Below are 72,089 nucleotides of genomic sequence, written 5' to 3' on the forward strand. Positions count from 1 at the left end.
TTACTAGCTATTAAAATGGGGGACCCAAAAAAGAAATGACGTGGGGGTCCCCCCTATTTTTATAGCTAGCAAAGGCTAGGCAGACAGCTGGGGGCTGATTTTAATAGCCTAGGAAGGGTACCATGAATATTGGCCCCCTCCCAGGCTAGAAACACCAGCGATCAGCCGCCCCAGAAATGGCGCATCCATAGGCTAGGTATTCAGCTGGGGGCAGCCCGTCCAACATCAACTCGCCCTTGTCGGTGGTGCTTTGAAACACACATCTTTCTTTGCGCATTTAATTTCTTGAATACAGAGTTGGACAATGGCCTGATCTGTAAAGCGGTTAGAGAAATAACATGCATAAGCATGGCAAATCCACACTAAAAAAGCAGCCATAGAGTGTCCGGGAACCTTCCCACACACTTTTCTTAGCCAGGGCTGCTTTTCGGCAGGGTTGGACGGGCCCACCAGAGAACCGGAGACTCCTCTGGCGGGCCCTGGCTTCTCCTTCAGGAGAGTTCATAGTGCCGAGGTGAGGCCTTGATGATGATAGAGGCCACCATCTGCTTAGTTTTCTGTTACTTGGAATTCAAGTGCAAGTATGCAGCCAGCCACCCACGCACCCACCCACAGGCTGCAACACTAAACTGTCAGATTTCTGGGCAGCTTTTTGCACTTGAAATATAGCCTTTTAAGCTCGTGGAGGTGGAAGCTTTTCACAACCTCATGCCGGCGGCGGCCGGGTGTCCATATTCGGTCCCCAGCCGCCACTGTTTCTCCCGGTATCGTCTCCGCCTTCCACAAGCACGGGTCCCACAACATTACCCGTGCCCTCCCCAGTGCACTTACTGGGAAGGACTGCCTAACCACAAACACGTGGACAGGTGAATGTAGCCAGGGACGGTACGGAGCCAGTCCACAACTTAATTTGCTGACAGTTGTATTTAGCTCGGTGAAAGGACTGGCATAGAGGGAAACCCTATCTAGCCTGCATGTCATTTCTCCCAGGAAGTCCTGTAAAGCTGCTTGCACTTGAAATTTGGCCTTTTAGGCTTGTGGAGGTGGAAGCTTTTCACAACCACATGCCTCATGCCTCGTGTCCATAGTCGGTCCCTAGCCATCATTATTTCTCCCAGTGTTGTCTCCGTCTTCTACAAGCGCGGGTCCCTAAACATTACTGCTTGTACTTTTCTGTGGGAATTAGCTTGCCTCCTACCAGCCTGGAATATTTCCAGCAAACTATGGTACGACATCTTGGTATTAGCACTGCCCCCCAGTACCAGTAGCGAAGCCATCCCCAATTTCCTTCTCAGTTATTTTATTTGGTAGTCTGAGTGGCTGCCCAAATACATTTTCTCACGAAGGAGCTGAAGATAGAGTGGCAGCAGGTGCTTGTTTCTCCAGCCTGTTAGATATTAGAGGGTGAACGGCAGCACATTGGATCAGTGGTTAGCACAGAAGACATGCAGTGCTGGGATCCTGTGTTCAAATCCCAGCAAGGACAACATCTGCAACGACTTTGTATGTTCTCCCCGTGTTTACGTGGGTTTCCACGTCAGTAGAAAAGCAGCCATAGAGTGTCCAGGAACCTTCCCACACACGTTTCATAGCCAGGACTGCTTCTCGGCAGGGTTGGACGGTCCCACCAGAGAATCCTCTGGTGTGCCTTGGCTTCTACCTCAGGAGAGTTCATGATAGCGCTAACTTTGCAGCTGTTATGGGGCTCTTGAGCGGGGTAGAAAGGTTAGCCCTCAGAATTGAATCCTCTGATGGGCACAATGTTTTTCAATCTGAAACAGCTTCTCAGTGGGAGTTGTATTTCACCACAGCCATATTCTTTAACTCGATAAAAGGACTGGTATAGAGGGAAACCGTATCTACTCCGGCTGTCATTTCTCCGTCACCAGGTTCCGCCCATTGTCACACAGGACCATGTCTGGCTGTATGTTCAGTGGTGAGAGGCAGAGATCAGGCTGCTGTGTTAGAGCTTTCAACAATTCTGCAGCGCTGGGCGGTTTGTCTATTAAGCATTAAGCATGTTATCTTCAGCACAGCCTGTTGCCGCTTGGCCAAGGCAGTGATGCAGTGCTGTCAGCTTGTGACTGATGTGGTCATTCCGGAGATGGAGGAGGAGGTGCATAAGCTGAACAATGTCATTACATTGAGGTTAAATTGGTGACGCTGTTTATTATACTAAAGAAAGATCTTATTGTTTTGTTTTTTTTCTGTATTTTTTAAGACAAATGCATTCACCGGGAAATGTCATTTTAACATTTTACAATCTTATCTGGCAATGTGGTGTGTGACACATCAGACACATCCTGTTTTATTTATGATGGAGGGACTCTGAAAGTCATAATGCCTATTTTTATAGGGACATCAGATGACTCTTACTATTCTTAAAAGGCCAGCAGTCGGCCCTGGCTATTGTTAGAGAGCCATCAGCCGGCTATACTTTGCTGTTCCCATTATTAACAAGTGGGTCTCCTAAACTGTTATTTCATATCCATTGACTGCAAGGGCTGCCAAAAATTTGGACGCAACCCAATACCCTTTACAAGAGACATAGAGGAGGGTCTCAGTAAAAAAAAATGTTCCCATTATAAAGGAGCGGGTCTCCTATAGTGGTAATGTCCATGCTGTGACTGCAAGGGCTGCCAAAATTTGAGAAAAACTCCTCTAAGAATTTAAAGACACACAGAGCAGGGCCAGAGTAACAAGGTACGACATGTTCCCATTAGAAAGGAGAGAGTCTGCTATACAGTTATAGGATATGCAGTGAATCCAATGGCTGACCAATTTTAGGAAAAACCCCACTAAGAATTTAAAGACACATGGAGCAGGGCCACATTAACAAGCTACGACATGTTCCCATTAGAAAGGAGAGAGTATGCTATACAGTTATAGGATATGAAGTGAATCCAATGGCTGACCAATTTTAGGAAAAACCCCACTAAGAATTTAAAGACACACAGAGCAGGGCCATATTAAGAAGCTATGAAATGTTCCCATTAGAAAGGAGAGAGTCTGCTATACAGTTATAGGGTATGCAGTGAATCCAACGGCTGACCAATTTTAGGAAAAACCCCACTAAGAATTTAAATACACACGGAGCAGGGCCACAGTAACAAGGTGCGACATGTTCCCATTAGAAAGGATAGAGTCTGCTATACAATTATAGGGTATGCAGTGAGTCCAACGGCTGACAAATTTTAGGAAAAACCTCTCTAAGAATTTAAAGACACAGAGAGCAGGGCCACAGTAACAACTAGGACATGTGCCCATTAGAAAGGAGAGAGTCTGCTATACAGTTATAGGGTATGCAGTGAGTCCAACGGTTGAACAATTTAAGGAAAAACCCCACTAAGAATTTAAAGACACACAGAGCAGGGTTACAGTAACAAGGTACAACATGTTCCTATTAGAAAGGAGAGAGTCTGGTTTACAGTTATAGGGTATGCAGTGAGTTCAACGGCTGACCAATTTTAGGAAAAACCCCACTAAGAATTTAAAGACACATAGAGCAGGGCCACAGTAACAAGGTACGACATGTTCCCATTTGAAAGGAGAGAGTCTGCTATACAATTATAGGGTATGCATTCAGTTCAACGGCAGACCAGTTTTAAGAAAAACCCCACTAAGAATTTAAAGACAGACGGAGCATGGCCACAGTAACAAGGTACGACATGTTCCCATTTGAAAGGAGAGAGTCTGCTTTACAGTTATAGGGTATGCAGTGAGTCCAATGGCTGACCAATTTTAGGAAAAACCCCACTAAGAATTTAAAGACACATAGAGCAGGGCCACAGTAACAAGGTACGACATGTTCCCATTTGAAAGGAGAGAGTCTGCTATACAATTATAGGGTATGCATTGAGTTCAACGGCTGACCAATTTTAAGAAAAACCCCACTAAGAATTTAAAGACACACGGAGCATGGCCACAGTAACAAGGTACGACATGTTCCCATTAGAAATGAGAGGGTCTACTATACAGTTATAGGGTATGCAGTGAGTCCAACAGCTGATCAATTTTAGGAAAAACCCCACTAAGAATTTACAGACACACGGAGCAGGGCCACAGTAACAAGGTACGATATGTTCCCATTAGAAAGGAGTGAGTCTGCTATACAGTTATAGGGTATGCAGTGAGTCCAACAGCTGACCAATTTTAGGAAAAACCCCACTAAGAATTTAAAGACACACAGAACATGGCCACAGTAACAAGGTACGACATGTTCCCATTAGAAAGGAGAGAGTCTGCTTTACAGTTATAGGGTATGCAGTGAGTCCAACGGCTGACCAATTTTAGGAAAAACCCCACTAAGAATTTAAAGACACATAGAGCAGTGCCACAGTAATGACATGTTCCCATTAGAAAGGAAAGAGTCTCCCATAGTGTTGGCCGATGCAGTGAATGGAAGGGCTGCCAAAAATTTGGAGGCACTTCAATTCAAACCCTTGGAAGAGACGTGGGGTATACGGCCTCATAAAAAAATGTTCCCATTAGGAAGGAGTGGGCCTCCTATACTTGTAATGTCAATGGACTAAGTGTATGGGCTGACAAACATTTACCCCTGGGGGGTATACATGAACATACTGTATAAAAAAATTTTTTTTACGGGCATCATTAACACCCTTTAAAAAAATTATGTGGGTGTTGCATCAAGGACCATGGTCACTCTGGTTATATGGTGGTGGAGGATGAGGAGAAGGAGGAGGACAAGAGCAAATAGCCAAAATCAGGAAGCGTATTCCCATGTGTGCGTGTGAAAAGGTGCATGGGAATATACCTCCCAAGAAAAGACACTGGATTTGAGTTTAAGTTACGCTGCTATTATTCGGTGGTGTTAAGAACTCTGGCCCAATCTAGCCCTTGTTCATTTTCATAAGAGTCAGCCTGTCAGCATTTTCAGTTGACAGGCGGACGCGCTTATCAGTTATAATTCCACCAGCGGCACTAAAAACCCACTCTGATAATACGCTGGTGGCAGGGCAGGCCAGGACCTCCAAGGCATAGAGAGCCAGTTCATTCCACGTATCCAGCTTGGATACCCAATAATTATTAGGCACAGAGGAATCACGGAGGGCGTTGGTACGGTCGGCAAGGTACTCCATCAGCATCTTCCTAAACTTTGCACTCCTAGTAAGAGTACCTTGCGCCTCAGGGCCTGTGCGATTGGAGGGTCTGAGAAAACCCTCCCAGATCTTTGACAGTGTTCCCCTGCCTCTGCTGGATTGAAGTTGTGTCTCTCTCACCTGTACTCCTTGGTTGTCCAACGAAGTGTGCCCTCTGCCACCAGCATTTTCAGTTGGGAATTTTTTTAATAGCTCCGCAACAAGGGCTTTCTGGTACTGCCCCATTTTTGTAGACCTGTCCGCCTCAGGAATAAGAGATAGAAAGTTCTCTTTGTAGCGTGGATCTAGAAGTGTCACCAACCAGTAATGACTGTCACCAAAAAATTTTGCGAACGTGAGGGTCATGGGAAAGGCATAACATAAACTCAGCCATGTGTGCCAGAATACTAACAGGAAAGACTTCCGTGTCCTCACCAAGAGAATGACTGACCATGCTCTCCTCCTTCTCCTCCTCTCTGTCCTCTATGCACGCTGAAAAGACAGTATGACAGCTGTGCAGGTTGTACCATCTATAGTGCATGAAACTAGCTCCTGTCCTTCTTCCTCCTCCTCTTCCTCATTGTCACCCAATCCACGTTGGGATGAAATGAGGCTTGGCTGTGTGCAATCACCCTGTATGGTTCCTTGCTCCATCTTATCGTGCTCCGCCTGCAATGCATCCTCTTTGATTGTGAGCAGAGAGGGTTTCAGAAGACAGAGAAACGGGATGGTGATGCTAATTATGTCGTCATCGCCGCTCACCATCTTGGTGGAGTCCTCAAAGTTTTGGAGGATGGTACATAAGTCTGACATCCATGTCCACTCCTGAGGTCTTATGTGTGGAGTCTGAACTGAATACCGATGGCCTTGATGATGCTGGCTCTCAACAACTGCACTCTATTGCTCACAAATCCTTCCCAACATCTGCAGGCCATTGTCACACATGACCATGCCTGGCTGTAGGTTCAGCGGTGTGAGCCACAGATCTGCCTATTCTTTCATTGCTGTCCACAACTCTTCAGCATTGTGTGGTTTTTCAGCTAAGCACATTTGCTTCAGCACAGAATGTTGCCGCTTGGCCGAGGCAGTGCTGCAGTACTTCCAGCTTGTGACTGATGTGGTCATTTCGGAGATGGAGGCTGAAGGGGAGGAGGAGGTTGAGGAGGATGATGTGCAGGAGCTGTAGACCGTGGGGGCAACCCTGATTGACCTAGGGCCCGCAATCCTTGGCGTCAGGAGGATGTGTTCCGTCCCAAGGTCCGACTGGGTCCCAGCTTCCACTATGTTAACCCAGTGTGCCGTCAGCGAGATGTACCGTCCCTGCCCACAAGCACTTGTCCACGTTTCCGTGGTTAGGTGGACTTTACCGGTAACTGTGTTGTTGAGAGCACGGCTAATGTTTTGGGTCACGTGCTTGTGTAATGCGGGGACGGCACACTGGGAGAAATAGTGGCGGCTGGGGACCGAGTACCGAGGGATGGCCGCCGCCATCAGGTTGCGTTCCAAGGACTGGGGTATGGACAACTGAATGCTGCCCTGGGACAAGGACATGGACGTGCTTCCTGATGCTGCTACTTGAGAGTGCGCAACGACAGGTGCAGTGCAGGAGGCGTCTTCGCGTGCACCATGGACAGGGGATTGGCTTGCATGCACAACAGCGGATGAAGCAATGGTGCCACCTGCAGACACTGGTCCTGGACCCTGGGTTTCAGCCCACAAAGTTGGGTGCTTTGCTGCCATGGGCCTGATCATGCTGGTGGTGGTCAGGCTAGTCATTTTGCCACCCCTGCTCATGCTGGCCTGGCAGGTGGTACAAATGGCCTTTTTGGGGATATCAGCAGAGTCTTTAAAAAACAACCAGACTCGGGAAGACCTAACAGTTGTACTGGCAACTTCCTTCGTGTTGGTCTTACGGGGAACGGTTGCCTGCCTTCTGTCTGCGGCCACCACACTGCTTCTTCCTGCCTGTTAGGGTGCTCTGCCTCCCTCCCCCTGTGTGCTGCTGTCCTCGCTCTGCATGTCCTCCTGCCAGGTTGGGTCAGTTACTATATCATCCACCACCTCGTCTTCCACTTCCGCACCCTGGTCTCCTCCTGACTTTCTGGAAATTGTGTCTCATCATCGTCCACCTCTTGTGACACTTTCCCACCATCGCCTTCGTATGACCGTGGCTGCTCAAATATTTGGGCATCGCTACACGCGATCTCCTCTTGCCCCGCTTCAAGTGGACTGGGCGAGAGGTCCGAATCTATAAATGGAAAAGTGAACAGCTCTTCAGAGTGTCGAAGTGTGGGATCAGTTGTCTCTGGGTACTCGGCCTGGTGGGAGGAAGGAGGATCAGGGTGAGGAATATGCAGTCCAGACTCACGGCTACTGAGACTTGTCCGTGTGGAAGACAGGGTGGTGGTGGTGGTGGCGGCTAAGTGACTGGAAGCATTATCCGCTAGCCAACCAACAACCTTTTGACACTGCTCTGGGTTCAATAGTGGTGGGCTAAGGTCCCCTAGAAATTGGGACAGGAAGGTCAGGCGAGAAGATGTGGGTGTTTGTTGTGGCACAATTTTGGCTTGCCACGGCCTTGTCCTCGGTCTCTGCATGCACCATTATCTTCACATCCAGTTCCACGTCCCTTGCCACATGCCTTGCCCATTTTAAATGGAGGACAGTATCTTCCACGCTCACTACAAATGACTGAGTTTGGAGCGAACTTATATGTGATCCGTGTGATAGAGAAAACAGAGTTTTCTCTACCTGGCCTGTAGGTAAGTAGTTTGAACAGCAAACTGCGGTGAATTTCTTCAATGACACACTAAAGGAAATTTTTAATGGAGGCCAGAAATGGCAGTATTTTCTGACAACGCATATGTGATCCGTTTGACGGAGAAAATATGGTTTTAGATAGCTGGATTTCTAATGCTCTAATATGGAAAGGACCTGGCTGTATTCTGCAGTGACAACAAGCAAATTGCGCCGAAAAACGGTCTTCTCTGGATTGCTTTTTAAGCAAATAATGATGATTAAGATACAAATAAAAGTATTCCTGGCCCCTGAGACCTGGGCCTATTTCTAGAAATATCTAACAACAGCAGAAAGCAGAATTGGAATGGAGCCTCTTGTGCTATATGTACTGCAGTCTGCTATATACACAGCCTGCCTTTACATCCTACCTGCCTGATATCTCGGCAGATGGATTAGTCCTCAGAAGGACTGGTTGTTAAGATGGATATGTGTAATGTACATTTTTTCTCCCTTCACTACCTAATACACAAGCAAATGTGTCCCTGACACAGCAGTACCTCTACGAAAACAAGCAAATGGCGCAGAAAAACGGTGTTCTCTGGATTGCTTTTTAAGCAAATAATGAGGATTAAGATCCAAAGAAAAGTATTCCGGGCCCCTGAGTCCTGGGCCTATTTCTAGAAATATCTAACAGCAGCAGAAGGCAGAATTGGAATGGGGCCTCTTGTGCTATATGTACTGCAGTCTGATATATACACTCCTTGCCTATACACCCTGCCTGCCTGATATCTCTGCAGATGGATTAGTCCTCAAAAGGACTGTTTGTTAAGATGGATATGTGTAATGTATGGTTTTTCTACCTACACAACCTAATACACGATCAAATCTCTCCCTGAAACAGCAGCAGCTCTCCCTACACTGTCTGATCCGGAGTGACTGCCACGAGCATGGCGCCGCCAGGTCTGATATAGACCTGATGACGCTGTGCGGCCATCCAATCACAATAATGCCCACAACCAACATGGCTACGGCATTACAGTGCATGGCAGGCAATCCCTGCATATTCATTGGCTCTCTAAAGAGCGCCAAACATGCAGGGAGGGGACCCGAGTTCCCGCCTGAGCAACCCGGAAATACTCGGCGAGCGCCGAGCATCTCGAGCACTGAGATGCTCGGGCGAACACCGAGCAGTAGCAAGCATGCTTGCTCATCACTAGTAATTACACACAGCCTCATCTCATCCCAATGTGGATTGGGTGACAAAGAGGAAGAGGAGGAGGAAGAACAGAAGGTAGTTTCATGTGCTATAGACGGTACTACCTGCACAACTGTCATACAGTCTGTTCAGCGTGGATGGTCTGAGGAAAGAGAGGAGCAGGAGGAGCAGAGCATGGTCAGTCAACCTCTTGGTAAGGACACGGAAGTCTTACCTGTTAGCCGTCTGGCACACACAGCTGAGTTTATGTTACGCTGCCTTTCCTATGACCCTTGCGTTCTCAAAATTTTGGGTGACAATCATTACTGGTTGGTGACACTTCTAGACCCACGCTATAAAGAGAACTTTATATCTCTTTTTCCTGAGGCGAATAGGTCTTCAAAAATGGGGCAGTACCAGAAGGCCCTTGTTGCGGAACTATGAAAAAATTCCCATCTGAAAATGCTGGCGGGAGAGGTCACAGTTCGTTAGAAAACCAAGGAGTACAGGTGAGAGAGACACAACTCCAATCCATCAGAGGCAGGGGAACACTGTCAAAGTTTTGGGAGAATTTTCTCAGCCTCTCTCATCGCACCGGCCCTGAGGTGGGGGGTACTCTCACAAGGAGTGCAACGTTTGGGAAGATGCTGAGGAAGTACCTTGCCAACCGTACCAACGTCCTCTGTGATTCCTCTGTGCCTTATAATTATTGGGTATCCAAGCTTGATACGGGGAAAGAACTGTCTCTCTACGCCTTGGAGGTCTTGGCCTGCCCTGCCGCTAGTGTTTTATCAGAGCGGATTTTTAGTGCCGCTGGTGGAATTGTAACTGATAAGCTGACAGGCTGACTCTTATAAGAATTAACAAGGGCTGGAATGGGCCAGACTTCTCAATACCACCGAATGATAGCGGCGTAACATAAACTCAAATCCAGTGTCTTTTTTGGGGAGGTGTATTCCCATGCTCCCTTTCACACCCACATATGGGTATACGCTTCTTGAATTTGGCTATTTGCTCTTGTTCTCCTCCTTCTCCTCATCCTCCACCACCATATCACCAGGGTGACCGTGGTCCGTGATGCAACACCCACATAATTTTTAAAAAAAAAATTATACAGCATGTTCATGTATACCCCCCAGGGGTAAATGTTTGTAAGTCCATACACTTAGTACATGGGCATTACAAGTATAGGAGACCCGCTCCTTTCTAATTGGAACATTTTTTTTTATGATGACCTCCTCCACGTCTCTTCCAAAGGGCATTGGAGCACATCCCAATTTTTGGCAGCCCTTGCATTCACTGCATAGGCAAACACTATAGGAGACCCACTTCCTAAAAATGAGAACATTGTTTTTAGGAGGCTCTCCGACCTGTACGTCTCTTCCAAGGGAAATTGGAGTGGCTCCCAATTTTTGGCAACTTACAGTACAGACCAAAAGTTGGGACACACCTTCTCATTTAAAGATTTTTCTGCATTTTCATGACTTTGAAAATTGTACATTCACACTGAAGGCATCAAAACTATGAATTAACACATGTGGAATTATATACTTAACAAAAAAGTGTGAAACAACTGAAAATATGTCTTATATTCTAAGTTCTTCAAAGTAGCCACCTTTTGCTTTGATGACTGCATTGCACACTCTTGGCATTCTCTTGATGAGCTTCAAGAGGTAGTAACCGGAAATGGTTTTCACTTCACAGGTGTGCCCTGTCAGGTTTAAGAAGTGGGATTTCTTGCATTATAAATGGGGTTGGGACCATCAGTGGTGTTGTGCAGAAGTTACACAGCTGATAGTCCTACTGAATAGACTGATAGAATGTGCATTATGGCAAGAAAAAAGCAGCTAAGTAAAAAAAAACGAATGGCCATCATTACTTTAAGAAATGAAGGTCAGTCAGTCCAAAAAATTGGGCAAACTTTGAATGTGTCCCCAAGTGCAGTTGCAGAAACCATCAAGCACTACAAAGGAACTGGCTCACATGAGGATTGGCCCCAGGAAAGGAAGACCAAGAGTCACCTCTGCTTCTGAGGATAAATTTATCCGAGTCACCAGTCTCAGAAATCGCAGGTTAACAGCAGCTCAGATTAGAGATCAGGTCAATGCCACACAGAGTTCTAGCAGCAGACACATCTCTTCAACATCTGTTAAGAGGAGACTTTGTGCAGCAGGCCTTCATGGTAAAATAGCTGCTAAGAAACCACTGCTAAGGACAGGCAACAAGCAGAATAGACTTGTTTGGGCTAAAGAACACAATGAATGGACAATTACCGGTGGAAATCTGTGTTTTGGTCTGATGAGTCCAAATTTGAGATGTTTGGTTCCAACCACCGTGTCTTTATGCGACACAGAAAAGGTGAACGGATGGACTCTACATGCCTGGTTCCCACTGTGAAGCATGGAGGAGGTGGTGTGGGGGTGCTTTGCTGGTGACACTGTTGAGGATTTATTCAAAATTGAAGGCATACTGAACCAGCATGGCTACCACAGCATCTTGCAGCGGCATGCTATTCCACCCGGTTTGGGTATAGTTGGACCATCATTTATTTTTCAACAGGACAATGACCCCAAACACACCTCCAGGCTATTTGACCAAGAAAGAGTGATGGGGTGCTACACCAGATGACCTGGCCTCCACAGTCACCAGACCTGAAGCCAATCAAGATGGTTTTGGGTAAGCTGGACCACAGAGTGAAGGCAAAAGTGCCAATAAGTGCTAAGCATCTCTGGGAACTCCGTCAAGATTGTTGGAAGACCATTTCCGGTGACTACCTCTTGAAGCTCATCAAGAGAATGCCAAGAGTGTGCAAAGCAGTCATTGAAGCAAAAGGTGGTTACTTTGAAGAAACTAGAATATAAGACATATTTTCAGTTGTTTCACACTTTTTTTTGTTAAGTATATAATTCCACATGTGTTAATTCATAGTTTTGATGCCTTCAGTGTGAAAGTACAATTTTCAAAGTCATGAAAATACAGAAAAATCTTTAAATGAGAAGGTGTGTCCAAACTTTTGGCCTGTACTGTATGTATTCACTGCATAGGCAAACATTACCCACTTCCTAATAATGCGAACATTGTTTTTAGGAGGCTCTCTGACCTCTACGTCTCTTGCAAGGGGCATTGGAGTGCCTTCAAATTTTTGGCAGCTTATGCATTCACTGCATAGGCAAACACTATGGGAGACCCACTTCCTCATAATGGGAAAATTGTTTTTAGGATGCTCTCCGACCACTATGTCTCTTGCAAGGGGCATTGGAGTTCCTCTAAATTTTTTTGCAGCCGTTGTTTCATTGCAAAGGCAAACACTATGGGAGACCCTCTCCTTTCTAATGTTAATTTGTCATTACTGTGGCCCTGCTCTATGTGTCTTTAAATTGTTATTGGGGTTTTACCGAAATTTGGCAGCCCTTGCAGTCACAGAATGGGCATTACCACTAAAGGAGATCCGCTCCTTTATAATGGGAACATTTTTTTTACTGAGACCCTCCTCTATGTGTCTTCAAAGTCACTGCATACGCAATAAAACTATAGGAGACCCACTCGTTAATAATGGGAACAACAAAACATAGACAGCTGATGGCTCTCTAACAATAGTGAGGGCCGACTGCTGGCCCTTTAAGAATAGTAAGGGCTGCCTGATGGCCCTATAAAAATAGGCTTTGTGAGTCCCTCCATCATAAATGAAACAGGATGTGCCTGATGATGTGTCACACACCACATGGCCAGATAAGGTTGTAAAATGTTAAAATGACATTTCCCGGTGAATGCATTTGTGTTAAAAAATAACGTAAAAAAAAAAGTAGGATCTTTCTTTAGTATAAAATACACAGTCGCCAATGTAACCTCAATGTAATCACATTTTTCAACTCCTGCACCTCCTCCTCCATATCCGAAATGACCACATCAGTCACAAGCTAAAAGCACTGCAGCACTGCCTTGGACAAGCGGCAACAGGCTGTGCTGAAGATAATATGCTTAATGCTTAGGTGACAAACCATCCAGCGCTGCAGAGTTGTTGAATGCTGTAACACAGCAGCCTTATCTGTGGCGCTCTCCGCTGAACATACAGCCAGGCATGGTCGTGTGTGACAATGGGTGGAACCTGTGACAGAGAAATGACAGCTGGAATAGATATGGTTTCCCTCTATGCCAGTCCTTTCACCGAGCTAAAGAATATGGCTGTGGTGAAAAACAACTCCCACTGAGAAGCAGTTTCAAACTGAAAAACATTGGGCCCACCAGAGGATTTGATTCTGAGGGCTCACCTTTCTCCCCCACTCAAGAGGCCCATAGCTGCTGCAAAGTTTGTGCTATCATGAACTCTCCAGATGGAGAAGCCAGGGCCCACCCGAGGATCCTCTGGTGGGACTCTCCAACCCTGCCGAGAAGCAGTCCTGGCTAAGAAAAGTGTGTGGGAAGGTTCCCGGACACTCTATGGCTACTTTTTTACCACGCAAACAAGGGGAGAACATACAAAATCCTTGCAGATGTCTTTTCTGGGATTTGAACCCAGGATCCCAGCACTGCAAGGCTTCAGTTCATATCGCTGAGCCAATGTGCTGCCGTTCACCCTGTGATATCTAACAGGCTGGAAAACTTGCACCTACTGCCACTCTATCTTCAGCTCATTTGTGAGCAACTAATGTGTTTGGGCAGCCAATCAGTCTACCAAACAGAATTCCTGAAAAAGAAATTGGGGATGGCTTTGCTACTGGTATTCGGGGCAGTGCTAATACCATAGCATCATACCATAGTTCACTGGAAATATTACAGGCTGGTAGGAGGCAAGTAGATTCCCACAGAAAAGTGACAGCAGTAATATTCAGGGATCTTTGCTTGTGGAAGGCACAGACGATACCGGGAGAAATAGTGGTAGCTGGAGTCCGAGTATGGACACCCACCCGCCGCCCGCATGAGATTGTGGACAGCTTTTGCCTCCACGAGCCTAAAAAGCCACACTTCAAGTGCAAGCAGCTTTAGAGGACTTCCTGGGAGAAATGATAGCTGGAGTACATACGGTTTCCCAAGTCCTTTCACCAAGCTAAAGAATATGGCTGTGGTGAAATACAACTCACCGACAAGCTGTGGACTGCCTCCGTACCGTCCCTGGCCACATTCACTTGTCCACATGTTTGTGGTTAGGCGGTCCTTCCCAGTAAGTAAACTGGGGAGGGCACGGGTAATGTTGTAAGACCCATGCTTGTGGAAGGCGGAGACGACACCGGGACAAATAGTGGCGGCTGGGGACCGAGTGTGGATACCCGGTCGACACCACCATAAGGTTGCGGATAGCTTCTGCCTCCATGAGCCTAAAAGGCCACATTTCAAGTGTAAGCAGCAGTCAAAAATTTGACACTATAGTATTGCAGCCTGTGGGTGGGTGGTTGGATGGCTGCATACTTGCACTTGCATTCCAAGGAATGGGGTATGGACAATTGAACGCTGCACTGGGACAAGGACGTGGATGGTGATTGTTGCAAGTCTGCAATGACAGGTGCATGGCTGGAGGCATCTTAGCATGGGCAAAGGATCACTTATGATGGGCACACTTTTAGGCAGTGACCTGGAAGTCAGAGATGCTTCCAGAGGTCTTCCCCATGCTGTTCCCGTGTCTTTTCAGCACTGTATGCATGTGTATCATGATGTGTCACACACCACATGGCCAGATAAGGTTGTAAAATGTTAAAATGACATTTCCCAGTGAATGCATTTGTCTTGGTTGAAAGCAATGCAAAAGTGTAAAAACGCATCAAAAACGCTACGTGTGAACATAGCCCAAGGTGTGGAGCAGCATTTTTGTTCATGTATATTTATTTTGGCTTATATACAAGTCATTACGCTGGAAAGGATGTTCCTTAACATATTTCCCAGAAAAATCCATTTTGATTTTGTATGTTTTATTGTGAGTCTGTAAAAGTGTCGTAATACTTCTGACAACGTTGTTGATAGCAGTGACCTGGGAGTCAGAAATGCTTCCACGGTCTTCCCAATCCTGTTCCCATGTCATTTGAGCACTGTTCTCATCCATTTGGGCAATTTTTAGGCCCTTTTCAGACCGCTGGTGGGAGCCGCCTGAAAAATGCTCGAGTTTAACACTTATATTGTAGTGATGAGGGAGCATGTTCGCTACTGCTCGAGATGCTCTGCGCTCACCGAGTATTTCCGAGGTTGCTCGGCGGGAGCTCGGGTCCGCTCCCTGCATGTTTGGCGCTCTTTAGAGCACCAATGAACATGCAGGGATTGCCTGCCACTCACTGTAATGCCGTAGCCATGTTGGTTATGGCATTGCAGTGGTTGGATGGCCGCACAGCGTCATCAGGACTATATCAGATGACATGCTCATCACAGTCACTCTGGAATCAAACAGTGTAGGGAGAGGTGCTGCTGAGCTAGGGAGAGATTTGCTTGTTTCTAGTTAGTGTAGGTGTACCAAACTATATTAGAGACACATATCCACCTCAACAAACAGTCCTTCTGAGGACTAATCCATCTGCAGAGATATCAGACAGGCAGTGTATATAGCAGACAGCAGTGTATATAGCACAAGAAGCTCCATTCCAGTTTTGTCTGCTGCAGCTGCTGCTAGATCTTTCAAGAAATAGGCCCAGGTCTCAGGGACCAGGAATACTTTTTTTTGGACCTTCATCCTCATTATTTGCTTAAAAAGAAATCCAGAGAACACAGTTTTTCTACGCCATTTGCTTGTTGGCACTGCAGAATACAGACAGGTCCTTTCCATATTACAGCACTAAAAATCCAGCTATTTAAAACTGTGGTTTATCCATCACACGTATCACATAAAATTGCGTTGAAAATACTGCCATTTCTGGCCTCCATTAAAAATTTTATCAGTGTGTCAGTGAAGCAAATGACACGAGTTTTCTGTTCAAAATAGTTACCTACATGCCAGCTATATAAAACTGTGTTTTCTCCGTCACATGGATCACATGTACATTTTCAGAAAATACTGCCATATATGACCTCCATTAAAAATTTGTTTCAGTTTGTCAGTGATGCAATTGACACAAGGTTGCTGTTCAAAATAGTTAACCATAGGTCAACTACTTAAAACTGTGTTTTCTCTGTCACACGCATCACATATACGTTTTCAGAAAAATACTGCCATTTCTGACCTATGTTAAAAAATTGTTTCAGTGTGTCAGTGATGCAATTAAAACCAGTTTGCTTTTCAAAATAGTTACCTACAGGCCAGGTATTTAAAACTGTGTTTTCTCCATCACATGGATCACATATATGTTTTCAGAAAATACTGCCATTTCTAACTTATAAAAATTTGTTTCAGTGTGTCAGTGAAGCAATTGGCACCAGTTTGCTGTTCAAAATAGTTAACTACAGGCCAAGTAAATTAAACTGTGTTTTCTCCGTCACACGGATCACATACATTTTCAGAAAATACTGCCATTTCTGGCCTCCATTAAAAATGTGTTTCAGTGTGTCAGTGATGCAATTGGCACCAGTTTCGTGCTCAAAATACTTACTTACTGGCCAGCTACTTAAAACTGTGTTTTCTCTGTCACACGGATCACAAACGTTTTCAGAAAGTACTGCCATTTCTGAGCTCCATTAAAAATTTGTTTCAGTGCGTCAGTGAAGCAACTGACACCAGCTGGCTGTTCAAAATAGTTACCTACAGGCCAGGTTTTTAAAACTGTGTTTTCTCCATCACACGGATCACATACAGTACAGACCAAAAGTTTGGACACACCTTCTCATTTATAGATTTTTCTGTATTTTCATGACTATGAAAATTGTACATTCACACTGAAGGCATCAAAACTATGAATTAACACATGTGGAATTATATACTTAACAAAAAAGTGTGAAACAACTGAAAATATGTCTTATATTGTAGGTTCTTCAAAGTTGCCACCTTTTGCTTTGATGACTGCTTTGCTCACTCTTGGCATTCTCCTGATGAGCTTCAAGAGGCACTCACCGGAAATGGTTTTCACTTCACACGTGTGCCCTGTCAGGTTTAATAAGTGGGATTTCTTGCCTTATAAATGGGGTTGGGACCATCAGTTGTGTTGTGCAGAAGTCTGGTGGATACACAGCTGATAGTCCTACTGAATAGACTGTTAGCTGCTTTTTTCTTGCCATAATACAAATTCTAAATAAAGAAAAATGAGTGGCCATCATTACTTTAAGAAATGAAGGTCAGTCAGTCCGAAAAATTGGGAAAACTTTGAAAGTGTCCCCAAGTGCAGTTGCAAAAACCATCAAGCGCTACAAAGAAACTGGCTCACATGAGGACCGCCCCAGTAAAGGAAGACCAAGAGTCACCTCTGCTTCTGAGGATAAGTTTATCCGAGTCACCAGTCTCAGAAATCGCAGGTTAACAGCAGCTCAGATTAGAGACCAGGTCAATGCCACACAGAGTTCTAGCAGCAGACACATCTCTTCAACAACTGTTAAGAGGAGACTTTGTGCAGCAGGCCTTCATGGTAAAATAGGTGCTAGGAAACCACGGCTAAGGACAGGCAACAAGCAGAAGAGACTTGTTTGGGCTAAAGAACACAAGGAATGGACATTAGACCAGTGGAAATCTGTGCTTTGGTCTGATGAGTCCAAATTTGTGATCTTTGGTTCCAACCACCGTGTCTTTGTGCGACGCAGAAAAGGTGAACGGATGGACTCTACATGCCTGGTTCCCACCGTGAAGCATGGAAGAGGAGGTGTGATGGTGTGGGGGTGCTTTGCTGGTGACACTGTTTTGGATTTATTCAAAATTGAAGTCATACTGAACCAGCATGGCTACCACATCATCTTGCAGCGGCATGATATTCCATCCGGTTTGCGTTTAGTTGGACCATCATTTATTTTTTAACAGTACAATGACCCCAAACACACCTCCAGGCTGTGTAAGGGCTATTTGAACAAGAAGGAGAGTGATGGGGTGCTACGCCAGATGACCTGGCCTCCACAGTCACCAAGCCTGAACCCAATCGAGAGGGTTTGGGGTGAGCTGGACCGCAGAGTGAAGGCAAAAGGGCCAACCAAGTGTTAAGCATCTCTGGGAACTCCTTCAAGATTGTTGGAAGACCATTTCCGGTGACTACCTCTTGAAGCTCATCAAGAGAATGCCAAGAGTGTGCAAAGCAGTCAACAAAGCAAAATGTGGCTACTTTGAAGAACCTAGAATATAAGACACATTATCAGTTGTTTCACACTTTTTTGTTAAGTATATAATTCCACATGTGTTAAATCATAGTTTTGATGCCTTCAGTGTGAATGTACAATTTTCATAGTCATGAAAATACAGAAAAATCTTTAAATGAGAAGGTGTGTCCAAACTTTTGGTCTGTACTGTATACGTTTTCAGAAAATACTGCCATTTCTGACCTCCATTAAAATTTGCTTCAGTGTGTCAGTGAAGCAACTGACACCAGTTTGGTGCTCAAAATACTTACTCACTGGCCAGCTATTTAAAACTGTGTTTTCTTCGTCACACGGATCACATATACGTTTTCAGAAAATAAAGCCATTGATGATCTTCCTTAAAAATTTGTTTCAGTGTGTCAGTGATGCAATTGACACCAGTGTGCAATTCAAAATAGTTACTTACAGGCCAGGTATTTAATACTGTGTTTTCTCCATCACACGGATCACATATACGTTTTCAGAAAATACTGCCATTTCTGACCTCCATTAAAAAAAATTTCAGTGTGTCAGTGATGCAATTGACACCAGTTTGCTGTTCAAAATGGTTGCCTACAGGCCAGGTACTAAAAAAACTGTGTTTTCTCCATCACACGGATCACATATACGTTTTCTAGAAAATATTGCCATTTCTGACGTCCATTGAAAATTTGTTTCAGTGTGTCAGTGAAGCAATTGACACCAATTTGCTGTTCAAAATAGTTACCTACAGGCCAAGTATTTAAAACTGTGTTTTCTCCATCACATGGATCACATATACTTTTCAGAAAATACTGCCATTTCTGGCCTCCATTGAAAATTTGTTTCAGTGTGTCAGTGATGCAATTGGCTCCAGTTTCGTGCTCAAAATACTTACTTATTGGCCAGCTACTTAAAACTGTGTTTTCTCTGTCACACGGATCACAAACGTTTTCAGAAAATACTGCCATTTCTGAGCTCCATTAAAAATTTGTTTCAGTGTGTCAGTGAAGCAACTCACACCAGCTTGCTGTTCAAAATAATTACCTACAGGCCAGGTTTTTAAAACTGTGTTTTCTCCATCACACGGATCACATATACGTTTTCAAAAAATACTGCCATTTCTGACCTCCATTAAAAATTTGTTTCAGTGTGTCAGTGAAGCAATTGGCACCAGTTTGGTGCTCAAAATACTTACTCACTGGCCAGCTATTTAAAACTGTGTTTTCTTCGTCACACGGATCACATATACGATTTCAGAAAATAATGCCACTTCTGACCTCCATTAAAAATTTGATTCAGTGTGTCAGTCATGCAATTGACACTAGTTTGCAGCTCAAAATAGTTACCTACAGGCCAGTTATTTAAAACTGTATTTTCTCCGTCACACGGATCACATATTCGTTTTCAGAAAATACTGCCATTTCTGGCCTCCATTAAAAATTTGTTTCAGTGTGTCAGTGAAGCAATTGACACCAGTTTGGAGCTCAAAATACTTACTCACTGGCCAGCTTTTTAAAACTGTTTTCTTCGTCACACGGATCACATATACGTTTTCAGAAAATAATGCCATTGATGACCTCCCTTAAAAATTTGTTTCAGTGTGTCAGTGAAACAACTGACACCAGCTTGCTGTTCAAAATAGTTACCTACAGGCCAGGTATTTAAAACTGTGTTTTCTTCGTCACACGGATCACATATACGATTTCAGAAAATAATGCCACTTCTGACCTCCATTAAAAATTTGTTTCAGTGTGTCAGTGATGCAATTGACACTAGTTTGCTGCTCAAAATAGTTACCTACAGGCCAGGTATTTAAAACTGTATTTTCTCCATCACACGGATCACATATTCATTTTCAGAAAATACTGCCATTTCTGGCCTCCATTAAAAATTTGTTTCAGTGTGTCATTGATGCAATTGACACCAGTGTGCAATTCAAAATAGTTACCTACAGGCCAGCTATTTAATACTGTGTTTTCTCCATCACACGGATCACATATACGTTTTCAGAAAATACTGCCATTTCTGACCTCCACTAAAAAAATTTCAGTGTGTCAGTGATGCAATTGACACCAGTTTGCTGTTCAAAATGGTTGCCTACAGGCCAGGTATTTAAAACTGTGTTTTCTCTGTCACACGGATCACATATACGTTTTCAGAAAATATTGCCATTTCTGACTTCCATTAAAAATTTGTTTCAGTGTGTCAGTGAAGCAATTGACACCAGTTTGCTGTTCAAAATGGTTGCCTACAGGCCAGGTATTAAAAACTGTCCTTTCTCTGTCACACGGATCACATATACATTTTCAGAAAATACTGCCATTTCTGACCTCCATTAAAAAAAATTTCAGTGTGTCAGTGAAGCAATTGACACAAGTTTGCTGTTCCAAATAGTTACCTACAGGCCAGGTATTTAAAACGGTGTTTTCTCCATCACATGGATCACATATAAGTTTGCTCCAAATTCACTCATTTGTAGTGAGCGTGGAAGATATTGTCCTCCATTTAAAATGGGCAAGGCACGTGGCAATGAATGGGAACTGTACTTGATGGTGATGATGGTGCATGCAGAGGCTGAGGACGTGGGCTAGCTGAAATTGTGCCACAACAAACACCCACATCTTCTCGCTCGACCTTCCTGTCCCAATTAATAGGGGACAGCAGAACACTACTATTGAACACAGAGCAGTGTTAAAAGGTTATTGGTTGAATAGCAGATAATGCTTCCAGTCACTTAGCCACCACCATTACCTTGTCTTCCGCACGGTCAAGTCTCAGTAGCTGTGAGTCTGGACCACATATTCCTCAACCTGAACCTCCTTCCTCCTACTATGCCGAGTGCCCAAAGACAACTGATCCCACACTTGGACACTCCGAAGAGCTGTTCACTTTTCCATTTATAGATTCGAGTCTCTCGCGAGGTCCACTTGAAGCAGGGCAAGAGGAGATCACATGTAGCGATGCCCAAATATTTGAGCAGCCACGTTCACACAAAGGTGATGGTGGGAAAGTGTCACAAGAGGTGGACGATGATGAGACACAATTGCCAGAAAGTCAGGAGGAGGACCAGAGTGGGGAAGTTGTAGACGAGGTGTTGGATGATATAGTAACTGACTAAACCTAGCAGGAGGACATGCAGAGAGAAGAAAGCAGAACACAGGTGGAGAGAGGCAGAGCACCCCAACAGGCAGGAAGAAGCAGTGTGGTGGCCACAGACAGAAGGCAGGCAACCATTCCCCGTAAGACCAACACGAATGAAGTTGTCAGTACAACTGTTAGGTCTTCCAGAGTCTGGTTGTTTTTTAAAGACTCTGCCGATAACACCAAAAAAGGCCATTTGCACCACCTGCCAGGCCATCATCAGCAGGGGTGGCAAAACAACCAGCCTGACCACCACCAGCATGATCAGGCACATGGCAGCAAAGCACCCGACTTTGTGGGCCGAACTCCAGGGTCCAGGACCAGTGTCTGCAGGTGGCATCACTGCTTCTACTGCTGTTGTGCATGGAAACCAATCCCCTGTCCATGGTGCATGCGAAGTTGCCTCCTGCCTTGCACCTGTCATTGCACACTCTCAAGTAACAGCATCAGGAAACACGTCCACGTCCTTGTCCCAGGGCAGCATTCATTTGTCCATACCCCAGTCCTTGGAACGCAAGCGCAAATACACAGCCAACGCTCCACAGGCCACAATACTAAATTCCCACATTTCGCGACTGCTTGCACTAGAAATGTTGCCTTTTAGGCTCGTGGAGAAGGAAGCATTCCACAACCTGAGAGCGGCGGCCATTCCTCGGTACTCGGTCCCCAGCCGCCACTATTTCTCCCAGTGTGCTGTCCCCGCATTACACAAGCACATGTCCCAAAACATTAGCCGTGCCCTCAACAACACAGTTACTGGGAAAGAGCACCTAACCACGGACACATGGACAAGTGCTTGTGGGCAGGGATGGTACAACTCGCTGACAGCACACTGGGTTAACATAGTGAAAGCCAGGACCCAGTCGGACCTTGGGACGGAACACGTGTACCTGACGCCAAGTATTGTGGGCCCAAGGTCAATCAGGGTTGCCCCCACAGTCTACTGCTCCTGCACCTCATCCTCCTCAGCCTCTCCCTCCTCTTCAGCCTCCATCTCATAAGTGACCACATCATTCACAAGCTGGAAGCACTGCAGCACTATCTCGGCCAAGTGGCAACAGGCTGTGCTGAAGCTAATATGCTTAGGTGACAAACCCACAATGCTGAAGAGTTGTGGACAACTCTGAAAGAGCAGGCAGATCTGTGCCTCACACCTCAGAACTTACAACCAGTCATGGTCATGTGTGACAATGGCCGGAACCTGGTGACGGCTCTGAGGCGAGGCGAGCTCACACACTTACCATGCCTGGCCATGTGCTTAACCTCGTGGTTCAGCGGTTTCTCAAATCCTACCCGGAGCTACCAAATCAGCCACCTATGTGCCCATTTTAGAAAGTCTCCTACAGCTTCCGCCGCCCTTGCTGTGTTTCAGCAGCGTTTGCAGCTTCCGGCTCACAGACTGGTATGTAATGTCCCCACATGTTGGAACTCTACACTGCAGATGTTGGGAAGGATTTGTGAGCAGAAGAGGGCAGTTGTTGATTACCAGCATCACCAAGGCCGTCGGTATTCAGTTAAGACTCCACAAATAAGACCTCAGGAATGGACATGGATGTCAGACATATGTACCATCCCTCAAAACTTTGAGGACTCCAACAAGATGGTGAGCGGTGATGACGTCATAATTAGCATCACCATCCCGCTTCTCTGTCTTCTGAAATGCTCTCTGCTCACAATCAAAGAAAATTCATTGCAGGCAGAGCACAATGAGATAGAGAAAAGAACCATACAGGGTGATTAAACACAGCCCAGCCTCATCTCATCCCAACGTGGAATGGGTAACAATGAGGAAGAGGAGGAGGAGTAAGAACAGGAGCTAGTTTCATGCGCTATAGATGGTACTACCTGCACAACTGTCATAACGTCTGTTCAGCGTGGATGGCCAGAGGACAGAGAGGAGGAGGAGGAGGAGGAGAGCATGGTCAGTCACCCTCTTGGTGAGGACACGGAAGTCTTACATGTTAGCAGTCTGGCACACATGGCTGAATTTATGTTACGCTGCCGTTCCCATGACCCTCGCGTTCTCAAAATTTTGGATGACAGTCATTACTGGTTGGTGACACTTCTAGACCCAAGCTACAAGGAGAACTTTATATCTCTTTTTCCTGAGGCGGACAGGTCTACAAAAATGGGGCAGTACAGGAAGGCCCTTGTTGCGGAACTATTAAAAAATTCCCATCTGAAAACGCTGGTGGCAGAGGTCACAGTTCGTTGGACAACCAAGGAGTACAGGCGAGAGAGACACAAATGCAATCCAGCAGAGGCAGGGGAACACTGTCAAAGTTCTAGGACAGCTTTCTCAGACCCTCCCATTTCACAGGCCCTGAGGTGCGGGGTACTCTCACAAGGAGTGCAAAGTTTGGGAAGATGCTGAGAGAGTACCTTGCCGACCGTACCAACGTCCTCCATGATTCCTCTGTGCCTTTTAATTATTGAGTATCCAAGCTGGATACGTGGAATGAACTGGCTCTCTACGCCTTGGAAGTCCTGGCCTGCCCTGCCTCTAGCGTTTTTTCAGAGCGGGATTTTAGTGCCGCTGGTGGAATTATAACTGATAAGCGCGTCCGCCTGTCAACTGAAAATGCTGACAGGCGGACTCTTATATAAATGAACAAGGGCTGGATTGAGCTAGACTTCTCAACACCACCGAATGATAGCAGCGTAACATAAACTCAAATCCAGTGTTATCATTGTCCATGATGTAACACCCACATAATTTTTTAAAGGGTGTTTATAATGCACGTAAAAAAAAAATTTTATACAGTATCTTCATGCATATCCCCGAGGGGTAAAGGTTTGTCAGCCCATACACTTAGTGCATGGGCATTACAAGTTTAGGAGACCCGCTTCTTTCTAATGGGATCATATTTTAATGAGGCCCTCCTCCATGTCTCTTTCAAGGGGCATTGGAGTGCCTCCCAATTTTTGTCAGCCCCTGCCTTCACTGCATAGGCCAACATAATGGGAGACCCACTTCCTAATAATGGGAGCATTGTTTTCAGGAAGCCCTCTGACCTCCACGTCTCTTCCAAGGGGCATTGGAGTGCCTCCAAATTTTTATAAACCCTTGCATTCACTGCATAGGCAAACACAATGTGAGACCTACTTCCTAATAATGGGAACAATGTTTTCCTCTAAATCTCTTCAAACGGGTATTGGGGTGCATCCAAATTTTCAAAGTGGTATTGGGGTCCGTCCAAATTTTGAGCAGCCCTGCCACTCACTGCATATGCAATAGCAGTATAGGAGACCCACTCTTTAGCAATGGGAACAATAAAACATAGCCTGCTGATGGCTCTATAAGAATAGTGAAGGCCGACTGCTGGCCCTTTAAGAATAGTAAAGGCCGCTTGATGGCCCTATAAAAATAGTCTTTGTGACTTTCAGAGTCCCTCCTTCATAAATGAAACACGATGTGTCTAATGATGTCTCACACACCACATGGCCAGAAAAGGTTGTAAAATGTTAAAATGACATTTCCTCGTGAATGCATTTGTCACGGTTGAAAGCAATGCAAAAGTGCAAAAACGCATCAAAAACGCTAAGAATGAACATAGCCCAAGGTGTGGAAGAGTATTTTTGTTTTTGGTTATTTATTTTGCTATATATACAAGTCATTACCCTGGAAAGGATGTTCCTTAACATATTTCCCAGGAAACTCTATTTTGGTTTCGTTTTTGTATGTTTTATTGTGAGTTTGTAAAAGTGGCGTAATACCTCTGACATTGAGCTCGTTGCTCGGGTCGAGCACCCGAGTATTCCAATGTGCTCAACCCGAGCTCCGAACACCCGAGCATTTTAATGAGACAATGTTTTTATTTATACCATTTTTGGATAGATTTAACATTTTGATCACTTGTTAGACTTTTTGTGGTATATCGGAGACGAAAAAAATGTAATTTTGGTGTTCTTGCATTTTTTCTGCTTGCAGTGTTTTCCGATCAATTTAATTATTTTTATATTTTGATAGATCAGACTTTTCTGAATGTGGCAAAACCACATATGTGTATTTTTTTTTTCATTATCGTTATTTTAAATGGGGGAAAAGAGTGTGATTTGAACTTTTTTTATACATTTTTAAAAACATTTTCTTTGTACTTTTCACTGTACTTGTTAGTCCACTTAGGAGACTTTAACCTGAGATCGTTTGATCACTTGTACTACAGTGGGGAAAAAAAGTATTTTGTCAGCCACCAATTGTGCAAGTTCTCCCTCTTAAAAAGATGAGAGAGGCCTGTAATTGACATCATAGGTAGACCTCAACTATGAGAGACAAAATGAGAAAAGAAATCCTGAAAATCACATTGTCTGATTTGGAAAGAAATTTTTTTTCAAATTTTGGTGGAAAATAAGTATTTGGTCAATTATAAACAAGCAAGCTTTCTGGCTCTCACAGACCTGTAACTTCTTCTTTAATATGCTCCTCTGTCCTCCACTCACTACCTGTAGTACTGGCACCTGTTTGAACTTGTTATCAGTATAAAAGACACCTGTCCTCAACCTCAAACAGTCACACTTCGAACTCCACTATGGTGAAGACCAAAGAACTGTCGAATGACACCAGAAACAAAATTGTAGCCCTGCACCAGGTTAAGAAGACTGAATCTGCAATAGGCATGCAGCTTGGTGTGCAATAATTAGAAAATGGAAGACATACAAGACCACTGATAATCTCCCTCGATCTGGGGCTTCACACAAGATTTCACCCCGTGGGGTCAAAATAATCTCAAGAACGACGAGCAAAAATCCCAGAACCACACGGGGGGACCTAGGGAATGACCTGCAGAGAGCTGGGACCAATATTACACAGGCTACCATCAGTAACATACTACGCCGCCAGGGACTCAGATCCTGCAGTGCCAGACGTGTCCCCCTGCTTCAGCCAATACATGTCCGGGCCCATCTGAAGTTTGCTAGAGAGCATTTGGATGATCCAGAAGAGTATTGGGAGAATGTCATATGGTCAGATGAAACCAAAGTAAAACTGTTTGGTAGAAACATAACTCGGCGTGTTTGGAGGAGAAAGAATGCTGAGTTGCATCCAAAGAACACCATACAAACTGTGAAGAGTGGGGGTGGCAACATCATGCTTTGGGGTTGTTTCTCTACCAAGGAACCAGAACATCTGATCCGTGTACATGAAAGAATGGATAGGGCAATGCATCGTGAGATTTTGAGTGCAAACCTCCTTCCATCAGCAAGGGCATTGACGATGAAACGTGGCTGGGTCTTTCAGCATGACAATGATCCCAAGCACACCACCAGGGCAACGAAGGAGTGGCTTCGTAAGAAGCATTTCAAGGTCCTGGAGTGGCCCATCCAGTCTCCAGATCTAAACCTTATAGAAAACCTTTGGAGGGAGTTGAAAATCCGTGTTGCCCAGCGACAGCCCCAAAACATCACTGCTCTAGTGGAGATCTGCATGGAGGAATGGGCCAATATACCAGCAACAGTGTGTGCCAACCTTGTGAAGACTTACAGAAAACATTTGACCTCTGTCATTGCCAACAAAGGATATATAACAAAATATTGAGAAGAACATTTGTAATTGACCAAATACTTATTTTCCACCAAAATTTGAAAAAAAATTATTTCCAAATCATACAATGTGATTTTCAGGATTTGTTTTCTCATTTTGTCTCTCATAGTTGAGGTCTACCTATGATGTCAACTACAGGCCTCTCTCATCTTTTTAAGTGGGAGGACTTGCACAATTGGTGGCTGACTAAATACTTTTTTTCCCCACTGTCTGTACAGCAATGCCACAATATAGTAAAAATCATGGCATCCTTCGAAGCCAAGCCACAAGCCCACCCATCATTTACTTGCGATCATGTCACGGGTACCTTGATGGTCGTACTGAATGACACGCCTGACGGCCGGCATATTGTTAATGACACTGTCCTTGCTGTAACACAAGGAAATTACCCGTCAGGTATGAGCCTGCTCCATACACCCACTACCGACTTGCGCCATACATGTACGGCGAATGTCGTTAAGGGGTTAAAAATACTTTTTTTACCTTTTTGATCCTCTACTTTTAGCGGTGCTTAAAAGATTGTGATTCCTTGAGAATTTTCCGTATTCCTACATAAATTTGACTTAAAACTACATCAGATTTTAAGACAAGTCCTTCAAGTAGATGGAGAGAGCCAAATCAAACAAAGGAGTCAAACATATTAGACTGTCATTTTTAAAATGAGGAGAGTGATCCAAAATCTCAAGTCTGTGAATGGCAAAAGTATATGACCTTTAGGATTGGCAGATAATTTTAAGGTGAATTTAACCCCTTAAGGTCCCTGGGATTTTCCGTTTTTGCATTTTCGTTTTTTGATCGCCTTGTTCCCAGTTCCATAGTGTTTCTATTTTTTGGTCAATATGGCCGTGTGAGGGCTTATTTTTTGCGGGACGGATTGTACTTTTGAATGACATTACTGGTTTTACCATATCATGTTTGAATTGCAAAAAGAACTTCGGCACTCCATACATGAATATATAAGAAATATTGTATCTAGACTAATGTCACTTTGAAAAATGAAGGTTTTTTGCGCATAAGTTGGCCAATTTATGTGTGCCCATCAACCACGACAAGGTCACCTTTGTATGATGGGAAACTACGCTATGCTACCACTGGATATGCCACTCTTGGGCTGTAAGCCTGTATGGACAATATGTCTCTGCTTGGGCTTTTAACCTACAATGTATGGGCTGGTAGAGCTAGTTAAAACCACCTGTGACTGAATGGGAGGGACACATGGTCAGAAAAAAGGCTGTCAAACTTCTAATAGTGTGAACACGTAAGTGCTGCAATGCTCCAGGAGCGGGATCCCAAAAATGATTAATAGAAAAAAGAGAGGGGTCGCTCACTGGTCTATTCGGGTGCTCTGAAGAAAAGAGTAATCTCAATTGCAAAAAGAACTTCGGCACTCCATACATGAATATATAAGAAATATTGTATCTAGACTAATGTCACTTTGAAAAATGAAGGTTTTTTGCGCATAAGTTGGCCAATTTATGTGTGCCCATCAACCACGACAAGGTCACCTTCGTATGATGGGAAACTACGCTACGCTACCACTGGATATGCCACTCTTGGGCTGTAAGCCTGTATGGACAATATGTCTCTGCTTGGGCTTTTAACCTACAATGTATGGGCTGGTAGAGCTAGTTAAAACCACCTGTGACTGAATGGGAGGGACACATGGTCAGAAAAAAGGCTGTCAAACTTCTAATAGTGTGAACACGTACCTGCTGCAATGCTCCAGGAGCGGGATCCCAAAAATGATTAATAGAAAAAAGAGAGGGGTCGCTCACTGGTCTATTCGGGTGCTCTGAAGAAAAGAGTAATCTCAATTGCAAAAAGAACTTCGGCACTCCATACATGAATATATAAGAAATATTGTATCTAGACTAATGTCACTTTGAAAAATGAAGGTTTTTTGCGCATAAGTTGGCCAATTTATGTGTGCCCATCAACCACGACAAGGTCACCTTCGTATTTTGGGAAACTACGCTACGCTACCACTGGATATGCCACTCTTGGGCTGTAAGCCTGTATGGACAATATGTCTCTGCTTGGGCTTTTAACCTACAATGTATGGGCTGGTAGAGCTAGTTAAAACCACCTGTGACTGAATGGGAGGGACACATGGTCAGAAAAAAGGCTGTCAAACTTCTAATAGTGTGAACACGTACCTGCTGCAATGCTCCAGGAGCGGGATCCCAAAAATGATTAATAGAAAAAAGAGAGGGGTCGCTCACTGGTCTATTCGGGTGCTCTGAAGAAAAGAGTAATCTCAATTGCAAAAAGAACTTCGGCACTCCATACATGAATATATAAGAAATATTGTATCTAGACTAATGTCACTTTGAAAAATGAAGGTTTTTTGCGCATAAGTTGGCCAATTTATGTGTGCCCATCAACCACGACAAGGTCACCTTCGTATGATGGGAAACTACGCTACGCTACCACTGGATATGCCACTCTTGGGCTGTAAGCCTGTATGGACAATATGTCTCTGCTTGGGCTTTTAACCTACAATGTATGGGCTGGTAGAGCTAGTTAAAACCACCTGTGACTGAATGGGAGGGACACATGGTCAGAAAAAAGGCTGTCAAACTTCTAATAGTGTGAACACGTACCTGCTGCAATGCTCCAGGAGCGGGATCCCAAAAATGATTAATAGAAAAAAGAGAGGGGTCGCTCACTGGTCTATTCGGGTGCTCTGAAGAAAAGAGTAATCTCAATTGCAAAAAGAACTTCGGCACTCCATACATGAATATATAAGAAATATTGTATCTAGACTAATGTCACTTTGAAAAATGAAGGTTTTTTGCGCATAAGTTGGCCAATTTATGTGTGCCCATCAACCACGACAAGGTCACCTTCGTATGATGGGGAACTACGCTACGCTACCACTGGATATGCCACTCTTGGGCTGTAAGCCTGTATGGACAATATGTCTCTGCTTGGGCTTTTAACCTACAATGTATGGGCTGGTAGAGCTAGTTAAAACCACCTGTGACTGAATGGGAGGGACACATGGTCAGAAAAAAGGCTGTCAAACTTCTAATAGTGTGAACACGTACCTGCTGCAATGCTCCAGGAGCGGGATCCCAAAAATGATTAATAGAAAAAAGAGAGGGGTCGCTCACTGGTCTATTCGGGTGCTCTGAAGAAAAGAATAATCTCAATTGTAAAAAGAACTTCGGCACTCCATACATGAATATATAAGAAATATTGTATCTAGACTAATGTCACTTTGAAAAATGAAGGTTTTTTGCGCATAAGTTGGCCAATTTATGTGTGCCCATCAACCACGACAAGGTCACCTTCGTATGATGGGAAACTACGCTACGCTACCACTGGATATGCCACTCTTGGGCTGTAAGCCTGTATGGACAATATGTCTCTGCTTGGGCTTTTAACCTACAATGTATGGGCTGGTAGAGCTAGTTAAAACCACCTGTGACTGAATGGGAGGGACACATGGTCAGAAAAAAGGCTGTCAAACTTCTAATAGTGTGAACACGTACCTGCTGCAATGCTCCAGGAGCGGGATCCCAAAAATGATTAATAGAAAAAAGAGAGGGGTCGCTCACTGGTCTATTCGGGTGCTCTGAAGAAAAGAGTAATCTCAATTGCAAAAAGAACTTCGGCACTCCATACATGAATATATAAGAAATATTGTAGGTTAAAAGCCCAAGCAGAGACATATTGTCCATACAGGCTTACAGCCCAAGAGTGGCATATCCAGTGGTAGCGTAGCGTAGTTTCCCATCATACGAAGGTGACCTTGTCGTGGTTGATGGGCACACATAAATTGGCCAACTTATGCGCAAAAAACCTTCATTTTTCAAAGTGACATTAGTCTAGATACAATATTTCTTATATATTCATGTATGGAGTGCCGAAGTTCTTTTTGCAATTGAGATTACTCTTTTCTTCAGAGCACCCGAATAGACCAGTGAGCGACCCCTCTCTTTTTTCTATTTACCATATCATGTACGGGAAAACAGAAAGAAAATTCCAAGTGAGGTGAAATTGCAAAAAAAGTGCAATACCACAGATGTTTTTTTTTTATATATTTTTTTTACTACATTCACTGAATGCTAAAACTGACCAGCCATTCTTATTCTCCAGGTCATTACAAGTTTGTAGACACCAAAAATGTATAGGTTCTTTTTTATTTAAGTGGTGAAAAAAAATCCAAAGTTTGCTAAAAGAAAAAAAAAATGGCGCCCTTTTCCAAGATTCGTAGTGTCTCCATTTTTCTGGATCTGGGGCCGGGTGAGGGTTTATTTTTTGAACGCGGGGATGACGTTTTTATTGATACCAGTTTGGGGTAGATCTGATGTTTTGATCTCCCGTTATTGCATTTTATTGCAATGTTGCGGCGACCAAAAAACGTAATTATGGCGTTAAGAATTTTTTTCTCGTTACGCCGGTTACCGATCGGATTAATTTTTTCTTATATTGATAGATCGGGCAATTCTGAACGCAGCGATACCAAATATGTGTATGTGTTTTTTTTATTATTTTATTTTGAATGGGGCAAAAGGGGGGTGATTTAAACTTTTATATTTTTTTTAATTGTTTTAATATTCTTAAAAACTTTTTTTTTTACACTTTTTGCTTGCTTCCATAGTCTCCATAGCAGACTAGAAGCAGCAACTTTCTGATCGCCTCTGCTACATCGAAATGCTCCTGTACTATGAGCACCGACCACTAGGTGGCGCTCTTAGTAATCTTTACATGACAACCACTGGATTATGCTGCAGACCCAGGGTTGTCATATCGACCCATCGGTGACCCGCGATTACTTGACTGGGTCACCGATGGGCGGGGTAAGTGACGCGCTTCCGGCGCGGCGATGTTAAATGCCGCTGTCAGAGATTGACAGCGGCATTTAACATGTTAACAGCCGCGGGTGGATCACGATTCCACCCGCAGCTGTTGCGGGCACATGTCAGCTGTGTAAATTAGCTGACATGTGCCCGGTTCAGTGTGGGCTCAGCGCCGGAGCCTGCGCTGAACAGGGGATGACAGCCTGGTGCATACTATTGCGCCCCAGGCTGTAAAGGGGAGCCTGCTTTTTTCAATTCAATAAATGATAATCAGGTGTGAATGCTTGAGCTGCTTCATTTAAAGGACAGAGATCTATCAAAGCATGATATTCACAACACATGTTTACAGAAGTGTATCATTGCTTAAATAAATGAGATTTGTGAGGATCTCAGAAGAAGAGTTGTTTATGCTCATCAGACTGGAAAAAGTTACAAAATTATTTCTAAAGATTTTTGATTCCCGCCATCCCAAAGTGAGAAAGATTGTGTATAAATAGAGCAAAGTCAAAACTCGAGATAAATGATAAGAATTTTATTTATATAGCGCCAACACCACTTTACAATTGAGTGGGGGCATGTACAGAAAATAAAGAAAATGAAAGGTAACACATAGTTCAACAGTTGCAGGAAAAATGAGGGCCCTGCTTGCAAGCTTACAATCTACAGTATAAACAAATAAGGGGACACAATAGGTAGAATGTGCTTGTTATGTCACCCATCATTGTAATAAATATGCAGCATGATCAGGGAACAGGGAAGAGTTAGATTAATGAAGTATGCTGATAAGCTTGTCTAAAGAGATGTGTTTTTAAAGCAAGCGTAAAAATATGAGGGCTTAGTATTAATTGGATCATCCCGGGTAGCACATTCCGGAAAACTAACGCAAAACATGAGAAGTCGTGGAGACAGAGATGGGAGGTTACAACTTACAGAAAAAAATACCCTTAAAATGTAACTTTTAATAATGTTTACTTTAAAAATGTATATTTAAAAAACAAGACAAACTCAATTATGCGGGAGATAGCTCTCCACAAAAGTGGCTTAGCATCAACTGCCCCACAGCAACTAGTTAGGTAAGTATAATGTAACTGCCTTTCTCTATGTGTCACCTAAAAGATTAATCCTACTTGACAGCGGAGGTTGGCAGCCTACTAATAAACACAATTGGCACCCCCACTCCATGGCAGCTGTCCCTCACTGGACCTGTTGATCCCTAATCTGTTATGATATTAAACATAGTGATGAGCGAGCACTAAAATGCTCGGGTGCTCGAAGCTCGGGTCGAGCACATTGGAATACTCGGGTGCTCGACCCGAGCAACGAGCCCAATATAAGTCTATGGGAAACTCGAGCATTTTTCTGGTGGTCCTCCCCGGCGGTCTGCAGAAGGTCAAAAATTGCCCAAATCGATGGGAACGGTGCTCAATTAAACAGGCAGGCAGAATATATAGGCAGACAGGGAGGGTATATAGGAGGGTGCATGAAAAACATAGCAGGGCACTTGGAACACACTAGTGCCCTCCGATTTTCATGTACCCGTCTCTTTAGAAAAGCCGGCCGGCAATTCATCAGCGGCATACACTGGTATCCGACAATTTAGAACAGAAAGAATAGAGCATCACACATAGATTAGAAAGATAGAAACATGTCAGTCACATATATAATAAGTACATTGACAGTGTTGGTTACTGTACTTGTTATTTAGTGTTAAAATAAAGGATTTATTAAAAAAAAATAATAGTGTTTTTGTCTCTTTAAAAAAGCCGGCCAGCAATTCATCAGCAGCATACACCGGTAAAGGATTTATTATTAAAAAAAAATTGGCGTGGGGTTCCCCGTAATTTTAGTCTCCAGCAGAGGTTAAGCAGATGGCTGAGGCAGATGTTTGAAGCCTGGGAAGAGGGTAATACCCACGGAGGTTCCCAGGGTAATACCCACGGAGCTTCCCAGGCTACTAATATCAGCCCCCAGCTGAATACCTAGCCTTTACCAGCTAATAAAATGGGGGACCCTCCAAAAAAATGACGTGGAGTCCCCCCTATTTTAATAGCTAGCAAAGGCTAGGCATCCCGCATGCCATCCTTCATAGACACTGCAGAGCTCAGGCATGCTTGCGCTCTGCAGTGTCTATGAAGGATGACAAGCTGGATGGCAGGGCTCAGCTGCGATCCAGCCTGTCATCTCAATGCCATCCCAGCGTGGGAGAATTCTCCTGCTGAAGCGCTGAGCACAAGAGATTTCTCCCACGCTGTCAGTGACATGCATGAGATAAGTTCATTGGACATGAACTCGACTCATCTGGATGCCACCACAGCCAGACACTGAGGAGCGCAAGCATGCCTGCGCTTCTCAGTGTCTGCGGCATGGCAAGCTGGATGGCAGCTTTCGGATGCAATCCAGCCTGTCATGTGAATGTAGCAGAGCTGAAGCTGTCCTGGGAACTATGGAAAGGTAAGGATGAGGTTGCTTTATTATTTTACTTTTATTGCAGAAGACATTGACTTCAGCTGGACTGGGTGTGATGGTAAGTATGGTTTAATTTAGAACATTAAAAAATTGTGTGTTTATTTCAATTAAAGGACTTTCTTCTGGGTGTTGTGTTTTTTTTAAATACTTTACTAGAAATTAATGGTGGTCATGTCTAATATTGGCGTGACCACATGAATTTCGGGCTTAGGGCCAGCTGATAATACCAAGCTGGCCCTAACCCCTTTATTACCCAGTGAGCCACCACACCAGGGCCCTGGATGAGTTGGGTACAGCGCCAGAAGATGGCGCTTCTATGAACGCGCCTTTTTCTGGGGTGGCTGCGGACTGAAATTTGCAGCGGGTGGGGCCCAGAAAGCTTGGGCCTCCCTGCGCTGAGGATTCCAGCCCCCCCTACCTGGCTGGACACAAAAATAGTGCGAAGCCCCACGTAAATTTTTTTTAATTATTTCATGAAATTCATGAAATAATAAAAAAAAAAAAAAAAAAGGGCTTCCCTATATCGTTGTGTCCTGCCAGGTACAAATAGGCAGCTGGTGGTTGGGGGCAGCCCGTTCCTGGATGCTGTACCTGGCTGGACATTTTGGGCAATTTTTGACCTTCTGCAGACAGCCGGGGGGGACCACCAGAAAAATGCTCGAGTTTCCCATAGACTTACATTGGGCTCATTGCTCGGGTCGAGCACCCGAGTATTTCAATGTGCTCGACCCGAGCTTTGAGCACCCGAGCATTTTAGTGCTCGCTCATCACTAATTACAATCAGATACAGCTGTAGTCCATACACATGTTATGGCCCGATTGTAGGGAGGTTACAAAGGATATTAGTCTTAGATCAGTTGCAGAGCGGAGAGCACGGTAGAGTGATAAACAGATGAGGGAGGAGATGTAGGGTGGTAAGAACTGTGGAGAGTTTTGTGGGTGAGAGAAATAAGTTTATATTGTATTCTGTAGCGAATGGGCAACTAAAGGAATCTCTTATATATGCTAATGTTACTGTTCGTGAGTCCACCATCAGGAGGACTTTGCATTTTTACTAGGGGTAATAGGAGAAAATTTACCCCACAATTTGTAACAGTTTCTCTTGAGCAAGCTAATATCCCATATGTGGCCAGAAGCTTCTATTTCAGCATAGTGCAAAGCTCATAATGAGGAATGAGTAACATTTTGGAGCACAGATTTTGCTGGAATGGTTTGTAGACACCATATCATATTGGTAGAGCTTCTGAGATGCCACCACAGGCGTTTCAATGAATTTGGCACCAATGTGTGATATAAGTAAAAAAAAAAAATTACAATTCTAACATTAAAATGGTATTCTAGCCACATATTTTTTATTTTTACAAAAGGCAACAAGTGAAAATGGACCCTATAATTTGTTTCACAATTTCATCTGAATATGGCATTGCTCCATATGTGGTAGGAAACTCCTGTTTGGGCACACTGCGGGGCTTGGAGGGAAGAAGAAGCGCTATTCGACCTTTCAAGTGTAGATTTTCCTGAAATAGTTTGTAGAGCCCCTAAGGAGTCAGTTGAAGCGTTCAGGAGTTATTACCTCATAACATGGTCTGATCATACCACAGCTACTGGGCAGGGGAGAAAGCAAAAAAGTATGTGGACATTATAGCATGGGATTGCAAATAATTCTTTCTTTGAGGTAAAACATTATTTTTAAAAACAGTGAAAATGAAAAAGTGTTTTATCACGCAAAAAGAATCAGCTGCGATCCCGTGTTGTAATGTCTGTATACTCTCCTTTGCTTCCTCCCCTGACCAAGAGCTGTGCTATGATCAGACCATGTCCATGTACGGTGCGATACAGCCATTACACAGTACACAGCAGGGAACATATATAACGTTATCTCAGCACAGGAACATTTATTTTAAACACATCAAATTGTGGAAATTATTATTATTCCAAGATGTATTGATAAATATCAATTAACACCTTAAACCCCCAAGTGCTTCACAGAAGTCTATAACGTGGAGCCGTGAAAATAGAAAAATCCCATTTTTCCCCCCAAAAATGCTTTTTAGCCCCATTTTTTAATTTTCAAACGGGTAACAGGAGAAAATCGACCCCAAAATTTGTTGTGCAATTTCTCCTCAGCATGCAGATACCCCATATGCAGGGAAAACTAGCGTTTGGGTGCACAGCAGGACTCAGAAAGGAAGAAGTGACATTTTGAGATGCAGATTCTTATAGAATGGTCTGCAGGTGTAATATCACGTTTGGAGAGCCCTTGATGTGCCTAAACCGTGGAAAACCCCTACAAATTAAACCATTTTGGAAATTAGACCCCTCAAGGAATTTATTTAGATGTGTAATGAGCACCTTGAACACACAGTTGCTTCACAGAATTTTTCAACATGGATCTGTAAAAATGAAAAAAAAATATTTTTCTCACAAAAATGTTTGTTTAGCCCCAAATCTTTTCATTTTCACAAGGATAGCAGGAGAAAATGGACCCAAAAATTTGTTGTGCAATTTTTCCTATGTACACCGATACCCCATATATGGTCTAAAACTACTTTTGATGCACAGTGCAAAGCTCAGAAGGGAAGAAGCACCATATTGGAGTTCAGATTTTGCTGGACTGCTTTGAGGGTGCCATGTCACATTGGCAGAGTCCCTGGGGTGCCCGAACAGCAGGCCCCCCATAAGAGACCCCATTTTACAAACTACTTCTCTCAATGAATTAATCTAGGGGTGCAGTGAGCATATTGACACCACAGGTGGATCACCGAATTTTATACCATTGGGCAGTGAAGAAAAAAATAATTAAATTTTTACCACCAAAATTTTGTTTTAGCCCCAGATTTTAAATTTTCACACTGGCAAATGGGTAAAAATGGCACCAAAATTTGTCACACAATTTCTGCTGAATGTACATATACCCCATATGTAGCTGTATAGTACTGCTTAGCCATACGGCGAGACTCGTGAGAGACGGAGTGGTTTTTGCCTCCTGGAGCGCAGGTTTTTCTAGAATAGTATGCAGACTCCATATACAGAGTGCATAAATGCTAGAATAGCAGAATCCCCCTTCAAGTGACCCCATTTTGGAAATTATACCCCTTTGGGAATTTATCTACACGTGTAGTAACGATTTTGACTCCGTGGGTCTTTTCCAGAAACAAGCAGCAGCAGATCTTGCTGAGTGAAAATTGCAAACTGCCGTTGCACTGACAAGTAAGTTGTAGGACTAGTACGTTGTGCCCAGCTCATGCTTCTGGAGACACGCACCTGTAAATTAGGCAGGCTGTCATCGCTGCAGAAATGCCAAACATGTGGACGCTAACTGCGGTTAAGGCATACATTGGAGCTCAGAAGGGAGGAGGCATTTGTATTTAGGAGTGCAGTATTTGCTCAATTTCTTTTGGGGAGCGATGAGCCATGGTGCTTTTCCAGAGCCTTTGTGCTACCAGTAATGTGGAAGCCCCTATATTTCCAATAAGAGATGACAGACCTGAGTGGGGACTTGTTTTTTTTTGTGGATTGAGTTGAAACTTTTGTTGGGAACATTTTACATAACATGTTGGATCACATTTATCCTGCGCTTTATACTGAGCACTTCACTTACACTGTGTTCCAAATTATTATGCAAATAATATTTTCTCAGATTTTCCCAAATTACCTATATGAATTGCAGTCATTGTAATTTTCCAGTCAAATAACTATTAGAGTACAATTGAAAGGTTTTTGTACAAACTGCCTATGATAACAGTACATTTTTTAAAAAATAAAACACTCAAACTGCACTCAAAATGCATGTTCCAAATTATTATGCACAGCAGAGTTTTCAACCTTTTCATTTCAATAAAGAACATAAAAATGGTCATTTTTGAAATTATAAGCATTAGCAGGTTATTACAAACTGAAATCAAACAGTTTTCAACTCAAAACTTTATTCTAGGTGATGTAACATTTGCACATAGGACCCCTTGTTCGAAAGGAGCTTCTGAACTCTCTCATTCATTGAATTTGTCAGGATTTGGATGGTTTCTGCTTCAATTGTTTTGCATGAGGACAGAATACCCTCCCTGAGCTGTTGCTTAGATGTGAACTGCCTCCCGCCATCATAGACACTCCTTTTGATGATGCTCCAGAGGTTCTCAATGGGGTTGAGGTCAGGGGAGCATGGGGACCACACCATAAGTTTGTCCCCTTTTATGCCCACAGCAGCCAGAGATGCAGATGTGTTATGTGCAGCATGAGACGGGGCATTATCATGCATGAAATGATCTCGATGGTCCAGATGGATGGAGTGGAGGATGGCTGGTTGATGGACACCCCATGCAAACACGGCTACGGCGCCAACAAGGAGGAGGTGGAGTAATGTTTTGGGCTGGAATCATGGGGAGAGAGATTGTCGGCCCTTTGAGGATCCCTGAAGGGGTAAAGATGAACTCCATAATGTATGTTGAGTTTCTCAAACAGCACTTCCTGCCATTGTTCAAGAAGAAGAACCGTGCATTCCGCAGTGAGATCATTTTCATGCATGATAATGCCCCGTCTCATGCTGCACATAACACATCTGCATCTCTGGCTGCTGTGGGCATAAAAGGGGACAAACTTATGGTGTGGCCCCCATGCTCCCCTGACCTCAACCCCATTGGGAACCTCTGGAGCATCATCAAAAGGAGTGTCTATGATGGTGGGAGGCTGTTCACATCTAAGCAACAGCTCTGGGAGGGTATTCTGTCCTCATGCAAAACAATTGAAGCAGAAACCATCCAAAACCTGACAAATTCAATGAATGAGAGAGTTCAGAAGCTCCTTTCGAACAAGGGGTCCTATGTGCAAATGTAACATCACCTAGAATAAAGTTTTGAGTTGAAAACTGTTTGATTTCAGTTTGTAATAACCTGCTAATGCTTATAATTTCAAAAATTACCATTTTTTTGTTCTTTATTAAAATGAAAAGGTTGAAAACTCTGCTGTGCATAATAATTTGGAACATGCATTTTGAGTGCAGTTTGAGTGTTTTATTTTTTAAGAAAATATACTGTTATCATAGGCAGTTTGTACAAAAACCTTTCAATTGTACTCTAATATTTATTTGACTGGAAAATTACAATGACTGCAATTCATATAGGTAATTTGGGAAAATCTGAGAAAATATTATTTGCATAATAATTTGGAACACAGTGTATATTGGGGTTTCTATCTAAATCTCCGAACGACGTGATTCAGATGAACCCCCAAGGGATCCATTCACCATAATGAGGCAGCAGAGTTACTCTGGAATCTGTCTGGCCTCTTTACAGTGTCATCCTTTTCAGAAGTGCGCAAAACTGTGGACAACGGCACTTTTATGCATGCCTAGTAAAAAGACGGACGCCGACAGATCATACGCCAGACAGCATCCACGGTGCCTCCATCTGCCTCATTATAGGGAATCTTCCGCCCGGGTGTTCTGTCTGAATCACGTATTTAAGAGATTTACATGGAAACCTTGGTGTAAGCGCAGAGCGCAGAATAAATGCGAGCCTTACAGCGATCTTTAGGAGGCAGAATGAATAAATCAATAGCAGGTGAAAAATTGGTTTTATTTATTTTTTACGCCATTCCTCATGCGGTAATTGATTAAACGATACCAGATTTATAGCGGATTGTTATGTTTGGCTGCTGTCACACAAAAAAAGACACTTTTTGTTGCAAAAACTAGTTTTTGCATGGCCATATTTTTAGAGCTATCATTTTTCCACATTTCAGCCAAAAGTTTCATGTTAGGGCTTGTTTTTTATGGGACGACTTGGCATTTTTATTGGTACCATTTTGTGGCACATGACATTTTTTGATTGCTTTCTATTCTGATTTTTGGGAGGCAGAATAAACAAAAAACAGCCATTCAGGAATTGTTTTTTTTTTATGTTGTTCCGGGTGTGGTTTTTCAAAAGGCAGCTTTATTCTTCAAGTCAGTACAGTATCAGCAGTACCACACTTACAGCGTTTTTTATGTTTTGGCACATTTACACAATAAAAACTAATTTAAAAAAAAATAATTCTTTTTGCATCACTTTATTCTGAGAGCTATAACTATTTTATTTTTCCATTGATGGAGCTGTATGGTGGCTTGTTTTTTGTGGGTCAGGATGACGTTTTCAGAGGTATCATTTTAATTTACATTCATCTTTTTGATTGTGTTTTATTCCACTTTTTGTTCAGTGGTATCATGATAAAGCATTGTTTTTTGGATTGTTTTTTACTTTATTTTTTTACGGTGTTCACTGAAGGTGTTAACTAGTGGGACAGTTTGTGTGTACTTTTTTGTTTATTTTTTTCATAAAAATATTTATTTATGGGTACAATATATTTATATTTTTTTATTAATATTTTGTGATTATTTTTACAAATATTTTTTCGCGTTTTTTTCACTTTTCTTTTACACTTTGTACCACAATGGTACTTTCACTGATTGCAGGCTGATCCCTTGTATAGTATAGGGATGCAGGAGCATTCCTATACAGTGCAAACTGTCAGTTCTGCACTGACACAGAAAGTTGCCAGATCATGCACTGTGCATGATCTGGCATCTTTCTTAGCTCTGGTAACCCGAATGTCATCATAACGACATCGGGTCACCATGGCAAGGATCGGGACCCCGCGATCACCGATCCAAAGGCAGAAAGGCTTTCTTCCCTCTGCCTGCACTCTAAGTGCTGCCATCGCAGTGATCGCAGCATTTAGTGGGTGAAAGTGCCCGGAGCGGTGCAGGCACCACTCCTGGCACTGAGTGCTAGGTGTTAACTGTCAAAATCAGCTGACACCTGATGCCTCTGTGCAAGAAAAATTGCCTAGACATATCCATACGTCTGTGGTCAATAAGTAGCAAGCCATAGGGACATATGGATACATCTTATTTCAGAAAGGAGTTAATTTTTCTCAGCAGGAGAAACAACAATATAATTTAGCAGTTATAAAACTTTTTACTGGCTAACAAAACTAAAATAAGTAATGTTGCAAAGCAAGTTTCAAGACTATTTAGGTCTCTTCACCAGACATGGTATAACAGAGTATCTGAAGAAGCACACATGCAGTATATACACAAAAAGAGCAGAGACATGACATTTATTAAATGGTTATTTAAAAATAAACAAAACTGCACTTGGAGAATGAATCCTGAATTAGTTTAGATAACTGATGAAAAATTATGTAAAAGTTTTATTGTCCCAATATCCATGTTAGATCAGGGATCTGATGCACTCACTGTCTCTGGAGCACATTCCTCCGATTTTTTTAGTAAGTCATGTCATGTGACATATTTAGCACAAAGACTGTCATACATTTATGTTCTCAAACCTTTTGGTGTCTTTATGATTTGAAGTTGCCTTGTAACATAACAACTTTCATATTATTTATCTTGTGTCCTGGACCACAAAAATGTTTAGCCACAGGTAAATGTTTTTTTTTGTCTGTAATCATATAGCAATGCGACCTCTTCTTTGCACTTAATTTATGTCCTGTTTCTATAACAGAGAGACCCCCAGTAGGACAAATAGTGCACAGAATTAAGTACACCATATTGGATGAGGAACATGTGAATGTCCCAGGAATCTTATAGTCCTGCTGTGCATTGTAGCCTGTCTGTGGTCATTTCATGAGTGCAGATTTTGAAGTTCTTCAGATTGCAAGGATAAGTTTCTCTTGGTGTATCAGAAGGTATTGAGCTTCTGATCACAATATTTCTTAAATTTGAAGGTTGTCGGTAGCATAGCAAGGGAGGGTCTTTGAATATTATTTTTATCCAGACATCTTTCTGTAGGATATGGTGACAGTTTTTCTCACCATGTCATGTTGTGGGCTGTAGGTCACCACTACAAGTACTCTTTTTCTCGATATTGATGTAGTTGACTTCTAAGGATACTTGTTGCCCTAATGATCTGATCATCAATGGAGGTGGTAGACTTGGTTTAAAAAATGTCTTTTTAAGATGGGTTAAGTTTTCATCCCTGTCCATTGAGTTGGAACAGATACGATTGTATGTGAAGACTTGGCTGTAGACATTGGACTTTTTAAAATGTTTCAGGTGGAAGCTGTTCCATCTGAGGTATGTGGGCAGTTTAATTGTTTCCGATACACTGGATTGAACCATTTTTAATTTTTATGGTGGTATCCAAAATGTTTATTTCTGTTTTCAAGTGGTCAAATGTCAAGTTTATGGTGGGATGAAAGGTTTGAATCTTTCATGGAATTTTATAAGGTCTTGTTTAGACTCAGTCCAGATTATTAAGATGTCATTAGTGTAATGGGAAAAGGCCAAGAATTTGATAGAGCAGGATGCTAAAAAAATAATTTTCCAGTGTTAGCATGCTGAGGTGCCATTTTGCTGCCCATAGCAGTTCAGGTGCATTGTAGATATAGCTCCTCACCGAAAGAGAAAACGTTATGCATGAGGATGAATCTGTTGAGTCCCATTGGCTTCAAGAAACATTTGGCAGGCAGTAAGTCCATCTTCATGAGGGATGTTGGAATATAGGGTTTCCAAATTCATGGATTCTAAGATAGCATCCTTGGGGAGGAGAAATATTGTAGATAGCTTCCTCAAAAGATTTGTGGTGTCCAGTAAATAGCTGGCTGTTTTTCTACCCACCCTGAGGTTTTTTTCCGTGAGTGTTCCCACTCTTGAAGTAATCGGCCTCCTGAGTTTCCTGGCTTATGATTCTTGAAAAGCATAAATAAAATTCCTATCCTATTCTAGGATTCTCAGGTATTGAGTCCAAAAGTTTTGTGGAATTTGTATTAGGCCTCTGATGACCCTTTTCAACTTTCTCACTTATTTTGGAGGAGTTGGGTCATCATCCAGTTTGATGAAGTACTGTACGCTTGTCAGCTGTCTGTTAGCTACTTTAATGTAGTCTGTTGTATTCACGAGAACGACAGCACCACTTTCATCCACAAGCTTAATAGTAATCTACTTGTTATTCTTCAGGCTATGAATTGCCCTTCTCTCCTTCACAATGATAAGGGATGATTAGAAACAAGCACACAGTTGGTGCTGAAGAGTGAAAATTGCAAATATGCCAATCCCAATTGCTTTAATTCTTGTGAGGCTAACTGGGTGAGGTAGGTCCACCTAGTCCTGAGTAGGCACAAGGACCCCAAGAGTTGGTGCAGCTTCCTATAGGACACGTGGTTCCATGAAGACTTGGACTATTTGGAATCTAAGGAGCAGTACAACAGATGAAGTGGAACCCAGCAGGGATGGATGCAAGTTGAAACACAATACACGTACATATTGTGAAGGACACCAAACTCTAGAGTCTCAATCATAAAACATAGGGGTGTATCTTAGTGTGCCTTTAATACAATTAGGGATATATCATTGAGCCATGCTGGGCAACCTGCAAAAACAACAGAGGGCAGCAGACCGAGGTGAAGGAAGCAGTGCCCAGGATACCTGGAACAGTTGTGCAACAATCCCAAACATGTGAATTCTAACTGTGGTTTAGGCATATTTTGGAGTACATAATATTTTTTGATCACTTTCCAATCCCATTTTTGGAAGTCAGAATAAACATAAAACAGCAGTTGAAAAATTGACTTTATTTATACTTTTTTAAGCCATTCACTGTACAGTAACAGTAATATGACAAATGTATTATTTGGGTCAGTACGATTACAGTAATACCCGACTAATATAAGGTTTTTTTATGTTTTGCTACTTTTGCATAATAAAACCATATTTTAAAAAAATCATTTGGTTTTGCATTGCAATATTTTGTAACTTTTTAATATTTCCACTGACAAAACGATTTCAGGATTTGATTTTTTGAGAGACAAGATGACGTTTTCAGTTTGTAACAGATTTTTAGATTGGGTCATTCTGGGTTTGTCAATATCAAATGTATGTCCATTTTTATTGTTTATTTTTGCTTTTACATAAATTTTTTTTTTGCCAAAGGATTTTTTGCTGATTTTTTTCATTCTTTTACATTGTGTTTTTTATACTTTTTTTAAAACATATTTCTTACATTTATTAACATCTAATACTCTGCTACACTTGTGCTTTGCAGGATATTAGACACTGAGAGGAGGCCGTTATTATAGCAGTGGACAGACCCAGAGGACATTCCTTGACCCTTGACAACATCAGAACCCCATGAGGGCAAAGAAGTGACAGAAGGAGCACCCTCCATCTCACAACTATCTGAATGTTTCAGTGTGGCTATTAACAGCTTCATTTAAAGGGCCATGGATGATGCTGGTACCAGTTCATGCTGTTGCTGCCCACACAGTTGCGGCCAGGAGTTCGGCTTAACTAACAGCTAAGCTCTTGGCTGCAATTGTGCAGGCACAGCTCTTGTGACTTTGTTATCACCATGATGTACCTGTATATCATATTCACTTTCCTCGTTACGACATACATGTACATCATGGCCGAAATTGTTGGCACCCTTCAAATTGTTCCAGAAAATGAAGTATTTCTCCTAGAAAATGATAGCAATAACACGTTTTGTTATACACATGTTTATTTTATTTGTGTGTATTGGAACAACACAAAAAAATAGCAAAAAGGCAAATTGTATATTATTTCACACAAAACCCTAAACATGGGCCTGCCAAAATTATTGGCACCCTTAACTTAATATTTTGATGGCACACTCTTTGGAATAAATAAATCAATCGCTTCCTATAACCATCAACAAGCTTCTTACACCTCTCAACTGGAATTTAGGACCTCTCTTCTTTTGCAAACTGCTCCAGTTCTCTTTTATTTGAAGAACACAACCAGGAAATTTGTTAAGGAACCAGTTTTTACTAACAATGAAAACTGAGAAACGCAAGAAAGAAACACAGTTAACTATCACATACACCTAGCCCAGGTCAGCAAAGACCCCTGCGCTGCACAACTGACAGGACCAGGATGTACTAAAAGATAAACTATAGTTTGCTTAACCAGTGGTTCCGCCTAATGCGGTAACCGAGTGTTACCCAAAGCAAGGATGTAATCAGATGGGTGCAAGAGTTGGCCCCTGCAGTGGTGCAGCGCAAAAGTTCACAAATTTAACAATTCTCTACAATTACAATACTGTTATTCTATCCATACACAATCTCCCCACTGAGGGGAGTATCTAGCTAAGATTCACCCAGCCCTGCTAGCAAACAATGTCTCTAACTGAGAACCTGTGTTTGGCGCCAAACTCTTTCTATAGTTTGCGTGCACGTGCCCACTGGGATCCCTGTGGTGGGGCCTGAGCTCAGACTTACCGGCCGTTAACTGATCACTGAAGAGGCTGCTTAATTGTCTGATCGTCTGTTTAGCTGGGAGAACATAAAGTGAATCCTGGGCTTGTCACCTGGAGCATAGTTTTAGCCTGACAGGCTAGCAGAAGGCCATTCATGCCACAGCAGATGCCTTTGGGGGGAATCCAAATCTGCATCCAACCGTAGTCGTCCCCCCAAAGTGATTCTTCTTCTCTGACAGGAGTTACAGGAACAGTTGCACCTTTCCTCAGTAATCTGACCAGCTCCTAGCACACTGTACACACCTGTTCTTCTTAAATCTGCTGTGCTCCTCTCTTGTCTGTCTCTATTCACTGTCTCTTACAAACTGAACTCTAAGATGGCCGCCTCCAACTCCAAGAAATCCTTCAGTTTCTAACTGACACTGACCCAAACTGGTTAATTCCCTGTGTCATAACTGACATACAGGTGAAAGTAGTATACATGTGCAAACCGCTGCCATCTAATGGCCAAAACACCAATAACATCTTTTATGTTTAAACATGTAATACATATCTACTAAAATAGCTTTAGATGGGAGTGAAATGGGAATCTTCAACCACACCCTCACATGCCACCCCAGTAGAGGTTGGCGTCCTCGACACACCTTATCAGATGAAATTGTCCTGTGCATAGCATTGTGGGAGTATGCCTGCGGTAGCCCAAGTGGTCCTTCGCAGGACTAGAGTTGTTGACTCCCCCGGTGCACTATTGCTGGGGACAGCCACAGGTTGGACTGGGGCAGTAGTTTCTCTCTGTATATCGTCTCTGGGGGAACCACAGGTTGTGAAATAGTCTCTATGGGGGGTAATATTGCAACAGATGGGCCCTCAGTCTGTAAGGAGGCAGGTACAGCCCACCAATCAAAATCTATGGGTGGGTCCGCTGTCCTTGACTAAGGTTCAGGTGCCTCCTCAACAACCGCGGGTTCTTCAAACCTACATCGTTGCAGCATGTTACGATGGAGATTCATAGTCAGCCCCCCAGTCCCCACCGGTTCCACCTCATACACGGGGATATTGGGCCCCATCCTCCTTTTCACCACATACTGTACTGCCTCCCACTCGTCATCTAACTTTCCAGACCTCTTTTTGACTCAGACTAGCCCTCTTTCCTCTGGAGCAAACACTTCCTTCTGTATCAGTCTCTGGTCATGATGTGTCAGCCGTCTCAACCGATCACCCACCACTCTGTGCACCGATCTCAAACACCGCCGGTGCTCCTGGGCCCACGTGATTTTGGTCCGAGGAGGATCAGCCATGGGATCAGGAATGTGTAGGTCTTCTATTTCCCTACCAGCCCTTCCGAACAACAGCATGTGGGGCGAGTAACCTGTCATGCTCTGCACCCGATAAATGTGGGCCCACATCAGTTCAGGCAGGTAGTCAGGCAGCGTGCTTTTTGATCATTCTCCAGGGTTCGCAGCATTTGCAGGAGGGTGCGGTTGAAATGTTCACATGCACTGTTGCCTTGCGAATGATAGGGCGCCATCCTAGACTGCTCAGTAACATACAGTTGATAAAGTTCCTTCATTAAGGCACCCTGAAAGCAAGCTCCCTGATCAGAATGAATCTGCCGTGGACACCCAAACACTTGAATGAAGTGACGACATACCGCCTCAGTGGCTGATTCTGCGGTCTGGTCTCTGGTAGTTACCACCCCTGCATATTTAGTGAAATGATCAGTCATCACCAAACAATACAAGTGTCCCGAACTGAAGTACTCTATTTGCACATAATCTATCATGAGTATTTCCAGCAGAGCAGAGTCCGGATGGTCTGAACAGGAGCTCGCTGTTCCAGACTCTGGCTCAACCCACATGTTCAGCATTTTTGGAACACTTCAATTACCATCTTTTCCAGATCTGGGCAGTAAATTATTCTCTGCAGCCACTTATAAGTCTTTTCACTCCCAAAATGAGCCCCTTTCTCATGGGCCTCATGAGCAGCTACTGGACCTAATGACATGGGAATCACAACCTGACCGCAGTCGTCCCCCCAAAGTGATTCTTCTTCTCTGATAGGAGTCACAGGAACAGTTGCACCTTTCCTCAGTAATCTGACCAGCTCCTAGCACACTGTACACATCCGTTCTTCTTAACCCTCCTGTGCTCCTCTCATGTCTGTCTCTATTCACTGTCTCTTACAAACTGAACTCTAAAATGGCCGCCTCCAACTCCCAGAAATCCTTCAGTTTCTAACAGTTTCAGTTTCTAGAGCGGCCCAAGCTGGTTAATTCCCTGTGTCCCAACTGACATACAGGTGTTTACACATACAGTATGTAGTACATATCTACAAAAACAGCTTTAGATTGGAGTGGAGTGGGAATCTTCAACCACCCCCTCACATGCCTTCTCCCAACATCAATTTTAAGATATCTCCACAGGTGTTAAATGGGATTTAGATCCTGACTGTTTGCTGGTGACTTCAGAACTCTCCAAAGCTGTGTTTCCATCCATTTCTGGGTGATTCTTGAAGTATGTTTGAGCTCATTGTCCTGCTGGAAGACCCATGACCTAGGACGCATACCCAATTTTCTGACACTGGGCACTACGTTGCAACCCAAAATCCTTTGATAATCTTCAGATTTTATGATGCCTTGCTCACACATCTTTGAACGTAGAATGATGTCCTTTTACCGAAAAACTCTATCTTGGTCTCATCTGTCGACAAGACGCTTTCTCAGAAGGATTTTGGCTTACTCACATACATTTTGGTACAGTTCAGTCTAGCTTTTTTATATCTCTGTGTCAACATTGGGGTCTTACTACCATTGCGTTTCATTTCATTCCAATGTCGACAGATAGTTCGCGTTGACACTAATGCACCCTGAGCCTGCGCGACAGCTTGAATTTCTTTGGAACTTGATTGTAGCTGCTTCTTACCCACTATCCGGACTATCCTGCATTGCAACCTTTCATCAATTTTTCTCTGCCTTCTATGGCCAGGGAGATTAGCTACAGTGCCATGGGTTGTAAACTTCTTGATTATGTTGCTCACCATGCACAAAGGAACATCAAGATCTCTGGAGATGGACTTGTAAACTTGAGATTGTTGATATTGCTCAATAATGTTGGTTCTCAAGTCCTCCATCAGTTCTATTCTCCTCTTTCTGTTCTCCATGCTGAGTGTGGCACAAACAGACACACAATGCAAAGATTGAGTCAACTTCTCCCCTTTTTATCTGGTTTCAGGACTGATTTTAATATTACTTGCCACAGGTGAATTTGAATGAGTATCATATGCTTGAAACAAAGTTGTTCACCCACAATTTTGGATAGGTGCCAACAATTTTGTCCAGCCCATTTTTAGGGTTTGGTGTGAAATTATTTCCAATTTGTCTTTTTTTCTCAGTTTTTTGTGTTGTTTCAATACACACAAAAGACCTAAACATATGTATAACAAAACATGTGTAAGTGCAGTAATTTTATGGGAGAAATGCTTTGTTTTCTGGAACAATTTCAAGGATGACAACACTTTCAGCCATGACTGTATGTGAAATGTTGGCAAGGGATTTAAATTACAAGGTGTTCATATATAGATACAAATACCATTGACATCTCATGATAGATCAGCCCTCAATCTACTAAAATGTTTGTGCATGACCTCATCATCTACCGCCTCGACTACTGCAACATCCTCCTCTGTGGCCTACTTGTTAACACTCTCACACCTCTCCAGTCCGTGCTTAACTCTGCTGCCCAACAATCTCATCTCTTTCCTCGCTACTCCTCCGCTTCCACCCTTTGCAAATTCCTTCATTGGCTCCCAATTCCCCAGCGTATGCAATTCAAACTACTAACACTGGCATACAAAGCCATCCAAAACCTTTCTCCTCCATACATCTCTAAACTAATCTCCCGATATCTTCCTTCACGTACTCTCTGGTCCTCCCAAGACCTTCTCTCTTCCACTCTTATTCATTACTCACCCAGAACTGTAGAGCAACTTTGATTAGTCATCATGAGAAATTTGCTGGGGGTTATTATTCCATTCTGGTTAGTTCCAAGGCCACAAGGAAATATTAAAGGGTTTGTCTAATACTGGACAAACCCTTCTTAATGGCTAAAGTGTCCCACATAAAATAAAATCACATACACCCTAGTGTTGAGCCACCCCCGTAGTGTTCGGGTTCGGTTCGGTTCGTCGAACACCGGGATGTTCGAGGAACTGTTCGTCGAACTGTTCGTCGAACACCTTAGAACACCGTCGAACACCGTTAAAACCAATGGCAGGCAAACAAAAACACATAGAAACACATAGAAAACACCTGCAAAGGTGTCCAAAAGCTGACAAACTGCTCAGAAGACACTCTCTTTAAAAAAGCCGGCCGGCAACTAGGTACAACTAGGCAGCTGGGGGCTGGAATCCGCAGCGCAGGGAGGCCCAAGCTTTCTGGGCCACCCCCGCTGCAAATTGCAGTCCGCAGCCACCCCGGAAAATGGCGCGTTCATAGAAGCGCCATCTTCTGGCGCTGTACCCAACTCATCCAGGGCCCTGATGCGGTGGCTCACTGGGTAATAAAGGGGTTAGGGCCAGCTTGGCATTATCAGCTGGCCCTAAGCCCGAAATTCATGGGGTCACGCCAATATTAGACATGACCACCATGAATTTCTAGTAAAGTATTTAAAAAAAACACAACACCCAGAAAAAAGTCCTTTAATTGAAATAGACACACAATTCTTTATTGTTCTAAATTAAACCATACTTACCATCACGCCCATTCCAGCTGAAGCCAACGATCTCCTGAAATAAAAGAAAAATAATAAAGCAACATCATCCTTACCTTTCCATGGTTCCCATGACAGCTTCAGCTCTGCTACATCGAGATGACAGGCTGGACCGCAGCAGAACGCTGCCATCCAGCCTGTCATCCCGCAGACACTGAGAAGCGCAGGCTTGCTTGCGCTCCACAGTGTCTCTCTGTGAGGGCATCCAGATGAGCCGAGTTAATGTCCAATGAACTCGGCTCACCTCATGCACGTGACGCGCCCCTGGGCCTGTGTCGCGCTGCGGTGCGCACGCGGGAGCTTACCCGGAGCCGGATCCGTGGAGGGTTGTAATCTCGTGGCGGTGACCCGGTCCGTGCCCAGGGAGTCAAACTAGACGGCAGTCTATTAGTAGTAAATAGTTGATGACTACGCCACCCGTTGAGTGCAGCCAGGAAGCTGCTGCTGCAGGGCAGACCGCTGAGGCCGGTGGTAAGATTGTGCAGCGTGATAGTATAACCCCCAACGGGAGGGGTATGGCCTCAGGGCAGCCGACGTGGATGATGGGGGTAGCAGGAACCACTCAGAGACGGTACGGTGTAGTTCAGGGTCTTTACTGGTAACAACGACAGACCCTCCCGGAGTACTTGCTAGCAAACGAGGCCTGGTCAGTCTTTGAGCAGATGGGATCTCCCCTGGCCAGGCGTAGTTGTAGGCCTCCCAAACTGACTGTACTCTTCTGGCTACCTTGCTAGAAGCTGATGTAAGTAGCCCACGTCCCTGAGTGTACCGTGTGGTGCTCACCCGTATGGCCGGTGACTCGGGGCCTTCTAATGGCTTCCGCTCCACGATGGCGGTGCTGGTCCCACGCGTGTGACCGTGCCTTCGGGCTTCTGGGCCAGAGGACCTGAAATCCCCTGCCCGACGGATTCTGCTGCTGGGTAGGAGTTAGTCCCCACAGCCTCGGACTCCGGGTCCGGTAAAGAATCTTCTTAGTCAGGGCGAGCTCTGTAGCTGCCAGCCCCTGACTCCTTGTAACTCTGCTGTTTCCTATGCTGCTTCTCTTCTCCACTCTCCTTGTCTGACTCACCCTGCCTCAGCCCCGGGTTTATACAGGGGAAGTTCTTCCCCTCCCAAGACTGGGCAGGAGGTGTGGCATGCACAGGATCCCTGACCAAAGGACCTCCCACCTGCTCTCAGACATAATATCTCTATCACTGTGGCAACCAGACCCCTGGGGTGTCACATTCCCCCCTAGTGAAATTTAGTACTCCGGGACTAAACACATTTAGAAAAACATAACAAAGTATAACAATAACAATACTATAAGAAAAACACATACGATGGTTACGGCGTGTCCGCAACCGGATGCAGTCTTTGAAGAAAAGCAAAGGTGTCCATTTCACCAACACAGGGAGACGTAACCAGGTAGGGGTCTGTCCTACCCCGAGTCCTTAACAGTCTCTAGTCCATCCTGGGTTACGCTCCAACTATATACAAGGATTCCCGGTAAATCCACCAAGGTTTCCTAAAAATAACTAGAAACACAAAATTATACACAAGCAACAAGACACAGAAAAACATAAATAAAACAATTTATACACTTTAAATTCTCCAGCGTGCGGGTAACTGGCCTCTAGTGGCCCGAGTGGACCTACGGAGCTGACTGTCTGGCCCTGAACTACAGGGTGTAGGAGCTGTCAAGGGTAAACTGGGCAGCTGTCTACCGGCTCTTTGTCTCACTAGGGGTACGGCAGGCTCACTATAAGCAGAGGGTTGATTCTCCTGTTCTGCTTGTGTGGAGTCTTCTGCCTCCTGGACCGGCTGTTCTTCCAGCTCTACCCGTTGCTCCGTAGGTTCTTGGGATGATGGTTGGAGGAAGGTGAGTACGGGTACCACAACTGCACCATTGACTTGAGTCCAAGACTGAGGAAAGTCCCCGAGCACGGTACTAACCATATCTTCCCTTTCTTCCACGGGTCGATGGTCTTCTTGTTCTTCTTCAGGGTTCCTCAGTTGTTCGGGACACTTCTTCAGGTGGTCCCGGGATACAATGGCTGTGGTTTCCCCTCCGTCTTTACTGATGGTACAGACCTTCGGGTTCTCGTGGCTTGAGGGCAGTACGGTGTACGGGTCCTTCTCCCACTGGTCGTCCAACTTGTGGAGCCGTCTCTTCCTTTTCAAGACCTGCTCTCCGGGTACCAGGGGAACAGCGGGAGCATACTGGTTGTAAGTTTTCTCTTGTCTTTCCCTAGCCTGACAGAGACTTCGCTCCACGCTCTCCTGTACTCTCCGGTACTGCTGCTGCCTCTCTGTGTCCCAGTCTGTTTCTGGTGAAGTGTCCTCGGGGGTCAGGACTCCCATTTCCAGGTCAACAGGTAACTTACCAGGTCTTGCCCTCATTAGGTAAGCCGGGGTACAGTTGGTGGAACCTACCGGGATGTGGTTGTATAGGTCCACCAGATCGGGCAACTTTTCAGGCCACAGACTGCGTTCTTCCAGGGGCAACGTTTTTAGAAGATCCATTACCACCTGGTTCATTTTTTCACAAAGTCCATTAGTCTGCGGATGGTAGGGTGTCGTCCTTATCTTCCGGCAGCCATACAGATTGCAGAATTCCTGAAAGACCTCCGCTTCAAAGGCAGGTCCCTGGTCCGTCAGCACTTGGTCCGGGTACCCGTGTGGACGGCAGAAGTGCTGCTGGAAGGCTCTAGCTGCTGTTTGAGCCGTTAAGTCCTTGACGGGGACGACAACCAAGAACCGGGAGTAATGATCCACGATGGTTAACGCGTAGACGTAGCCACTTCTGCTTGGGGTCAGTTTTACATGATCCAAGGCTACCAGTTCCAACGGTTGCCGGGTGACGATGGACTGCAGGGGAGTCTTCTGGCTGGCTCGGTCCTTCCTTCTCAGGTTGCACGGGCCACAATCTCTGCACCACTTCTCGATGGTTCCCCTCATGCCTACCCAGTGGAACCGCTCGCGCAGCAGGAACTCCAGCTTTTTCCACCCAAAGTGTCCAGCTCCGTCGTGGTATGCCTCCATCACCATGGCTGCGTCTCTTCGTGGCACCACTACTTGCCAGAGTAATTCATGCGTCCGGGAGTTAACCATTCTGCGGCACAACTTCCCTTTGTAAAGGAACAGTCGACTCTTCTCTGCCCATAGTTGTTTGGCTTCCTCCGGAGCGTCTGGTTCAAGGCGAGCCTCCGGCCGAGTCAGCATCTCCTTCACCAGTCGGACGGCAGGGTCGCTGTCTTGCGTTTCCGCCCAGTTGTAGTGGGGTAAGGGGTTCAACGTAGCAGCCTGCTTACTCCTTACCCGGTGGGAATACTGAATAGTCCCATGACGGTGGAACGCAGGGAGTTCAACTTCTTCCAGTCCCTCCGGATCTTCTCCTCCGTCCGGCAGGTTGGGCATCCTGGACAGGGCGTCCGCGTTGGTATTGGAGCGTCCTGCCCGGTATTTAATTGTGAACTCGTAGTTGGACAGACGGGCCATCCACCTCTGCTCCAGGGCACCGAGTCTTGCCGTGTCCAGGTGTGTCAGCGGGTTGTTATCCGTGTACACGGTGAACCGGGAAGAAGCGAGGTAATGCTTAAAGCGCTCAGTGATTGCCCATACTACGGCCAGGAACTCTAACTTAAATGAGCTGTAATTCTCGGGGTTCCTTTCGGTGGGTCGCAGTTTTCGGCTGGCGTAGGCGATTACTCGTTCCTTCCCCTGCTGGATCTGGGACAGTACGGCTCCTAGCCCGATGTTACTGGCGTCGGTGTAGAGGATAAAGGGCTGGCTATAATCCGGGTACGCCAGGATTTCGTCCCCCGTGAGGGCCATCTTCAGCTGGCGGAAGGACTCTTCTTCCAGCTCTTCCCATTTGAAGGGCGGCTTCTGGTTCTTGGCCTTCCGGGACTGGCCTATCAGGAGGTCCTGCATAGGTGCTGCCTTTTTGGTGAAACCGGGAATAAACCTTCGGTAGTAGCCTACCAACCCGAGGAACTGCCGCACTTCTTTTACGCTGGAGGGGCTTGGCCATTCCTTAATTGCGGTGATTTTATCAGGGTCGGGAGCCACTCCGTCAGCGCTCACTACGTGTCCCAGGTACTGCACCTTTGGTTTCAGGAGGTGACACTTGGAGGGTTTCACCTTTAGGCCGTAACTCGCCAGAGCCTCGAACACTTCCGCCAGGTGTTTCAGGTGGTCCTCATACGTCTTGGAATATACGATGACATCGTCCAGGTACAACAGGACCGTGTCGAAGTTTCTGTGGCCCAGACAACACTCCATTAGGCGTTGGAAGGTTCCTGGTGCGTTGCAGAGTCCGAACGGCATGCAAGTGAACTCGCTAAGTCCCATCGGGGTGGTGAATGCGGTCTTCTCCCGGTCTGCCTCTGCTACAGGAACCTGCCAGTACCCGCTAGTGAGATCCAAGGTAGAGAAGAAGTTAGCAGATCTTAACGCAGCCAATGACTCCTCTATCCTTGGTAAGGGGTACGCATCCTTGTGTGTGATACGGTTGATTTTCCGGTAATCTACACACATCCTCATGGTGTTGTCTTTCTTTTTGACTAAAACTAATGGGGCTGCCCAGGGGCTACAACTATCCCGGATTACCCCAGCCTCCTTCATGTCTCTAAGCATCCCCTTGGCGTGTTGGTAATGTGCAGGGGGTACGGGTCGATACCTCTCTTTTATGGGAGGATGATCTCCCGTGGGGATGCGATGTTCTACCCCCTTGACTCGCCCGAAGTCTAACGGGTGTTTACTAAACACTCTCTCATACTCTTGAACCACCCGATAGACTCCTTGTTTCTGATGTGAGGGAGTGGAGTCAGTACCCAGATGTAGTTGCTGACACCAGTCCTCCATGTCTTTCTTAGAGCCGTTACCTTCCTCCGGGTGAGATGGAGGCAAGGGTTCCACAGATTGTATAGAATTTTGATTAGTGATATATAATTTGGCTAGCGTGGCATACCGGGGCAGGTACACTTCCCTCTCCCCGATATTTATTATGCGAATGGGCACCCTCCCATGGCGTACATTGACCACCCCCCGTGCTGTCAAAATGGTGGGCCTACTGTCTGAGTAAACTGGTTCTACCATTGCCTGGTAATCTCTACCTCTCAGACCAATAGCTGCCCGGCACCAAATCATCATTTCACTTTTTGGGGGCATGGCAATAGGAAAAGGGTCACACATTCTTACGCTACCAATCTCACCGCCGGAGAGTTCCACTTGTTGCCGTTGCATCAGTGCCCGGATCTCTTTCTGGAGCACCCGCTGCTCGCCGGAGCTGGCATTCTTGGCAACCTGCTGTAAAAGGAAAATCACCTCTGCAAGACAATTTTCAATTACATTAGTTCCTAGAGTTATTTTTGGGTGACTCTCATGTTTATCGATATCTACAATGATCAGTCCCTGTGCGGCCAGTTCGACTCTACCAATTTTGATGGTCACCTCTTTAAATCCGATCTGTGGCACGGGCTGACCATTGCTGGCGATGATACTCAAGTCGTCGTCGGGGTAGCGGGTAATATCCGAGTCATTCCAGTACTGCTTGAAGAGCACGTACGGGATGGTGGTGACCTGTGACCCGGTGTCCAGTAGGGCACTCATGGGAATGCCATCCAGTACCACAGGCAAGACTGGACGTCCTCCCACATATCTGTCGCGCCAGTTCGATGGGCCTGGTGATCTTTTTCCTGGGGGTTGGCCCTCTACCCCAGGTTGTGCCCGTTTAAAGAACAGTACCTTGCCATATGTCCGGGTTGATTGCAGCGGCGGCAGATGGGTCGTCCGTCCTCACTGTATCGGTCACTGGGTCTTCCTCTGGCCGGTGGGGTCCTCCTTGGTCGACGCCACGGGATGTCCTCCGGTCCGGATGCCAGCTGGATCTTCCCTGGGGTGGAAACCTGTAAAGACTGCACAGTTCGGGTTAGCGCAGCAACGCTCTTAGCTAGCTCTTGGACCTGATGGTGTAGGTCTGGAGCCGGGTCATTGTCCAGAGCCTGCGCATCAGCTCCCACAGGCCCTGCTGACAAGGGCGCCGCCTCCTGGTAGTAAGTGGTAGTGGGGCGTCTGTGGGTCACAACGCCACCTGGTGCCGGTTCTCGGAGCACCCGGATGGCTCTGTCCTTGAACTGTGCAAAGTCCAGATGGGGATCCTGTAAGGCCATTGCCCGCAACTGGGTTCGGTGGGCATTGCAATATAAACCCTCTATAAATTGTTCAGTCAACAGCCTGTCCTCGTTTCCCACCCCATCAGGGTCGGTCTGCTTAATGGCCCTCAGGGCCTCTTGTAGGTTTAGTGCATAGTCCCTTATACTCTCATGCGCTCGCTGCTTGCACCCGTAGAATCTAAGCTTAATCTCGGCTGAGGTGCGGGTATCAAAGGTGTCCTTCAGCCGGGTTAGTATCCCTGCGACAGTCTTCCTCCCAGGTGGCCAGGATTTTACTTCCCTTTTGGCTGCCCCAGTTAGTTGGGCCACCAGGATGCTCACTTTTTGCTCTTCTGTGAGGGGGTACACCTGGAAGAGGCTATCCAGCTTTTCTCTAAAGTCATGCAGGGTATGTGACTCCCCTGAGTACTGGGGTAGCCAAGCTGCTCCCGGGATATAGGGCATGGTGAAGGGCATAACTGCAGCAGCGGTGGCGCTGGCGGGGGTTGAGGCAGCGAAGCTCTCTTCCGTATCCGACATCTTCCTCCCCCCTAGTGGACCGTGGCCTACCTTGCGATGATCCTCTTCCGTAGGCCGCGGCTCCGCAGTGGATCGTCAGGGTTGAGGACCTTCCGTCGCGCTCCTGTGACGTCGGCGTCTGCTGGGCTCCTTCCAGGACCTTACGCAACGTCCGGACGTGAGGCGGGGCTTCAGTTCTCGCGCGCTTTCGGAGTCCACGCCCCTCTTCTTCCCGCGCGGCGTCCTCAAGATGGCGTCCAATGGCGGGAAAACTCCACGGATGGCGGGAAGAAGGTCGAAGATGGCGCCGGATGGCGGGAAAACTTCGCGGATGGCGGGAATCTTCACCACTGGTAAGTTTGAACAGTCTTTGCTTTTCAGGCACGCAGTACCCGGTGGTTGCGGGCACGAAATCCTGCCGACTACGCCAAAGTTGACGCGCCCCTGGGCCTGTGTCGCGCTGCGGTGCGCACGCGGGAGCTTACCCGGAGCCGGATCCGTGGAGGGTTGTAATCTCGTGGCGGTGACCCGGTCCGTGCCCAGGGAGTCAAACTAGACGGCAGTCTATTAGTAGTAAATAGTTGATGACTACGCCACCCGTTGAGTGCAGCCAGGAAGCTGCTGCTGCAGGGCAGACCGCTGAGGCCGGTGGTAAGATTGTGCAGCGTGATAGTATAACCCCCAACGGGAGGGGTATGGCCTCAGGGCAGCCGACGTGGATGATGGGGGTAGCAGGAACCACTCAGAGACGGTACGGTGTAGTTCAGGGTCTTTACTGGTAACAACGACAGACCCTCCCGGAGTACTTGCTAGCAAACGAGGCCTGGTCAGTCTTTGAGCAGATGGGATCTCCCCTGGCCAGGCGTAGTTGTAGGCCTCCCAAACTGACTGTACTCTTCTGGCTACCTTGCTAGAAGCTGATGTAAGTAGCCCACGTCCCTGAGTGTACCGTGTGGTGCTCACCCGTATGGCCGGTGACTCGGGGCCTTCTAATGGCTTCCGCTCCACGATGGCGGTGCTGGTCCCACGCGTGTGACCGTGCCTTCGGGCTTCTGGGCCAGAGGACCTGAAATCCCCTGCCCGACGGATTCTGCTGCTGGGTAGGAGTTAGTCCCCACAGCCTCGGACTCCGGGTCCGGTAAAGAATCTTCTTAGTCAGGGCGAGCTCTGTAGCTGCCAGCCCCTGACTCCTTGTAACTCTGCTGTTTCCTATGCTGCTTCTCTTCTCCACTCTCCTTGTCTGACTCACCCTGCCTCAGCCCCGGGTTTATACAGGGGAAGTTCTTCCCCTCCCAAGACTGGGCAGGAGGTGTGGCATGCACAGGATCCCTGACCAAAGGACCTCCCACCTGCTCTCAGACATAATATCTCTATCACTGTGGCAACCAGACCCCTGGGGTGTCACACACGTCACTGACAGCGTGGGAAAATTCTCCTGCACTCAGCGCTTCAGCGTGGGAGAATTCTCACACTGAAGCGATGAGTGCAGGAGAATTCTCCCACGCTGTCAGTGACGTGCAGGAGGTGAGCTGAGTTCATTGGACATGAGCTCACCTTATGCACGTCACTGACAGCGTGGGAAAATTCTCCTGCACTCAGCGCTTCAGCGGGAGAATTCTCACGCTGAAGCGCTGAGTGCAGGAGAATTCTCCCACGCTGTCAGTGACGTGCATAAGGTGAGCTCATATCCAATGAACTCAGCTCACCTTCTGCACGTCACTGACAGCGTGGGAGAATTCTCCTGCACTCACCGCTTCAGCTTGAGAATTTTCCCACGCTGTCAGTGACGTGCATGAGGTGAGCCGAGTTCATTGGACATGAACTCGGCTCATCTGGATGTCGTCACAGAGAGACGCTGAGCAGCGCAAGCAAGCCTGCGCTTCTCAGTGTCTGCGGGATGAGAGGCTGGATGGCAGCGTTCTGCTGCGGTCCAGCCTGTCATCTCGATGTAGCAGAGCTGAAGCTGTCTTGGGAACCATGGAAAGGTAAGGATGAGGTTGCTTTATTATTTTTCTTTTATTGCAGGAGATCGTTGGCTTCAGCTGGAATGGGCGTGACGGTAAGTATGGTTTAATTTAGAACAATAAAGGATTGTGTCTTTATTTCAATTAAAGGACTTTATTCTGGGTGTTTGTGTTTTTTTTAACTTTGACTATGGGGTTAGTAATGAGGGTGTCTTATAGACGCCTCTCCATTACTAACCTGGGCTTGATGTCAGCTGGCATTATAAGCTGACATCAACCCCAACCCTATTACCCCCTGCCACCGCACCAGGGCAGCGTGGAAGAGCGAGGCTAAGTGCCAGAATTGGCGCATCCTATGAATGCGCCATTTCTGGGGCGGCTGACGGCTGGTGTTTCTAGCCTGGGAGGGGGCCAATATTCATGGCTCCCTTCCTGGGCTATTAATATCAGCCCCCAGCTGTCTGCCTAGCCTTTGCTAGCTATTAAATTAGGGGGGACCCCACGTCATTTCTTTTGGGGGGTCTCCCATTTTAATAGCTAGTAAAGGCTATGTATTCAGCTGGGGGCTGATATTAGTAGCCTGGGAAGCTCCGTGGGTATTACCCCCTTCCCAGGCTTCAAACATCTGCCCCAGCCGTCTGCTTAACCTCCGCTAGAGCCTAAAATTAAGGGGAACCCCACGCCAATTTTTTTAATAATAAATCCTTTATTTTAATACTAAATGACAAGTACAGTAACCAACACTATCACTGTACTTCATATATATGTGACTGACATGTTTCTATCTATCTAATCTATGTGTGAAGCTCTATTCTGTCTGTTATAAATTGTCGGGTACCGCTGCTGAATTGCCGGCCGGCTTTTTTAAAGAGACGGTGCATGAAAACACTATTATTTTTTTTGATAAATCCTTTACGCTAAATGACAAGTACAGTAAGCAACACTGTCACTGTACTTCGTATATATGTGGCTGACATGTTTCTATCTATCTAATCTATGTATGATGCTCTATTCTGTCTGTTATAAATTGTCGGGTACCGCTGCTGAATTGCCGGCCGGCTTTTTTAAAGAGACGGTGCATGAAAACACTATTATTTTTTTTGATAAATCCTTTACGCTAAATGACAAGTACAGTAAGCAGCACTTTCACTGTACTTCGTATATATGTGGCTGACATGTTTATATCTATCTAATCTATGTGTGAAGCTCTATTCTTTCGGTTCTAAATTGTCGGGTACAGGTGTATGCCGCTGCTGAATTGCCGGCTTTTCATGTTTCACTGTTGGCACTGTTCCCATCGATTTGGGCAATCACTGTAATGCCACAACCACCATGGCTGTGGCATTACAGTGAGTGGCAGACAATCCCTGCATGATTGGTGCTCTAAATAGCGCCAGACATGCAGTACACGCTTTTGGTGCACGAACAGTTATCGAACATAACCTCGAACAGCCGAATTTTTTTCAAATCGTTCGGGTTCATCGAACAACTCGAACACCGCCCAAAACAGCTCGAATTTGAGATTGGCGAACAGTTCAAGTCGAACACCGCTCATCTCTAATACACCCATCTATTTGTCGGCATGAGTCATGTGACATAACAATATCATAACAACCAGGAGAAACATTACTGACATTGGAATTCATCCTGCTTTAACAAGTGTGAATGTCTTTTTTAGTTTAACTGGACACTATAGCAGTTAAGAAAGAGTTTTACCAATAATCAACAACTCCTTTAAGTTCCTTTAGCAGAATGTAAAGCACCTGAGTATGGCAAAGTATATTGAGATTCCCTTAAGTCACATCTGAATTCAGGGTAGAGACAGAGATTAAAATGAATCACTTCTTCACCTATTAAAAAAACAACAACATTGAAATAGTTAATAAATAGTTAAAAAAAAACAAGGCCTGATTGCTTCACATAGACACACAGAATTTGGAGTCTGAATTCTAAATCTTGGTCTTAGTAAAATATGCAAGTTCATTTTAGGGTCACGTTGAGTTATTCAGGGATTGGTTTATGCTTAAGAGGCTTCTGATTTATGCCCCGTGAAATTACTGTTCAATGTAGCATGCTAATGACAACAAATATGAACGTACTAATACTATTTTTATACATTGACAGTTATCAAGGTATCTAAACAGCCTGCCATCTAAGTGATTTGAATATTAAAGCAATTTGCTACTAGATTGATGATCGCAGCTTTGTTCAAAACACTTACCATCAGAACCATTTGTTTTCTTGTGACAGTCCTTATGATGTCGTGAGTTTAAGTACCTATAGTCAATTAGCGAGTCATGGGATTATAAGTATACTCTGTACATAATATAATTGAACTATTTTTTTTAACACACCCATAACTTAAAGGGAACTTGTCACATCCAGAAATACTATTTACTTGTAGATTTAGGATTAATTTGCTGGTAAATTGAATTTAGATCTTGCTTATGGAACAGCACAACTACAGGGAGGAAATTAAGTTTTATTCTCCCTGCAGCTGCTCACTCATAGTTATCGGGGCAATTCAGGGGGCTGTTACAGGCAACATTCACTACATAGCAGTAATAACTCCCGGCGCTATGATTTACAGCCTGCCCTGCACACACACACTTACACATATACATAAACACTGTTCACATATCACATATGCTTCAGAGTATGTTGTCAATCAATATGCCGGGGAGTGATTACAGCCTCGATCACTGTACAGTGAAAGATGATGTAATAGCTCCATGCACCGCCCTGATGACTGGAAGCAAGAGGCTGAAAGGAATAGGTGAATCCTTCTCCTGAGAGTCCTGTTATTATTGAAGATCAATTCCATTGTGCTTCATTTGCCAATGTTATTCCACCCTGCATGGAAAATAATAACATCAGGATAAGGGAACAAACCACATATTTCAAAAAGGTCATCCATCACACCTTCCCAGCTGAGGTATACCTTTTTGTGGTTGGATGGCTTTTACGCTTTTTGATCAAAAAATGTTAACTAAGTACCTCATGTTTATTACGTTTATAACAATAATGGAATTCATGTGTTCATTATCGCACTGACGCATAGTGTATGTACTGTATATGTTTGTATATTGACAAACATTTGTGCCAATATGTGTGCAAGTATTTGTGCACCGCACTTGCATATTAATTTAATACAAAAGTTTTTTTTTAACTTATCATGAGTAGTGTTGAGCCACCCCCGTAGTGTTCGAGTTCGGTTCGTCGAACACCCGTGTGTTCGCCGAACTGTTCGTCGCACTGTTCATTGAACACCTTCGAACACCGTTAAAACCAATGGCAGGCAAACAAAAACACATAGAAACACATAGAAAACACCTTCAAAGGTGTCCAAAAGCTGACAAACTGCTCAGAAGACATAACTAACACATGGAAAAGTGACAAGTACATATAGTCATGCGAAAAGAAAAGTGGTGGAGGAGTAAAAGGAGGGGGAGACACAGATATAGGCATGTCATGCCCTTCTAAAATCCAAAAAGTGAGAAGCCGACACGGCCAGTTCGTTCCTGCCTGTGCCACCTCCGTGTCGCCGGGTTTGTGCCAGAGCCGCGGTGGACCCTGACGGCCAGCCCCCCTCTCCCAATACTGGTGCCTGTCCGCTGGTGGGTCGAGCCCCCCCGCAATGGGGGGGGGGAGGTAACATCTGCAGGAGAAAGACCATCTTCCAGCCAAGCTAAGATGTCGACTTCTTTTCGTGGACAATGTGATACGATCCCTTTCTTACGGACACGCCCATCGCTACAAATTCCAGATGAGGCACAAAAACAGCAGGTGCTTCAGCGGATACCAAGTGCTCCTTCAAGTGGGCTCTCCTCCACCTCAATTTCAACATCACAAATATACCAGTCCTCAGAGGTGTCACCCCAATCGCACTTGCTTCCTCACAGCTCCCAAGTCTCCAGCTGCCCGTCTGAGTATGGGGTAACACAGATGGTTGAGTCTGCAGAGCTGTTTACTCATACTATAGCCTGGGAAACGTAAGTCTGCTCCAGAGCTTCTGTTAATCCAGATGAGGAAATGATCTGCACTGATGCCCAGAATCTTTATAAGTCGGATCCAGGACCAGATGAAGAAGGTTCTGAGCATAATGTAGACCCTCGTTCCCAAACTGTCACTCCTGTTGGTGGAGACAATGATGAAGACGATGATGAGACTCAAATACCTGATTGGAGCGACAACTTGACTTTTCGGTCAGGGCAGGAAGAGGTTGGCTTTGAGGACGACGGGTGTGATAACACACAGGGTGATGATGACGAGGTTGGAGATCCCACTTACTGTCAACCCACAGTCAGCCAGTCGATGAGGTCAACGGAGAAGGTGGAGGAGGATGTGACTAGCCCAGGGGATGGGGATGACTCGGTACCCGGGCCCTTGCCTGGCCTTGGGGATGTCGCGGTGGTCGGCTCCCTGGCCCGTACCCTGGGGTCACTCTTTAAAAGAGTGGATAATTGTTAATTTTATCAGAGTTTGTGACGCCACCTGTGGTATCTGGTGAGAAGCACCAGCGCTGCAGCAGTCCACTGAGACCCGGGATAAGGCTGCTCGATGGTATAGCTCCCCACAGGTGGAGCTAAGTCTCAGGGCAGCAAATGCAGGGGGAATGCAGGACAGGCGAGACCCAGCTGGGTCAGAGCAAGAACGGGAACGGACACGGTAGTCACTTCAGTACCTTTTACTGGAGGAAATTCAGGCACATCCTGGAGCACTGTAGGGTGAAGGGTGAATATCAGGATCCTCCCCAATGAGCGGGTGTAGGGCCTCCTGTTTCTTGCCTCTGCGTAGTAAGTTTCTGACTTGCCTGGAGCTAGGCCTAACTTTGTCTCTGTCCTGCGCTGGCTGACCTTGTGGTAGGGCCTTCTCTTGGAGTTCACGCTCGCACTATGCGGGGCCTAAGCGTCTCCTGGCTCTGTTACGTATCAGCACCTTAGCCATCCTGGGACTTGTAGTTCTCCAGGGATTCCGGTTATGCCTTACTGAATCTAGTTAGCAGGAGCCTCGTGCTCCACTGCTGAACTATTAACTGAGTTCTCTAGACTAGACTGAGCTCCACTGCAGACTGACCTCTCTTAGGCTTCTCTACTGCAGGAACTCTTCAGAGGAACTGAACAGCCTAGCTCCACCTTCCCTATTTATATCCCTAACGGGCTCCCTCTGCTGGTCTGAGGTGGAAGGTGGAGATGTGTGAATGTTTATGGGGGCCTCTTGTGGAGGATTCCATCAATACACTCTTCTAGGATATGTGATACCAAGCACAGCGGGGCGTCACAGATGCTATTGACGACGAGGTTAGGTTGCGACTTCCTGGACACAGATGGAGTACTGGAAGCACGTCAACAACTGCATCCTCAAGCACAATTCTGCCTCTGACCACAAGTCGTAGTGGCTCTTCAGGTCGCATGGGCTCTAAGCCTTGCATAGCCTGGGCATTTATTCAGAATGATAAGGATGACCCAACTCGTGTTATCTGTAATATTTGTAACCAAAACATAAGTAGAGGCCAAAAAATCCATAGTTTGAGTACTTCATGCATGAACCAGCACATGGATATGAAGCATAAGTTGCAGTGGGAAGCTCACTGTGCTACAATGCGGCCTAGCAGACTGGGCCAACCACCATCTGCCCCATCTTGTGCATCCGCGGCCTCTTCATCCTCTGTGACTGGGGGGACAGCAGTCACACATGTTTTTGGACGCAGACCTGCCACCTCTTTACCTGCAACAGCCAGTGTGATTGGCAGGTCATCAGTTCATTGGGAAGTGGAAACACCTGCTGGTGTTGAGCGCTCTCTGACATCGAGAGCACCAGCTTTGGATCAAGGCAATCTAACATGTCTGCCTGCATCTTCCTCACAGACCGGCAGTTTGCCGGGGACATCCTACTCAACCCCGTCTAAGCACAACAGCCAGCCCTCGGTCCCTCAGATGTGGAAAAGTAAAAGACCATTTCCTCCTAGCCATGAGAAAGCTAAGAGGTTGAATTTCACCATCTGCAAGCTCTTGGCTACAGAAATGCTGCCTTTCCGCCTGGAGGACACAGTGGATTTTCGAGACCTTATGTCCGTCTCAGTGCCCCAGGACCAGATGCTCAGTCGGCACTACTTCTCAAAGAAAGGTGTGCCTGCGCTCCACCAGCATGTCGCACATAACATCACCGCTTCTTTGAGAAACTCTGTGTGTGACAGGGTGCATTTCACCACAGACACTTGGACGAGTAGGCATGGACAGGGGCGTTACATGTCGCTGACTGGGCACTGGGTAACTATGGTGACAGCAGGACAAGGGGCTGCTGTCCAAGTCTTACCGTCCCCACGAGTTGTGCGTCAATCCTCTTTATCTCGAAGTTCCTCCACTGCTTCTGCCTCCTCAACCTCCTCTCGGTCCTCCACCTGCACCCAAAGCCTGTCTGGTAATGCCACCTGCGTTCTAACTGCGCAGAAGGAATCCTGCACACCTCCTTACTATGCTGGCAGCAGGGCTCAAGGCATCAGTGTTTACTTTGAAATGTCTGGGAAATGTGAGTCACACAGCTGAGGAGTTGTGGTCAGCTCTGGAGACCCAGTTTCATGAATGGTTGTCTCCACTGGACCTGCAACCAGGGAAGGCCGTGTGCGACAATGCTGCATCGCCGGGGCAATGTCACACACGTGCCTTGTATGGCTCACGTGTTGAACCTGGTTGTCCATAAATTGTTAGCCCACTATCCCGGACTAGATGGCCTTCTGCAGGGGGCACGGTCGCTGTGTGCTCACTTCCGCCGTTCGCATCCCGCAGCTCAATGACTTACATCTCTACAGAAGTCGTTGGGCCTGCCAGTTCACCGGCTGAAATGCGATGTGCCGACACGGTGGAATTCAACTCTGACCATGTTGCAGCGACTGTGGCAGCACCGACAAGCCCTGGTGCAATACGTTCTGACGTATAGCCTGGGCCAACGAGATCCAGAGGTGGGGCAAATCACGCTGCAGGAGTGGTCTCAGATCAGGGACCTATGAAGTTGACGCGCCCCCTGGGCCGTGCGGTACCTTGAGCCGGGCCGGTAGACGCTGGGGGTTGTAGTCACTATGGCGGTGACCCGGTCCGTGATCCAGGGCGGTCAATCCAAGGGTAATTTGTATATATGGGTTTTATAATGTCCGACTACGCCACCTCTGGAGTGGGGCAAAAGGGGCCGCCGCTGCGGAACAGTCCTCTGAAGCTGGTGGTTTTGCAGCAATGGTATTATTACTCACCACAGGAAGAGTGTAGCTAGAGGGCAGTGTGGGTGGATGATGGTGGTTGTAGTGCAGGGAGTCAGTAATGAACACAGAGTCCGTGTGATGCAGTCCCAAGATCTTTACTCACAGTTGTTGCAGTCCAGATTACAGGTACCAGAGCAATCTCACCCGTCGTGCTGTGCGTACTCAGTGAGGGGCTCAGTCCACCCCCAGATAGCTCCGGAGTACTTAGCAGGACCCCCTTCTGTGTGTCCTTTCTCTGGCCTTCTACCTGCACCTCACACCCAGTGACACTTCTATCCGGTATCCTCGGGCCTTGGCGGGCGACTTGTGTTCCGTCCCCTGGGTCCTATGTGGCTACCTTCTTAGTGAGACTGGTGTGGACTTTTACCTGCAGTACATGAAATGCTGCAGCCTCCGGTTTCTAGTTGAGCCTTGCTGTTTCTCCGCTAGTTGAGGGACCGGTTCCCCTTATCTGGTCTGACCCCTCTACCTCCTGGTAGCAGCAGGAGTACGGGTGGCCTTCTGCACGGCCCATAGCCCTAGGGTCCCTTCGGTTCCTGGAGCCTTCCTGCTCCCACTCCTCTCTTCTCTCCTTCAGTCCTGGGCCTCCCAGGCTAGGCCCGCCTCTGGAGCAGAGCTCATGCCGAGCCTCTGCTCCTGTCACTTTTCCTCCTCTGACTGGCTTGCTCTTTCTAAGATAGCTTCCTATTTATACTCTCCCTGTCATGTGCTCCGCTAAGCTGCTCCCCTAAGCACCCACTACATAGGACCCTTCCACCAGCTAGGGACCTGGGACTGTGCTCTCCCTTAGGAGCAATCTTGCCCTACCCCCACTGCGGGTATGTGTTGGATGCAGGTGTTAGGGTCCCGAGCCATATGCCTTCCTTACCTGAGGGTGAGATACCACACCTCTGGGTGAGATGCAGTAACTCTGTGGTGACTGAACCCTCAGGGGCGCCACACACCCTTCTGCACAGTTTTGAAATGGCGACGAAGATGTTTAGTGCTGACGACGATGCCATTATCAGCATGACTATTCCGGTGATTTACAAGCTGGAGCACACACTAAACAGAATTCAGAGTCAGATGGTGGGACAAGAGGAGGTGGAGGAAGTAGAGGAGGAGTCGTATGCGGAAGGGATAACATCTCCAAGGTCCAGACGGTTGGCAGCACCAAGGCGGCAGGCATGGGAGGGTGGGGGAGAGGGATTAACCAGGGCGCATGGTAGCAGCCAAACTGTTGAGGAAGGTGCAGGAGCCGAGGAAGAAGTGGAGGACGAACTGGCGATGGGCATGGAAGACTCATCAGATGAGGGAGACCTTGATCACATTTCTGTTGTGCGAGGTTGAGGGGAGAGGGCAGAGGAAGGAAGCATGATTCTTACCTCGCTACCAACACAACAAGGACTTGGTCCTCCTGGATGCGCAAGACTCATGAGTGCCTTCTTGCTGCACTACCTGCAACATGACCCTCAGATTGTCAGAATTCAAAGTAATCCCGACTACTGGGTTGCCACACTCTTAGATCCCCGGTACAAAAGTAAATTTGCCGAAATAATTCCTGCCATAAAAAGGGATTGACGCATGCAGGAGTATCTGCAGACGCTGTTGCAGAATCTTACATGTGCTTTTCCACAAAACACCAGTTGTGCACGTAGTGAATCTCACAGTTCTAACTTGCCAACCGTGGGTCTGTCGAGTCTTCATCACTCAAACCGTAACAGTAACACAGTATCTGCTGGTAACAGCAATTTTGTGGAATCGTTTCACCACATTTTAGACCATTCTTTGCAAGGCCACAGGAGACAAGAAGTCTGACACATAGTCAACGCCTAGAGAGGATGGTGCAGGAGTATCTCCAAGTGAACATCGAAGCCATGACTGTGTCACTGGACCCTTGCTCATTTTGGTGTTCCAATCTGGAAAAATGGCCGGAGCTCGCCACTCACGCCTTGGAGATCTTGTCATGCCCTGCAGCCAGTGTTCTCTTTGAACGTGTGTTCAGCGCTGCTGGTGGTGTGCTGACAGATAAGCGCACGCGTCTGTCCACTGAGAATATAGACAGACTCACGTTCATAAAGATGAACAAATCATGGATTCGCAAGGACTTTTCTACCCCTGTGTTATCCTTGGGAGACTAAAACCTTGAGGATTTGGTAAAATCGCCTCACCAACCGTTTTAAGCAAATGTGGGGCAATTGATGCCACTTAACCCTAGAACGCATGACCATAAAAATCTACACTTTCATATACCTGGGACCTTTTAGGCTCGTGTGCAAATAACATGGAATAACTCAAACTCAAATGACAAACAACTATATACATGAAGAATACCTAGAGTTTCAAAATTCTAACTAAAGTAATCTTGCAGAAAATAGAAAACAATTAACAGGGCGGGCCTGCGAGGCCCCAGGTATGCGTTCTAGGGTTAAGTGGTGTCTGTGCCATAATTTTGGGAAAAAATGGAGACTCTTTTTGGAGTCCCCTTGCTGTGTCTTACGTGACGTTGGCATCGTCAATTCCAGGTGGGTTGAGTCGCTCCCCCCCCCTTTTTAACTGTAAGAAATAGATACACTATGGCTTGGGGTAACACAGATGGTTGAGTCTGAAGAGCTCAGAGGTCTGCTCCAAATCTTCAGTGTCTGCTAGTCAGTGTAGAATTTTTAACTGCATCTAGCCTAGGCAATACTTTGGGCGTAGTAGCCCAGCTGCGAAGCAAGCTGCACCGCCTGTGTATCTAATAAGAATTTTTAAATGTATCTACCCTAGGCAGACTGTGAGGACCCCCAACCAAACCCAGACGCTCAGCCCCCTACCGCCCCCCTTTCCTTGACAATACAATAATGTAACTCTTACAACTGGATGGGTGAGGATCGGTCACAGCTTTATTAACTCTTTATACTCATTCCATTAGAAAGGCATTTTATTTCTAAAATAATTCAGCTTGTTGCAGCATGCCCTGGGTCTCCACTCCGGCAAGTTGGCCAACAAGTGTAACTCTCCAACATGTCCTTTCTATTTCCAGGCCACGGAGGATCCTGTGTACTCGTATGCAGGACTCTGACCCCCACCCATCACTCTTAACGCTTGTTCCACTCCGTCCTGGAGTCCTGACAGGAATATGTCCAGTTCAATATTCATTAAGTGAACAACGTCGGGCCCTATGAGGCCTGCTTTATCTCCTTCCAGTTGTCGGTGTCGTACCACTACACCGCCTCTGTCTCTTCTAAATTTTGTCATCCGAATATTTATTACCCGCCTTGTCCATTCGATGGCCGTGATGTCTCGCGCACCTTGCCATACCGCTATCGGCACAATCTCTGACCATACTATCGCTAGTTTTGTGAAAAATTCTCTGAAGCGCTCAGTGTCTAGTTTCATTATTGCCATTAGTTATGCGCTGTTATGATGACCTAGGTTGTTTCCCCGGGCCTGTATAACTAAGATGACCGGACATCTTGCCTCTCTCCCTACCTTGATTACCTCCATTAGTACCTGTGGCCATAGCAGGCCTCTAATACCTCTCTAGTTGAAATATGTGTTATGAAACTCTAATTTCCTCCCGCCTGGGCAGACTTTCGCCCTTTTTTCTGCCCAATACATATACGAGTGGCCTATCACCAACACTGTTGACTTAGCGTCACCTGTAAAAGAAACAAACCACGTTAGGATAACAAGTCCGGTCTTATGTATCTTGCCAAACACGTGGATCGCCATCTCCCTATCCTCTGAACTTCTGTTTCTGACAGTCCTGCTCTTGCTGCTTCCGTGGCCGCGCCTATGCAGAATGAGTGTGTCCCGTAATCTTTGGGGTGGTTCCCTGCCGATGTTATGCATTTATTAAATATAGCTTGGAACTGGTATCTTGATAATGGCATTCCATCAATGTGTGATAGGAAGAAATTACTTTGTGATCTGATGGTTAGATATGTTTTTACTATTGTTACCCAACTCAGTGTACCGTTTGTGGGTTGTAGAAGTACCCAAGTGCCCCTGCCCGCTGGAACCGTTTTCGATTTGTGTATGCGTAGACATATTGCATTATTGGCTATGACTACGTCCTGGTGTAATAAGCCTCCACTGGTAGTAATTTTGGATTGAGGGACTAATTCGCTTATGCATAGCGCCCCGAAGAAGGCGATCACAAATGCAGTAGACAGTAGTGTTGCTTCAAATTGTGAGTGTCATGTTAATGGTGTTAGGGATATGATGTGAGAAATCAGTTTTAGTGACACGGGACGGGACGTCTACACTCCTGACTTGGCTGACCCCTTTTCCACCCTTTTATGGATTGTCTGATGATGAACCTTTGTCACATCTCCCCAATTCAGTAGTTGGAAGTGAAATGCTACTCCGGTCAGACACCGCTGCGCTGACGCCCCTGATATGCCCCTCATAATTAGCTGGTGGAGAAATTCTATGGTGACTTGTGATCTGGCTTGTTCACATTGGACAACCCGTCTGCCTGCTACTAGTCGTGTCCACTCTTCCCATGCCTTACCGTATGCTTGCCACGTCGACGGGGCAACTGACGCTCTGATTAATGGCATCAACTATTCGCCACTAGATCCCATAGGGAAGGTGGGCAACTGTTGTCCGATGGGTGGGCGTTGTGGAAGAGCTCTGTGAAAATCTGCCAATTGAATTGTTATAAAGCGTTAGCAGCAACTTTAGACCCCTCAGCATAGTGGCTAGCGCGGACCCATACATTGTGTTTTAGGCACAGGAATGCTAACCTGGGTAGTAGGCCTAGCACTGGGGGAGACGATGATGCCATCTTATTAATGCAGTGCGCTAGGCTGGTGTTTTTTGTTATGAAGTGTATATTTTTGTAAGCCAGGCGCGCGCCCCATATTTCTATTGTTACCACTATTGGGAAGAAAAATTATTTTCAGGGCTAGATGCAGCTAAAAATTATTATTAATTTAAAAGCTGGTGGAGCTTGGTATAGATGGACTAATATAATGAGTCCCACACACTGCTAGAAGGCCAAATATTTTTTCAGAGCTAGATGCAGATAAAAATTATTTTTCATTTGCAACCTGATGGAGGTCAGTATAGATGGACTAATAGACCAAGTCCCACACACAGCTAGAAGGCCAAATATTTTTCAGAGCTAGATGCAGATAAAAATTATTTTTAATTTGCAACCTGATGGAGGTCAGTATAGATGGAGTAATAGAGAAAGTCCCACACACTGCTAGAAGGCCAAATATTTTTTCAGAGCTAGATGCAGACAAAAAATTATTTTGAATTTGCAACCTGATGGAGGTCAGTATAGATGGACTAATAGAGAAAGTCCCACACACTGCTAGAAGGCCAAATATTTTTTCAGAGCTGGATACAGATAAAAATTATTTTTAATTTGCAACCTGATGGAGGTCAGTATAGATGGACTAATAGAGAAAGTCCCACACACTGCTAGAAGGCCAAATATTTTTTCAGAGCTGGATGCAGATAAAAATTATTTTTAATTTGCAACCTGATGGAGGTCAGTATAGATGGACTAATAGAGAAAGTCCCACACACAGCTAGAAGGCCAAATATTTTTCAGAGCTAGATGCAGATAAAAATTATTTTTAATTTGCAACCTGATGGAGGTCAGTATAGATGGAGTAATAGAGAAAGTCCCACACACTGCTAGAAGGCCAAATATTTTTTCAGAGCTAGATGCAGACAAAAAATTATTTTGAATTTGCAACCTGATGGAGGTCAGTATAGATGGACTAATAGAGAAAGTCCCACACACTGCTAGAAGGCCAAATATTTTTTCAGAGCTGGATGCAGATAAAAAATATTTTTAATTTGCAACCTGATGGAGGTCAGTATAGATGGACTAATAGAGAAAGTCCCACACACTGCTAGAAGGCCAAATATTTTTTCAGAGCTGGATGCAGATAAAAATTATTTTTAATTTGCAACCTGATGGAGGTCAGTATAGATGGACTAATAGAGAAAGTCCCACACACTGCTAGAAGGCCAAATATTTTTTCAGAGCTAGATGCAGAAAAAAATTATATTCAGTTTGCAACCTGATGGAGGTCAGTATAGATGGACTAATAGAACAAGTCCCACACACAGCTAGAAGCCCAAATATTTTTTCAGAGGTAGATGCAGATAAAAATTATTTT

Source organism: Phyllobates terribilis, unplaced genomic scaffold (assembly GCF_046119375.1).
Source record: "Phyllobates terribilis strain yellow unplaced genomic scaffold, ASM4611937v1 Scaffold_4__5_contigs__length_816908805, whole genome shotgun sequence".
Lineage (NCBI taxonomy): Eukaryota > Metazoa > Chordata > Amphibia > Anura > Dendrobatidae > Phyllobates > Phyllobates terribilis.